Raw genomic sequence first — 72,089 nt, 5'->3', positions numbered from 1 at the left:
GGGCAGCGGCTCCTGGCCAGCACCGGACTCCCCATCTTTTCGGCTATCTGATACTTCCATCGTGGCTTATGTACCCTTTTAGAGATGTCCATGCTAGCTGCACGGTGACTTCTCTAAATATGCATGCACTTTGTGGAACTTATGTTTTCACCTTTGTTTTGAAATACTTGATATAAAAAGTTCCTTTGACTGAAAATGTCTTCATATTGCTTATCATAGGAAATATAATGACATTTATCAATTTTTTGTGTTAAAGGAAAGAATATTAAATTTCTTAAATATCATTGTAGCTAAAGTCTGAAAGAGTTCTAAAAATGATTTCAGGAGTTCCTGTCGTGGCTCAGTGGTTAACGAATCCGACTAGGAACCATGAGGTTGCGGGTTCAATCACTGGCCTTGTTCAGTGGGTTAAGGATCCGGCGTTGCCGTGAGCTGTGGTGTAGGTTGCAGACGCGGCTCGGATCCCGTGTTGCTGTGGCTCTGGTGTAGGCCGGTGGCTACAGCTCCAATTCGACACCTAGCCTGGAAACTCCATATGCCGCGGGAATGGCCCAAGAAAATGGCAAAAAGACAAAAAAAAAAAAATAAATAAATAAATAAAATAAAAATGATTTTGAATTTTTATCACCTATTTATGAAGACAGTGTTTGGCATTGGTGGTGACTATCAGCATTTAAAACATATCGAATGTTTGTGGATGTTCAAGTTTCTCATTAAAATATATGAAAATAATATTTGGAAACAAACAAATGTAATATTTATTCTCTTATTTCATTTATCTCATAATCATAAAGCATAAAATGCCTTTAAGAAATGTCTGCTAAGTCTCAAACTTCTCCTCATCCCCTTACTGTTTCATGTAGTGTTGTTTCTTTTATCTGTGTCAAGCTATCAACACCAGGAAAGAGGTTGGAATATGCGTCTGTAAAAGTTCAAAATGTAAGCATGCTAAAGTGAACCAGACACCTTGAGCTATATAAATAGTTACCTTCAAAAAGCAGCTATTGAACTTTGCCATGACTGAGATAATGACCTAGGGAGGAATCCCATAACTACATTCTGACAAAAGTGTGATTCTCACCTGTTTTCTTCTATTCTCTTCATAGCACAGTGTAGTGGGGATTCTGGACTTTGAAAGTCTCTGTTTCTTGACTGCATTTTTTTTTTCTAATTTGTTCATCTAAAATTTAGATATTATAATATTTCTTTCTATATTATTATCTCTTCCATAAAAAAAGTAATAAAACAAACAAAAGAGCCTATCATCTTTCTTTTCTCAATTACTACCTGATAAAATGAGGAAATTGAAGCACTGACTTGCATGTACCAAAATGTTACTTCATTTAATTTTCATTTATTTATTTTTTTGGCTTTTTAGGGCCACACCTGTGGCATATGGAGGTTCCAAGGCTCGGGGTCGAATCAGAGCTGTAGCTGCTGGCCTACGCCACAGCCACACCAGATCCGAGCCACAACTGCGACCTATACCACAGCTCACGTCAATGCCAGATCCTTAACCTACTGAGCAAGGCCAGAGATCGAACCTGCGTCCTCATGGATGCTAGTCAGATTCATTTCCACTGAGCCACGGAGGGAACTCCTATTACTTCATTTCAATCTCCAAAACTGAATTTAACTTAGGGGCAACCTTCCCTTAACTAATGATGAAATCCTTGGACTTAATAATTTGAAATCTCTTATTCACTTCTGATTTAAATGTCATCCACTGAGGATTTAACATTTGGGCTATTCAAGATAACCCCATCCATTCACTCCTTCCTCTCCTCCAAGTAGTCAAAGGATATGGATATTGGGTCTGTATGCTATAGTCTGAAGTTGAGGGTGGTTCTTCTGATCTTAAATATTACACACTGGCCTCCACTCATCTTCCACTTGTCTAAACTTGACTTGGAGCATCACACTGTCACATCTGCTGCTGGTGGCCATGATCACTGCCATGGCCTCTGTGACAAGTCACTAATATCTGGTTCTCTTTGACATCTGATTTCCTGAGGCACCACATTTCCTCACTGCTAGAAGAATATTGACTGTGAAGCTAATGAAGATTAGGCTCTGAGATTGTATTAGGTTACTGCTGTGTAACAAATAACCACAAATCTGGAGTCTTAAAACACGGATGTATTATTGTTACCGATCCAGGTTTTCGGACTCATAAATCAATAGGTACTAAGAGACCAGATGAGAAATTCAAGTAAAGGCTTTATTGGAACTCCTGCTGCTATGTGAGGGCATGCAAACAAGTAACATATTCTTTGCTTGTTCCTTGATACAGGTAAAAGTGATCCCTTAAATGGAGTGAGGGTGGGGTAGATTCCCAGGTCTGGCCGGATAGGTGGCTGAGGTTCTTGGCTGCCCCCTTGGTCTTGCTGTGTGATGGAATCATGCGCAGTACCCTGCCTTTGCTCCCTATGCTTCAGAAGTGGAAGTTGGGTTTTTTTTGTCTTTTTGTATCTTGGTCAAAATTTGCCCCAACTGTACATGTATGCAGTTACTTTTAGTCTTTTACAGTTTCCTTGTATTCTGAGGCTCTAGGAGACCTTTATCAGCAAGAACTGCAGCAAGGTCCCAGTGTGTCTCATTATCTCCTGGTTTCATGGATCAGAAGTCCAACATGTTTGGGCTGGGTTCTTTCACAGGGCCTCTCAAGGCTGAAACCAGTGGGGTGTGTTCTCAGCAGAACTGGACTAGGGAAAGACCAGCTCTTAGGTTCCTTGGGTTACTATCAGAATTTATTTCCTTGCAATTCTATGATTTAGCGCCCCGTTTTCTTGCAAGCTCTCTGTGGGGACAGCTATCAGGTCCTAGAGGCCCTTTCAGATCCTTGCCAAGGGCCCCCCTCCACAGGAAGACCTCTCATGCTGTGAATCTTTATGCCTTCTGGAGGGCCTAGTCCCTTTAAAGGGATTGGTGGTTTAGGCAGTACTGCATGGATAATCATCCTTTGAATTAACTCAGCATCAACTGGTGAGTAAGATAATCAGGGGAGAGATATCCCATCATATTTGCAGTTTCCACCTGCTTCTAAAAGGAGAAGATTGATTACGCAGGGTGAGCACACGAGCAGGCAGTAATCTTAGAATTCTGCCTGCACAGGGCTCTTCACTGATACAGACCCCTTTCAAGATTGAGACCCTAGTAGTGTGTTCACATGGTCATGTATTTAGATAAAATTTGAAATATTATAGTATTTTATCCACAGTTGGCCAGGCCTTCTTTCTCATTCCACCTGGCTCCCCTATTGTCATACTTCCCCTCATGCCAAATGGCATTATAACATCAAATTAGCTTGAGTTACAGATTTTCCTATGTTTGACAGCAGTCCAAAAGAGTTGCATGATATTTTTACATGGATAATAAACTGTCAACCTGAATGAACTTATTCTAAACTATCAATAGTAATGAATTTTCAATTGATAACATGAGAATACCACATTATCTTTCTATTTTCTCTATAGAAAATATTATAATTTTAATATGTTATTAAACATATATTGCCAAAAATGAAGGGGCAAAGCATTACAGAGGTGTAAAAGGTAAGTAAATATTTAAAATATTTCATATGTTTTTGTTTTAAAGCAAGCCCCTAAACTTATACTATTAGCTTCTGAAGCCAGGTTTGTCTGCTCCTTCTTGCCATGGTAGATGACCTATTTCCAGATACTCTGTTTTTTTCTCTCTTTGACCATATTTCATCAAGTTTCTTTTCCTTCCACTCCAAATTCAGACTAGGAAAATGGCCTACATCCTTTCTGGGTGGTAATATTTAATGGTTGGCCCTTATTTATCCCCGTTCTCTGGCCTTGACTCAGAAATCATAAATTCATTGGTTGAGAAGGAGCCCTTATACCTTGGAGCCAACATCACTCTAGTTCCCTGAATAAGTGCAATGAACAGACTCCCAGCTACCCCTCCCTCTTCAAACTGCAATGAACATGATTTATAATAATAACTAAAACTTACTGGTTTAAGCTACATAGCTTTTGAGATTGTCTTTTACTCAGCATACTCTAGCTGGACCTGACTGAAACAGCCTTGATTATGAAGTCAGCTCCATAGGTTCTTTTGAGTTCTCTGGCTCATGATGTTGGCCATACCAGTATCCTTCTCAATTGACAAAGAGAACATTTTAGTTACTCTTCTGTACTAATCTGGGTTTAGTAGGACACTGTGAAGCTACTTTGTGGCAGATTTTGCTGCTCTACCACTCAAGTGCTGTGTTGGATAAGAAGTTTCTCTAATAGGCTTTTAGTCTGGCTTGACCACTCTCTAGGAAGCAAGATCCAAGTATCTGTATTTCTTTTTTTATGGCTGCACCTGTGGCATATGGAAGGTCTTGGGCCAAAACTTGAAACAGAGCTGCAGCTGCAGTCTATGCCACATCTTATGGCAATGCCAGATCCTTAACCTACTGAGCAAGGCCAAGAATTGAACCCCCATCCTCACAGAGACAATGTTGTGTCCTTAAATCATTGAGCCACAGTGGGAACTCCCACATATCTATATTTCTTTCTTTCTTTCTTTCTTTTTTTTTTGTAAATAGTTCTTTGAAATGGGAAAGGATCTTCCTTCCTTCCTTCCTTCCTTCCTTCCTTCCTTCCTTCCTTCCTTCCTTCCTTCCTCTCTCTCTCTCTCTCTCTCTCTCTTTCTTTCTTTCTTTCTATTTTCCCACTGTACAGCAAGGGGATCAAGTTATCCTTACATGTATACATAACAATTACATTTTTTCCCCACCCTTTGTTCTATTTCTTTATTTCTGTCTTGAACCCATATAGATTTTTTCACCTAGTTTCTTCAGTTTTGGCCACTCCATGGTACCTACCAGCATTTAAATCTAATTAAATTTCTGTGATTGTCCTAGTAACTTGTAAGTATCCTAATGCCATGAAAACTCTTTTAATAGTTTACTTTATGTTCTTCTTTATAATTTATGTTTAAATTTTAATGTTCTAATTTTATATTGACTAACTATTGCCAATAACCATTGCCAATACAGTAGAACAAGCAAGCACAGAACATCAGTGATGCAAAAGAAAGCATAGCTATTTTTTATTATAGGTCTACTCTGGGTTCTGTCAGTCAGGGTTTGGCTTAGCTAGTTTTTTTTCCAACTTGGCTCAGCCGACTTTGACTGGGCTTGTCCATGCGTGTGTGATCAACTGGTGTGCCAGTGATAGGCTAGCTGTTTATGATGACTCACTCCACTCTACCTAATCTCTCACCATCTTGGAGGCTAACCTGGCTTGTTGTCATGGAAGCAGCAGGAGTCTGAGAGAGAGAAGAGCTCATGGCTCTTGAGGCAAAGGCCCCAAATTCACACATCCCCGCTTCTGCTACCTTCTCTTGGCCTAAGAAAGTCACAAGGCCTGCCTGGTATGGGAGACCCTGCAAAGACTCAGTGGAAAGAGCATGCTTATAAGGGAAGGATGAAAAGTTGGAACCATTTTAAAATGAATCCAACCAAAAAATCTTCTAGGTTCCAGTCTTGTGACACATAGACACTATTTTTCTGTTTTTCCCCCCATTTTCTTCCCCCCGCAGGGAAGCCTAAACTTTGAAAATGAAAGCTTTGCTTTGTTTATACCATCCATTTAAAAAATTCCACTCAAAATGTTAACTCATGTGAGTTTTCTGGGTATACATTTAATTTTGCCTGAAGTAGTCTATATAAAAAGATGTTGATGTAGTATGAATGGTCAGGGTGGGTAAGGGGTAACAAGGAAAATTGTTCGGGAAGCATCCTTTTAATCTCTCAAAATATTTTCCTATTATGTAAGTGAATTGTATAGAAACTGCAGAAAATTCCAAGAATGAAAAGAAGAAAGTTAAAATCACTATTTATAAATACTCTTTTTTTTGGTTTTGTTCTTGTTTTTAGGGCCGCACCCACGGCACATGGACGTACCCAGGCCAAATCTGAACTACAGCTGCCAGCCTATACCACAGCCACAGCAATGAAAGATCTGAGCCTTGTCTGTGACCTACACCACAGCTCACAGAAACACCAGATCTTTAACCCACTGAGTGAGGCCAAGGATGGAACCCGCAACCTCATGGTTCCTAGTTGGATTTGCTTCTTCTGAGCCACAATGGGAACTCCCCTGTAAGTACTCTTAATGTTGTTATCACTGTTAATATTTTAGACTAAGTCCTGTCAGAGGTGTGTTTTGATCTAATAGTTCAAAACCATATCCATACCTCTTTTGATTTTTGCATATTTGTATAATTGCAGATTGAATATTTTCTCATTTATTTTGTGAGAAATCTTATGTATTATGTGAATTGTCTATTCACATTCTTTGCCCATTTTTATTAGTTTATCATTTGACTTGTTAACTTTAAGGCAATTTACAGATAAAGTATAATATTTATTTATATAATATTTATATATATACCCACACAATATTTTTCAAAATTTTTATATTTTTTTCCTTGGATTTAAATAAAAATATAGGTAGACTAAAAATGTTTGCTTATCTTTGGACTAGATATACAACCTCTAAAAATTTTGTAATTCATAAGATCTATTGTTTAGTTTTATCTCTATAAGACTATTTTGTCTTTTTTGCTAAAAGAAAAAAAAAATCTGTGTCTGTTCAAAAGTCTCTGAATATTGATAGAGACCTGGACTGTTAATTTTGAGCCTGTGGGTACTCTGGGTATTTGTCTTCATTCAATGCGTGGGTGCCAAATATAAGAAATTGAGTAAGACATCTGTAGGAGAGATGGGTTTAATTGTGCTTTTTGAAAGGACATATTTCCTACAATTTTAAATAGCTTTTCACGCCTATGTTTTATATTTATATTTGCATGGGCCATATTATGAAGTAGATGCTAACCAATGTAAGAAGATTACAGAGAAAAATAAAATTGATTGTATTTGTTCTTGACAATAAAAAGACATTTATTTTTTTAAAAGACAGTAACAGACAATAATAAGCTAATTTTATTAAGTGGTAAATATATGCTTATGTGAAGATTAACATCTTGGTTGATCCTAACATAGAAAAATTAGCAGCAAATTTATATATCTGGCTCACATTTTTTAAATTATAGTAAACTTTTTATCCTAGGTATTATGATTAAATAGTCATGTGATCTTCATTTATATTGGTAGAAAGCTTTAACTAAACATGATTAGATCTTGAAAATGAAAGTGTAAACAAAATGAGGAAAGGGAATAGAATTGCTAATTTTTGCCACATGTAATTTTATCTTTTGTAAGATAGAATTTGATCTTTATTCATGTAAAAGGAAGCAATACTTTTTCATAAAATAAATTATTATAATCAGATGTCATTGTTGTCACCTATAGTCAGCTATGAAGTTTTCTTATTTCAAAATTGTCCATCAAAATATATAGTAACGTAGCAATAAATACCACATTTTTGAAGCTATTGGCAAAGTTTATGTTATACTTCACAGCTAATAGAGAGTAATATTCTCTTTATTAATCAGATGGTGAAAGTTTGAAACTAAGTACAGATAAGTGTACCATGAATTCAGTTAAGAGTACCTTGCCTGGTTATCTGATCAAGGTAGTAGACATTTCAATTTATAACATTGCTCCCCTGCTAAGCATTGGCTGTGATCACTTGTGCTCCAGGCCAAGACTCATCTGTCCAACAATGGACTTTAATTTGAGAGCAAGAAGCTCCATTAGAAATTAAAATGGAAAGATCTATCTTCTAGAAAATGACATGATTGAGCACTAGATAGGTCTGTTTCACCTTCTAAATACTTTAAGCGATGATTTATAGTTGAACCTGGACATTACTACAATATCTTTTCTTTACCTTACTGGATAATTATAGCAACTAGTTTTTGCAACTTTAGAAGGATGAGTAATTTTATTTTAGAGTCAAATAGCCAGAACGCTCAAACCTAAAACTATACAAAAAAGATCCATAATTTCTCCCATTAATATAGGAGAAAAAATAATGTGCAGGAAAACTATAATGTACCTAATTGAAATGAAAATTAAATGCTTTTAAAAAGTTAATTCAGTAAAAAGTATTACTCTAAAAATGACACTACCGTTTTGACAGACAGATCATTTAACTGTATATATAAATGCTTTTGGAATAAATGTTCCAGTAATGAAGAGTCAAAAACTATAATTTAATCTAATCTTAATGTAATGAGAAGCTTTGGGTACAGGAAATGGAAAGAAGATGACATTGTAGGTTAATCATTATATCATGATGGAGATTATTTATGCAAGGATAGGAAGAGAGAGAAAAAATATCCCCTTTCAGGTAGGCGATTTTTTTCCTCAGAAAAGACCACATGAGCACATTTTCCAAAATTACAGCAAGATCCTTATTTATTTGGTCAAATATGCTGACAATTGGATAGAATGGGGTCGCTCAGAGCAGGATGAAAAGTGGCCCATCTCAGTCATTTTGCTTTGGCTGCAGAGTTCATCATAGGAGTCAGACAGCAGTCAATGGACTGTCTAGAGTGGACTGTCTTTGGAAAAATGACATCTTGCCACATCTCAAAATCAAATTTTTGGCTTCACCACAATCTCTTTCTACTTCCCTATTCAGGAAGAATTTAAACAATGTATGCTTTAGTTGAAAATATTGCAGAAATCTGATAGTCTGTATCCTTGAGTGAACCAGCATAAAGAATAATATGTCTCATGCTGAGGAAAGAAGGAAGACTCTGCCCAGAAACCCCTGCTCTGAATGCCTTTACTTCAGCTACCCAGTGTGTAGGAAGCCTAATTCTCTGCAGTGAATGACAATAATCTGCCTTGATACCTCTTTATCTGGTGGTGCTGAGACTTTAAAGGACCATGACCAAGATTCCCTGTAGTCCACTCACTGACCCTTGACAGTGGCGGTACAAACAAGTACCACACGTTAAGCACAGCTATCTTTTTAATAATCTGATAAATAATTGGTTCTTGTTAGTATATATGAATTTTCTCTCACACATTTATGTAATTGGTCCCTCTCAAGCATCATTAAGTGTTTATAGCCTTTTATAGATCAAGCTTATTTCACTTGGTCATAATCATACTTGTGACCGCTATTCAGGATGTAGACAATTTAACTCATAGAATTGGCTCCTTTAACAACATGGTTAGAAAGCTTTACTGTCTCTCAAGAAAATATTCTAGGCCCACCTTGCTTTTTTTATTTCACAAATTCAGAATGAGTTGTCCTCCAAAGGACAGATTTAAATGCCAAAGTATGGATGCCTGTAATGAATATTATGTAGTTTCTTATAATCACTGGGGAAAAGCAGGGTGACACAGAAGATTCTAGTTACTTTAGTGAGAAAAAAAAATATATATATATATCGTGAGATCACATTGAGGTATTCAACTTACCTGTATTTAAATAGAATTTTTAAACATTGTGTATGTAAATAAATCTAGTTCCTACTAATTTGGGGGATAACATGCTGTGTATTCTTATATCAAACTCTGTGATACTTTTTAATATTTTCTAGAAATCAATGTTTCTAGAAATCAATGTTTCTATTTTCTTTCTTTCTTTCTTTTTTTGAAGCTTTTATATCAAGTATCCTGGATTAAAAAAAAAAAAAAAAAAGGTCCAGCTGATTCCCCTTGACAATAAAGCTGAGGTACAAGGCAGCCAGTCATACATGTTGTTGTTCAAATTGAGACATCCTAAAAGTGAAAGAGGGTTTTGTTAATAACGATTCTAGGATACGAGACATACTTCCAGAACATGTGATCACCCTTCTCAAGCCCCAGATATGTAAGAAAAGTTACGTTCTCTCCATGTGAAACCAAAATGTGACATAACCAGGAATAGAGCATCTTATATTTAAAGCAGAATCTGAGCTACAGGCAAAGAAACAGACAAAGAAAGCCTCAGAAGAACTTGTTTAAAATTCTTTTTTTCATGGGTGCTAGAGTCATCATTAACTTTTAATATAAGAATATTTAGTAAATTCTAATTTCTTAAAGCTTTAGATAAGTATACATAAATATTTATAATATTAGTATTACCCATCCAAACTTCCAAAGGTCAATCGTGAATGTCAAAATTTATAACTAAATTAATATCAAGAATTATAAACTCATGAATGGCAAACACACAATGAGATTATGGCATAGCTCTGCTGCAATGTCATATTCATATTACATTCACCTATGTCCCAATACCAAACCACTTAATGGTAAACTTTAGGGATTTTCTTATAAAGGCAAGTACAGGAATTTCACACACTTATAGCCATAGAAAACTTTAGGATAAAATCTTTATGTGAGTTATATCATAATCTGAACTTTTCAACCACCAAAGATATGAGTTAGTCTATCCTCGTCTGGGTTAGCGGTGGCGAGGCTTTAATCAATAGTGTGGGATACAGTTTCCTTGAAATCCATCTTGCATTGGGCTTCTGACATGGATGAGCTTCTTGAGACATCTATCATATTCTGAGGGTCACCTTCCCAGGCATGAAGGTAGGGTTATCCATTTTATACTCTTGGGCCATATTAGATTACCCCTCACTTTGGTTTTCAACTCCTTTGAATGGCATGGTTATGAGAATACAAGGATTATGCTTTGCACTATCTTGCCTTCAATTCAGTTCTCCATTCATTGAACAGGACTGGTTAGAGATAAGGAGCAGTGGCCACATTCTGTAGATTTAACTTCACAACAAAAACTTTCCTTAACAATCTAATGATTTCATCCCATCAACTCTATGGTCATGGTCATAGACTCTATGGTCATGGACTCCATGGCTCTATGGTCAGGCCACCCAAGAGGGCTGGTTTTTGTGAAGGTTTTTTTTTTTACTATTTTTTTCTTTTTTGGCCACCCCACAGCATACAGAGTTCCCAAGCCAGGGACCAGATCCAAGTCACAGCTGCAGCAATGCTGATCCTTAACCCACTATGCTGGGCCAGGGATCAAACTTGCATCCCAATGCCCCCAAGATGCTGCTGATCCCATTGTGCCACAGCAGGAATTCCCAAGATGGCTATTTGCTATCTCTAGGTTCATTCCCAGATTCATTCATTCAACAAATTTCTGCTTTCCCTACACCCCACTCATAGGACTGACCTTCCTGAACCATAAAGCCTAACCTGTAAATGCCTACATACTTGTCTTTCAGCTAGTGATTGTCCTAATCTCAACATCAGAATGCTCCCCTTTGATAGTCTAACAAAGGGAAGACCTCCACTCCATGAAGCACTTGGCCTGAGGGGCTAGAAGGGCTGTGCCCCTTTGCTGGTTTTCCTGGTAATCATTGAGCCATCCCGACATCATTCACCATTCCCCCCTGTAATTGGTGATCTTCCCTTCCCCCAGGAGCAAAGACTGCTGCTGTGTCCTGCCCACTGTCCACCTTGTGGTGTTGCTCAAGGATCCTTTGGTTCTAGACTAGTAAGATCTCCCATCTATTAAACTAATGATGTGTCTGTCACTGACTGTAGGCTCTTTCTTCCATCTTGAGCCTGGGCAAGTACAAGGCTTGCAGGCCTGGATGCAGCCCAACACCTGTTCTCCTTTCCAGTATCCAAAGGTCACTATTTCTTCCTTCAGCTTCCCAAATGTTGTTTAGTAGTAAACTTTGATGATGGAAGACAGGGAGATCTTGCCAATTTCACATCTGTTACCAACTGCATCATTTTAGGTGAGTTGCTTACTGATAGCAAAAGATTCACATGCCCATGCACGTGTGTATGCATACACACATGTATGCACACACACACACACACACACACACACACACGCACACACACACCAAAAACAACAACAATGGAAGAGAGCTTCCATTTTATTCAATCATACAATTCCTAATATATTTTATCACAAGTGAAGGATGAACATATCATAGGAGCAGACACGGTACACATCAACTTACCTACTTCTGACACTTAGAGTGCCTAATGTCAAGATACTACTGAGATATTGGTATCTACACAGGAAAGAGACTTACTAGATTTGAGAAGTTTTAGTTTTATTGTGTCTCAGCCCTTTTAAATGCAAAGTTTTATCTCCACCCAGGAAGAATTTACATCTTTAACAGAAAGTATTCACTCTGTTTTTGAGCCAAGCTCAGCCTTAGCAAAATCATATCCTCTTCCAGAAGAGAAAGCAGAATTCCTCTGTCCAGCTGTCACTGAACAGACAGTATCTCTGCCTCCAGCCCTTCAGTGTCCTAGAAAGCTTACTTCTCAGTAGAAGTAATTTGGTTAAGGGCCTGTCAGATAATAAGGGCCTGTCAGATAAAAGATTCATATGATCCTTCCCAGAAGCTATTTTTTTAAAAAATATTTCAGGGGCAGGAACCAGTAGTGTGGTTGGAGTTCAACCATCTGAATGTTTCTTGGAAATCTAGATTTGGTGAAAGGTGCCTGATAAAGCATTTTTTTTTTTCTTGCTGATATGCTTTTATTCACTAAAGAGCAGAGGGAACAAAAAAAGAGATTTACTTCTTTGAATTTAATTCTCAGTCATAAGAAACAATTGAAGGATTATGTGGATGTGATAAAAAACTTTGGGGAAAAGTAACAGGTCATATTGTTTCTAAAGAGTTAAGAATGAAAATAGGCACTTCCAGACATGTTTTATACTTTAGTTGTGGGCATATAATTTAAAAGTTAAGAGGAAAGAGACCTATAAACTATAGCGAGTCAAAAAAGCACCCTATTCCAAAAGGATAGTAAACTCTAAAATGAAATTACAAAGGAAATATGAGAGGGATAAATAAATAAGCCAACCTGCCTACCCAGAGAGTTGTTTTATGATCTTTTATTTTAAGACTATATAGAACAGTCATATAACCAAGGATAAAAGCAAAATAAAAGTATATTACAAACCCTAAAGAACAGGTCAAGAAGGCTAAAGCTCAGGCTTAAAAAAAAAAAAAAAAAAAAAAAAGAAAAGAAAAAATGAAAAAATGTTATTTTAGCTGTGTTGTAGCAAGAAAACAATACAAGTAAGGGACAAAACACTCTTTGGATAGTTGCAAATGAGAAAGGGAAGTGACATTGACGAAATGTCTCTAGAATATGCAATACTCAGCTAAAAAAAATGTTTAAGGAGTTCCTGTTGTGGCTTAGTGGGTTATGAGCCTGACTAGCATCCATGAAGGTGCTACTTCAATCCCTGGCCTCACTCGGGGGGGTTAAGGATCCAGTGTTGTTGCGAGCTGTGGTGTAGGTCACAGAGGTGGCTTGGATCTGGCCTTGTCATGGCTGTGGTGTAGGCCAGCAGCTGTAGCTCCAGTTCAATCCAAGGCCTGGGAACTTCCATATGCCACAGGTGTGACCTTGGAAAAAGAAAGAAAGAAAAAAAAAAGATGTTTAACTATCAAAGTTAAAAAAAAAACCCTGCAAGGACATTATTATCAGTCCCATTTTATACAGAGGAAACAAGGTCAGAGAAGTTGGTCAATTTGTAGAGGTTATATGACCAGTAAAGTAGTTATATCATATCTTCCTGACTCCAAAAATAGCAGGGAAAAGTCACCTATCAACACCTACTTTATTTTTATGTTCACTACTAAGGAAAATGATTTTTAATAAACTGAAATGAATAAAAACAATTATAATTAAAAATAAATTAAAAATTTAAATATAGAAGAAGGAAATGAAAACATTGGCGCAAATCAATGGCGCAAATAGAATTACATCCCAAGCTCTTGAAAGAAAGTAGCGTTCTATAGATACCTATTATAAAATTTATCACATTTTATCCAATTTTGGGGAGCAGTTTATCATTCACAGTGGATTTTGGATTCAATGTATAGCCAGCAACAAAACTGCTTCTCAATTCGTTTCTCATAATAGAACCATTGTTTTGAAATCAAGAACTGGAGATGTATTTGAAATGTTAAAATAGGAATATGTTATGACATTCAAAAACAGAAAAGAGGAAAACTAAGGTGACTATTACTTGAGCATCTACTAGGTGTCAATTTCAGAGCCATGCTCAGTTCTTGACCCATATTGCATCTTCTAAGCCTTGCAATTACTTGGGCAGAAGATTTTACATATTAAGAAACCAAATTTTAAAACTTTTAAAAATTGTCAGATCTCAAATAGCTCAGATCTTCCAGAGGGCTGGATTTCAAACCCATGGCTGTAGTTGAAAGTAAAATACTGGAGTGTTTTCAGGCCAAATTATGTTGCAACAAGGTCCTTAATTGATCTAAGCTTTACTTTTCTCTTTTGCAAAATAAGAATAATGACAAAACTCAACTCATAGAAATGTGGCAACTATCTGTATTTAGAATACCCTAATGTGCAAAAGTGCTCAATCATATAAATAGTATCAACAATTCATAACAATGAAAAAAATTTGCCTTGTTATGTAGAGCGCTATTGGGTAGTACCAGGCCATTAATCATGTGGTACTTTTCTGTGTGACTGTGTGTTTTTCCTTGTATACAGAGAACCCTAGAGAGAAGGGACCTTCCACCTCTACCACTTTCCAAGCCTTCATCATATAGGAGCTCAGGGGGGGTCAAATAAGTATTAAAGAATCACATTCCAAAGCACTTACTGTTCAGCATATACATCTGAAGTTCATGGTACTAGAAATTGTAGACTGTTGCAGCTGAGTTTAGCAAGAAGCAATCTCTACAGGGTCATGTCATACCTGAGTAGAACCTAAAACAGAAATCTGATGTTAGGTGGGGCACAGGAGGCTTTCTTGTCCATGTGACCCTGCAAAAAACTAACACTTCACATGTGCAGCTTTCCACAGAGGACAAAGCATTGCTAAGCAAGCACTGCTAAGTATAACATAGAGTCCATCACTCAGGGATAACCACAGGCCAAGAGATAGAGCACACTCTCACAGACCTCATGTGTGGGACATAAATTCCTAATTGATGGCAGGAAAGAAAAATCTAACAAATGTCTGCCTCTTATTTCCCTTTTTCTTTTTATTGCATGGACTAAAGGACTCATAGCCAGGTAAGCCTTTCTTTCTACAAAGAGAAAATAGCTTTTTGCTACTGTTGGGATAGTATAAAATAACCAAATGCACTTGTAAAATAATTCAACATGTACCTGGAAAGTATCTCTCTGAAAGTATTTGAAGGCACAGGCTTGGAGAATGTCAGCATCATAAAACATCAAAGAAAGCCTTAGGTTACTTGTAAGGCTTTTAGAGTCACTTGGCAGCAAAATTAAATTTATTTTAAAAGATTGAGATATAAATTATATATAGTGAAATTCAAATAGCCTAAGTTCATTACATTTTGCCCATATAAGTTTATTTGCATAAACACACCCAGATCAAGATATAGAATGTCACTACGGCCCCAGACAGTTTCTCTTCCTCCCAGTTTATACCAACACCTACAAAGAGGCAATGACTATTCAGATTTTTATCACTGTAGATTAGTTCTATGTGTTTTGTAATTCATATACAGGGGATAGTATGGTATGCACTATTTTCTGCCTGGCTTTTTTTGTCTCAGCACAATATTTTTGATTTTCATTTCTGTTATTACATATTTCAGTAGATAATAATATAATAATCATTATTTTGATGTATGTTATTATATTGCATGAATATACCATGATTTAAAAAAAAATAAGTTCTCTTTGTTTTTAGTTTGTGGCTATTAGGAATAAATCTATGATGAATATCCTTGTAGAAGTCTTTTTATTGCTATGTGTTTCAGGCCTCTTGAGATGTACCTGGGAATGCAATTGTTGGATGGGTGAATGTGTAATATTATGGGAAAATTAATATGATATAATCTGGCTTTTTAAATGATTACTCTGGCTGTTGAGTTGAAAATAGAATGGAAGAGAGGTGGGGGTGAAAACAGGGAAACTGAATAGGAGGTGACTGCAGGAATCCAGGAGATGATGAGATGACGATGGTGGTAGTTGTGAGAAGTGGTCAGCTTCTGGACAAAATTTTGAAGGAAGAGACAACAGAACTTTTGAATTAATTGAACATGGGGAACAGAAGGAATGTGGGAATACTGATTCTTTTTAGGAAAAGCTGTTGAGATGTTTAACAATTTTATTATATTTTGAACTATGGCACATGACTGACTTTGAGTTGTTTCAACTTTCAAGCTACTAAAGGAGCTATACCCCTCCCAGTGAAGTCAGTGAAGTTCTGCCTGGCTGAAGCTTTTCAATTTTATTTATTTATTTATTTATTTATTTATTTAGCTTTTTAGGACTGAACCTGCAGTATATGGAAGTTCCCAGTCTAGGGGTTGAATCAGAGCTGTAGCCGCTGGCCTAGCCACAGCCACAGCAACTTAGGATCCAAGCCATATCTGAAACCCACACCACAGCTCATGGCAAAGCTGGATCCCCAACTCACTGAGCAAGGCCAAGGACTGAACCAGCATCCTCATGGATACTAGTAGGATTCATTTATGCTGCACCACAACAGGAACTCCCAGCTCTTTCAAATTCTATCAGACATTCCAGAGAAATCTACCCTTCTGTAACTGAGACATAAGAGCATGGAAAGAAAACAATGATCAATTCATATTTATTTGGCTTTTATTTTGTAAGAAAAGGGAGAATTTAATTTCTAGAATATAATTTCTTGCTGGGAAATTTATTGTGGGAACAAAAATTTCAGAGAACATTGATCAACTAGTAGGGATTTTTAAAAATCAAACTTCTAGTCAAGCAAAAAATAGAGGCATAGAGATGGAAAATTATTTGCCTCAAGTCACATAGCTAGATGATGCAGACAGCTGACCCCAGGAATCATGCTCCAAAGTACTGTACTCTGATTTAACAGAAGGTCCTTGTTGAATATTTGATTGGAAAGAAAGATACAAAAGATTTTCAGATTTTCAAAGGAAATATCAGAGAACTAGTTTCATTATCCTAAAATGATTTATCATAAGAAGTATTTAAAAAACTCAAATATTTTTTATAAGGTGGATTTCTTTTTTAAATTTTTAAAATTTTAATGAAAATTGTATATATTTAAGATGTACACATGGAGTGATATATATACACACACACACACACAGTGGATAAATTACTATAGTCAAACTAGTTAACATACTATCTTCTTACTAGTTTCCATTTATTTTGTGATGTGAACACCTGGAATCTACTGTCTTAGCAAATTTCCAATAGCCAATACAGTATTGTTAACTATAGTCATCAGGCTGTACATTAGATCTATAGACTTACTTACCCTAAATAACCTCAACTTTCTACGCTTTGAAGAACATTTCTCCATTTCCCCAACTTCCCTGCCGGGGGTAACCACTATTCAATTCTCTGCTTTTATGTATTTGCCTTGTTTTAGATTCTGCATATAAGTTAAATCATAGTTTTTTGGTATGTATCTGGATTATTTCACTTAGTATAATTTCTTCCAGATTCATTCATATTGCTGCAAATGGCAGAATCTCCTTTTTTAAGACTGGAATATATATATTACAATTTCTTTATCCATTCATACATCAGTGGACACTTAGGTTGTTTCCATACCTTGGTTATTGTGAATAATGTTGCAATGAACATGGGAATGCAGATAATCTCTTAATGATTTCATTTCTTTGGGGTATATAGCCAAAAGAGGGATTACTGGATCATGCGGCAGGTTTTTTTGTTTTGTTTTGTTTTGTTTTTTAGGAATCACCATATTGTTTTCCACAATGACTGTACCGATTTACATTCCTACCAATGTGTGAAAGTGTCACCTTTTTCCACATCCTTACTGACACTTGTTATCTTTTTGACAATAGCCAATAAATGTAAGACCTAAAACCATAAATCTTCTAAAGAAACCATAGGGAAACTACAGCATCATCAGCAATTATTATTTTTTGAGATATGACACCAAAAGCTCAGACAGCAAAAGTAGAAATAAATAAGTAAAAATAAATAGTATAGTAGGTGTGCAACTACTAAAATAAGTCAAAAGATTTTCCATTACCCATGAAATCAAATTATTCATTTCAGTGAAATAATCTTTAATAGTTGGACCTACTTAAGAGAAAAAAGAAAGAGAGAAAGGTGAAGACAATGACAATAAACAAATCAGTTTTTTAAATCTCTACTGTATAGCACAAGGAACTGTGTGTGATTGGGTCACTATAACAGCAATTGAAGAAACGTTGTAAATCAATTATACTTTAATAAAAAATAATGAAAGGGCAAAAGAAAAATCTCTGGAGCTGGAATCTTTAACTAGAAAATTGGAATAAAATATTGGAAACTAAATCCTCTGAGGTGTGGTGTTTAATTAAAAAGCAGAGCTCGTTTAAAAGAATACAATTCAGAACGCAGTTCCAGTCACTAAATTTTATCTCTGCAATTGCATAGTGTTAATTTTCATTAGATGATAGAGGAGGGTCCAGATTTAGAGGCCATAGAAAAGCATGATCCTACAGCCTCTGGTCGCATAATTGCTCTTCACTTTAGCTGTTCTTAGAAAAGGAAGTCTTAAGAAACGTGCCTCGGGTGATGAGGACAGAGTGCAATTGTGTAGAATGGGTCAAGGTAATCAAATTGCCCATGATGTTCATGTGTGTGTGAGCATATATTTTGTGTTTGTTAGAGATGAGATGACAATGTCCCAATTATGTCTCCTTCAGAGTGACTATATAGACTGTGTAGATACTAGACAATGCGAAGAAGAGATAGAAAGTGTCAAAGTTATACAAGGGTGATTTTGTTTTGGAGATTCAGTCTAGTAATTATCTTGATACTAATAATAGTAATAACAACAACAACTGACTGATGATAATAGCTATTATATTATGTAGCTGTAATTTTAACCTAAGCATGTGTGCATACACACATACATACACACACACACTCTTGTAAATCTCAAAAAAATACACAAGGCAAGTACTGCCACTTTCTCCATTTATAGATGGGATAGTGGAGACACACAGGAATTCAAAGACTTATCCTAGTTTGGCAGCTGGTGAGTGTCAGCTGGGATTTACACCAAGTACTCTGGCTGTAGTGTTCTTCCTACTCAGTTTTAGTTTAAAATTGTTTTATAATAATTTTTCTTATGTCCTTAAGAAAATGCTTCTTGGAGTTCCCGTCGTGGCACAGTGGTTAACAAATCTGATTAGGAACCATGAGGTTGCGGGTTTGATCCCTGCCCTTGCTCAGTGGGTTGAGGATCCGGCGTTGCCGTGAGCTGTGGTGTAGGTTGCAGACGCGGCTCGGATCCCGCGTTGCTGTGGCTCTGGCGGTAGGCCGGTGGCTACAGCTCCGATTGGACCCCTAGCCTGGGAACCTCCATACGCGCGGGAGCGGCCCAAGAAATGGCAAAAAGACAAAAAAAAAAAAAAAAAAAAAAAAGGAAATGCTTCTCAAGGAAAAAGTGCCATTCCATTTGCCATTAAATATGAGATAATTTAGGCTGATTGATTCTTAGAAACATTTAGGCCTTTCCTGTGACAGCTTGAAGTTCTATTAATAATTCATGATCCACTCCTAAAACCAAGTATGTACCCTTTGACTCAGCAATTCTACTTCTAGGAATATATCCTGAGAAAATATACTCTAGCCTTTTGTGATTCTATTCAAAGCATTGTTTACAATAGTAGGTCATTATAAAAATCTAAATACCCAACACTAAGAAATTGACTAAGTAATTTGGTTAGAGTTATGTCATAGAACACTAGGCAGCCATTATAAATACCTTATAAACAGTACTTAATTAAATGTGAAAAATTATATGATATATAGCAAAGTGAAAAATTGCAAAATAGCATTATAATAGTTCCCTTTTTGTTGGATATGAAACCGTAGTTACATACAGGTGCACACACACCCAGAAAATCTTAAAACGTTATCTATACTAAAATGCTTTATTTTGTTTATTTTTTGATGGACATGTATGGACTCTGTCATTTTCTTCTCAGAATCATTCAATATTTATTAAATTTTTAATTATGCATATACATCATCTTTGAAATAAGAAAAAAGGGGAATTAGAAGTAAAAAGAGGAGTTCCCATTGTGGTTCAGTGGGTTAAGAACCCAATATTGCCTCTGAGGATGGAGGTTCTATCCCTAGACTGCTCAGTGGGTTAAGGATCCAGCATTGTTGCAAGCTGTGGCAAAGTTTGCAGATGCAGCTTGGATCCCGCCTTGCTGTGTCTGTGGCTTAGGCTGGCAGCTGCAGTTTCAATTCGACCCATAGCCTAGGGACTTCCATATGCCACAGGTTTGGCCTTAAATAAATAAAGTAAAAAGAGTAACTTATGTAAATATACATGTGTGGTTGCTAATGACATATTATTTTTTTTTCTTTTTTTTTTTTTTTTTAATTTTCCCACTGTACAGCAAGGGGATCAAGTTATCCTTACATGTACACGTTACAATTACATTTTTTTCCCCACCCTTTCTTCTGTTGCAACATGAGTATCTAGACAAAGTTCTCAATGCTACTCAGCAGGATCTCCTTGTAAATCTTTTCTTAAATTGTGTCTGATAACCCCAAGCTCCCAATCCCTCCCACTCCCTCCCCCTCCCATCAGGCAGCCACAAGTCTCTTCTCCAAGTCCATGATTTTCTTTTCTGAGGAGATGTTCATTTGTGCTGGATATTAGATTCCAGTTATAAGTGATATCATATGGTATTTGTCTTTGTCTTTCTGGCTCATTTCACTCAGGATGAGAGTCTCTAGCTCCATCCATGTTGCTGCACATGGCATTATGTCATTCTTTTTTATGGCTGAGTAGTATTCCATTGTGTATATATACCACATCTTCCGAATCCAATCCTCTGTTGATGGACATTTGGGTTGTTTCCATGTCCTGGCTATTGTGAATAGTCTGCAATGAACATGCAGATGCATGTGTCTCTTTTAAGGAGAGTTTTGTCCGGATATATATGCCCAAGAGTGGGATTGCAGGGTCATATGGAAGTTCTATGTATCGATTTCTAAGGTATCTCCAAACTGTTCTCCATAGTGGCTGTACCAGTTTACATTCCCACCAGCAGTGCAGGAGGGTTCCCTTTTCTCCACAGCCCCTCCAGCACTTGTTCTTTGTGGACTTATTAATGATGGCCATTCTGACTGGTGTGAGGTGGTATCTCATGGTAGTTTTGATTTGCATTTCTCTTATAATCAGCGATGTTGAGCATTTTTTCATGTGTTTGCTGGCCATCTGTATATCTTCCTTGGAGAACAGTCTATTCAGGTCTTTTGCCCATTTTTCCATTGGTTGATTGTCTTTTTAGCTGTTGGGTTGTATAAGTTGTTTATATATTCTAGAGATTAAGCCCTTGTTGGTTGCATCATTTGAAACTATTTTCTCCAATTCTGAAAGTTGTCTTTTTGTTTTCTTTTTGGTTTCCTTTGCTGTGCAAAAGCTTTTTCAGTTTGATTAGGTCCCATTGGCTTATTTTTGCTCTTATTTCTACTGCTTTGGGAGACTGACCTGAGAAAATATTAATGATGTTGATGTCAGAGAGTGTTTTGCCTGTTTTCTTCTAGGAGTTTGATGGTGTCCTGTCGTATATTTAAGTCTTTCAGCCATTTGGAGTTTATTTTTGTGCATGGTGTGAGGGTGTGTTCTAGTTTCATTGCTTTGCATGCAGCTGTCCAGGTTTCCCAGCAATGCTTGCTGAATAGACTTTCTTTTTCCCATTTTATGTTCTTGCCTCCCTTGTCAAAGATTAATTGACCAGAGGTGTCAGGGTTTATTTCCGGGTTCTCCATTCTGTTCCATTGGTCTGTCTGTCTGTTTTGATACCAGTACCACACTGTTTTGATGACTGTGGCTTTGTAGTATTTCTTGAAGTCTGGGAGAGTTATGCCTCCTGCTTGGTTTTTGTTTCTCAGGATTGCTTTGGCGATTCTGCGTCTTTTGTTGTTCCATATAAATGTTTGGATTGTTTGTTCTAGTTCTGTGAAAAATGTCATGGGTAATTTGATAGGGATTGCATTGAATCTGTAGCTTGCTTTGGGTAGTATGGCCATTTTTACAATATTGATTTTCCCAATCCAGGAACATGGAATATCTTTCCATTTCTTTACATCTTCTTTGATTTCTTTGATTAAAGTTTTATAGTTCTCGGCATATAGGTCCTTTACCTCCTTGGTCAGGTGTATTCCGAGGTATTTGATTTTGTGAGGTGCAATTTTAAAAGGTATCGTGTTTTTGTATTCATTTTCTAATATTTCATTGCTGGCATACAGAAATGCAACTGACTTCTGAATGTTAATCTTATATCCTGCTACTTTGCTGAATTTATTAATCAGTTCAAGTAGTTTTGGGGTTGAGTCCTTAGGGTTTTCTATGTATAGTATCATGTCATCTGCATACAGTGACAGTTTTATCTCTTCTCTTCTTATATGGATGCCTTTTGCTAATGACATATTAAATTGCAAAGGGATAAGCAAGTCTTTATATGCCAAAAGTAATTCATTGGCAAATAATTTGACAGCAAATTATCTGTAAAAGTGCATATCAAAAAACCTATTAGTACCTCCTGTTCTGAGTTTTGTTCATGTCTCCTCATTTAACCATGACTGAGGGAACTCTCAAACCTAGGCACCTCATATTCTTATTACATGAGTTTTACCTGTGGTCCAATAAATATTTATAAAGCCCTCAAAGACAAACTACCAAATACAAACTACAAATACCAAACAAATATTCCAAATGGTCACTGAGGGTCATTTTTATGTTGTTGCTATAATTTATGTAGCAGAGAACTGGTTTAATCATGTTTCTCACCTGATAGTGGATGATCAGAATCTATTTTAAATTTTTTCCCAAACCCAAGTGCCATTTCTCTCCTCTTCTATTAAACACCCACTTTGAGTGTTAGATCTGTATCCCCAAGTTTGTGTTTACCTGTTAAACCTTGTGGTATTTTTTGTGTGATGGTGTTTTTTTTTTTTAATTTATGGAAATGGACTCTGTAGGTCTTGTTCTGTTTTTTACATTTTCTTTTTTTATGAGGACTTTGTTTATGAGACATATCCATATTCTGTGAGTACAGCATCATATGCCATAATGTCTGAAGACAATATTTTACTTATTCATTCTCTTACTGATGGACACTTAGGTTGCCTTCCTTTCTTTCATCTCCCCTGAAACACATGAATGGCTTTGTACATATCTACTTCGAGTGTTGAAGCAGAGTTTCTCTGGGATTTTAACCTAGGAGTGTAACTGCTAAGTCAGAAGTCATACATAGAGTTATTTCACAAAACACTGACAGATATTCTTCTTGAATGACTCTGCCAGTTAATAGTCTATATTTAAAAAAAGGGTTGCCAATTAAAAAAAATTGCAACTGTTTTGTTATTTAGGTGGAACAGAAGAATTCATTTTTCAAGAGAATTTTTTTGGGAAATGTTTCACTGAGTCCTTTGAAGTTATTTAATGGTCACATAACCAGTCTGAAAAGGAAAGTTGGAGACAAGTAAACGCTAGTTGTTTTGCCTGCTAGTAGAAAAAGCCTTTCATTTTGTCAAGTGAACTCTGTGCATGATGATGCTTTTAGAAAAATGTATTTAATTCTTAATATAGACAAAGACTATGCGGTCTCAGGGACTTATTTGCTCTTAGAAGAGAGAGAGAAATGACTCAGGAGAAAAGGAATAGAGACAAGAGGACTAGAGGCAGAATAAGGAAACATGCTTTTCTTCTATTAGTAGGTCCTAAAGCTTAGTGGACTTGAAATGTCAAGACCCACTGAGAAATTCTGCCCAACCTCTGACTGACTTAGATTAATTCCACCCTGAAAAAATTGACTATGGAAATGAGCCTCTGTAACTCTTATATAACTAATTGTGCCCAAGAATTGCCCTGTTGTGGATAGAAGCAGATCACAGAAAGCTTCTGTTGGGGACAGAATAGTGTGGTAGAGGGTGACTTTTCTACCTTCTTTGAAGTAACAAGTTTGCAAGTAACAGAACCCAGCTGAGGGGGCTTAAGTAAAAAGTTTATGTGCAGATCAGCTCTTCTGAAAAGTCAAGCAGTGGAGCATGTAAAACCTAAATCAGACCTAAACAAAGTTCCTGTCTATATTTTGCCATCAGCAATGTTGGACCACAGATGGTTGCAAATGGTAGTAGTGGCTTTGTTAAAATTATCTCTTGGTTTCCAAGGAAGACTGGTTCCAGGACCCCCATAAATACTCAAATCTACAAATGCCAAAGTCTCTTATATAAAATGGTGTAGTGTTTGTGTAGGATATCTGCATGTCCTCCTGCACATGTTAAATCGTCTCTAGATTACTTATAAATATCTCTCAATGTGAATGTTTTGTAAATAGATGTAAATACAATGCCAATGCTATGTAAATAGTCACTGGTGTGGGACAAACATGTTTTGCTTTTGGAACTTTCTGGAATTTTTTTTTCAAACATTTTTGATCCTCACTTGGCTAAATCCATGGCCCATGGATACAAAGGGCCAAATGTACTTATATTATTTTAGATTTTTCATCTGGGGGAGAGAATGAGACTCTGATTATGACAAATTTCAGCAAAAGTCTCATTTAATTTCTTTGTATATAATTGGGCCACATGTTCATTTTTGAAGCAACTATGTAACCAGAGGCTTGTGAGCCTCTTACTTACAAGACCAATCAGAACCTATGCCAGTCTCTGAAACAGTCAAATTTATCTGAAACTTTTGAGATGAATAATGGGGGAGAGGTCATTATCTTAAACTGAAATCAGATCTGGGGGCTATAAGTACAAATTCCAAGTAAGAAACACAATACAGGTCTTCCACAACTTCATTCTCTCAGTAAATGCTTGCCAGTTCTCATTTCCTTCATCACATATGAAGATATAAAACAGAGAGTACCAAGGTACTTTAAGACAAAGGTATGTATTTTATTCCCTAGACACATATTTGGAAATAGTATTTCTGGGCAATTGGCCCATGACAGATTTTCTGCCAGAGAATGTTCATGTTTTAATATGTCAGCTTCTCTTCTTTTTCTCTTGGTCATTGTTTTACAGTTATAAGATTCTCAATATACCCCCCCAAAAAAAGTTAACAGAATTACTAAATGAAATCACAATTATATTTCATATATTTTTTGGGAGAAATTGCCTTAAAGCATATTTAGGTCATGAAAAGGATAATATACATGTTAATATTTCTCATTTAAATTAGAAACACTGAAAGAAAAAAGTGTCTACTCCTCACACAAATGCATAGCCAAAAAGTCATAACTGGCCATCAGAATCATCTTACATATGTGATAAAATCATACTTTCTGATTAGAATAAAGGAAGGCCTTTCCTAAGGCCAAAAGAGAAACATCATCTCATCCTATCTTTAAATAGTCTGCACATAAAAATGTATCCCTGGGAAGAAAAACAAATTTCTTATATTTTCATCTTCCAACTAGGAAGCATTTTTAGACAATGTAACTCAAAATATTAAAATTAACAACCCCTAATTGACATACAGTTTTTTGTGAGTATTTTTATAAAACTTTTTTTTATCAGGTCTTCTGAATAGAAAGAGAGTTTAGATGTACTTCTTGAAAAATGTTGCTATTACAGAAAAGTAGATAGCAAAATTCATACTATGTCTTCTTGAGGTCTGCTAAAACTGATCACTATTCATAAATGTCTCTGTATAACATGGCCCTTTACTATATAATAAGGTTAACATATAAGATCATTCCTACTGTTGAGTTTGTGAGCAAGGTTTTAAGGGGATAAGAAAATGAGTCAATGATTGAATGTTTATTAAGTACCAGGGATGATGGCAGCCATTTGGCATTTAATGTCTCATAGTAGAGATAGTTAGTCTCCTTTTTTTTTTTTTTTTCTTTTTATGGCTGCACCTGTGGCAAATGGAAGTTTCTGGTATAGGGGTCAAATCTGAGTTGCAGCTGCAGCTTTCACTACAGCTGCGGCAATACCAGATCTGAGTTGTATCTGCAGCCTACACTGCAGCTTATGGCAATGCTGGATCCTCAACCCACTGAGCCAGGCTAGGGGTCAAACTCGCATCTTCACGGAGACAGTGTTAAATCCTTAACTCACTGAGCTGCAGTGGGAACTCTTAAATGTGTCAATTTTTAATCAAGAGCACAAAGTGTCCAAGTATGGGGTGGATCATAAGAAAAAGGGGTAGAAAATGAAAATCTGTTTAACATATATAACAGATATTGTGCAAGACGATTTATCTACCAGAACTCTTTAAATATCTAATTGTGTATGGTGAGTCTTAAATAAGGTAATGAAGGCAATAAATCAGTAAACAATTGACATATTACAAGTTTTCATTGGATACAACAATAACCATAGAATTCAAATCCTTTTCAAGTACACATGGAAATTCACCAAGATAGACCGTATGTTGGGCTAATAGAAATGTCTTAATATATTCAAAAAGATCAAAATCATATAGGACACATAATTTGACCACAATGGAGCTAAATAGAAGCCCTTGGTAATAAGACTATCTAAGAAAATCCAAATTATCTGGAGAATTTAAAACACACTTCTAAACAATTAATGAATCAAAGATTACATCACAGAGAAAATTTGAAAATATTTTGAGCTAATGACATTTAAAACGTATAAAATCTGTTAGATGCAATTAAATCAGTGCTAAGAGAAAAGCACATAGCTTTGAAAATACTTGCATAAAAAAGAAAAACCTAAAACCACCTACCTCGTGTTCATTTTTAAGATGCTGGAGAAAGAAGATCAATGCAAATCAAAGTAGAAAAGTGGAAAATAATAAAGAACTGAATTACTAAATAAAACATAGACATATATTTGATAAGACTAGCAAAGACTAAGTTAGTTTTTGAATAGATGAATGGAAAAAGAAAAAAAAATCACAAGAAAAATTTAATCAAACAAAAGTCACCATTACCAGAAATAGAAATGGTCTTATAACCACTGGTCTTTAAAAATCAAAGGATAAGAAATACTGTGAACAACCTTATGCCAAAATCTTCAACAATTTATATGAAATATAAATTGGATATCTTAAAATTTTGTGCAAAGAAGAAGTAGAAAATATGAATAGCCCTGGGTCTATTAAAATTTTTTTTTGGTCTTTTTGTCTTTTAGGGCCACACCCATGGCATATGGAGGTTCCCAGGCTAGGAGTGAAATTGGAGCTGTAGCCACAAACCTACACCTCAGCTACAGCAACGCTGGATGCGAGCCACGTCTGTGACCTACACTACAGCTCAAGGTAACAGCGGGATCCCTAACCTGCTGAGTGAGGCTAGGGATCAAACCCATATCCTCATGGATCCTAGTTGGGTTCGCTAACCACTGAGCATGACAGGAACTCCAAAATATTAGAACCGTTATCTCAAACCTTCTAATATCTTACATAACAGTGAAATACTTTTTTCTTTCCCAAATCATGAATAACTCAAAGATGTCAACTCTTACCATTTCTATTCAACTGTGCAATGAAGATTCAAGTCAGTGAAAATCAGGCTAAAAAGAAAAATAAAATGCAGAAATATAAGTTAAAAATAAAACTGTCCTATTTACAAATGATATACTTAATTAATTAGAATAAACTTCAAATCTACAAACCTATCAGAACTAATTAATTAGTTTGGCAAGGTTATGGGATATAATTTTAATCTAAGAATCAATGGATCCTCACTTGATGGCAGCAAAAATTAAAAAACAATTTTCAAGTATCCATTTACCACAGCATCAAAAACTTAAAATACCTATGAAAATATGCAACAAAACATTCAAGACCACTGCATTGAAACTACAAACATCATTGATTGGAATTAAAGAAGACTCAAACTAGGAAAGATACAATATTAATGAACTGGAAAGCTCAGTACTGCTAAGATTATAATTCTCTCCAAACTGACCTACAGATTAAATGCAATTCCATTTCTGTGTTAATTTGATAAATAGATTTTAAAATGTATATAGAATGAAAACAAATGAATAACTGAAGCAATTCAAAAAATAAGAACAATATTAAATTTATTATAGAAGTTATAGTAATCAAGAGAGTTTGGTAGGAGTAAAAATATAGATATATAAATCAATGGAATAGAATAGATAGCCTAGAAGTAGACCCACACATATATGTTAAATTAATTTTCAACAGACTTGACTCAACAGAAAAAGTTCTTTCAATATATAGTGATATAACAATAGCATTTCTGCATGAGAAAAAAAATGAGTATAAACCCTACCTCACATCATATACAAGTGTTAAATCAAAGTGGATCACATATCTAAAACTAAAATATAGAAATGTAAAACTATCGGAAAACAGAAATAAATATTTACAATTTGGCTGCGGGCAAACTTTTCTTATCTAGAAATATAAAAATTACCCAACACATAAGGAAAGAATCTGAAGAATTGGTTTTCAGGAAATTAAAATACCTTTGCTCCAGGAAAAACCCAGTGAACTAGAAGAAAGTATACATAACATATATGTGAGACAAAGAATTTTATCCAGAAATATAAAGAACTCTTACAGTACAAATAAAAAGATAGTCCAGTTAAAAATGGGGAGAAGATTTGAGTAAACATTTTACAGAAGAATATAGATGACTAATGTGCATATGAAAAGATGCCCAACCAGAGATACATGAATTTGAACTACAGTGAGATAGGACTATGTAACGATTAGAGTAACTATTATAATACTATAATAATAACTATTATTATTAATAACTATAAAATCTAAAAATACTGAGTGTTAGCAAAGATGTAAGACATAGACCACTGGTGGGAAGGCAAAATTGTACAGCCACTCTGGGTAAGAGTGTAAAAGTTTCCTATCAAGTTTAACATAAATTTGCCATATGACTCATCCCATTTTTAGGTATTAACCTAAAAGAAATGAAAGTATAGCTATCAACAAAGACTTGTATATAAATTTTCATAGGGCCTTTACTTACAATAGACCGAAAGTAGAAACAACCCAAAAAGCCATTAACTGGTGAATGTAGAAATAAATTGCAGTATATTCATACAATGGAGTACTACTAAGCAATAAAAAGGAAACAAGAAACTATCAAAACATACAACATGGATAAATATCAACATCATTTTAGTAAGTGAAAGAAGCCAGTCAAAAAGAAGGGTAGATATATATGATCCCATTTATATAAAATTCTAGGAAAGAAAGCTACTCTATAGTGACAGAAAGGAGCTTAGTGATTGCCTGAGGAAGCAGATAGAGAAAAGAATGGATGACAAAGGTAGACTGGAAAGTTTTGAAGGTGGTACAAATATTCATTATCTTGATTATTATGATACTTTATACACATATCAAAACTTAAACTGTGAATTTTAAATACGATAGTATATTATACTTTAATTATATCTCAATAAAATTATAAAAAGCAAATAAAAGGGGAACAGAAAAATTATTCCTTCGGTATGAACTTGTCACACAGCAATGCTTATTCCATTGCCTTCCAGAAATCTGCAAAGCCATGTTTGGCATAACAATTTGCAACTCTGAACAATTACAGGTGATAGAAAACATTTTCCTTTGTAAACAGTGATAGTCAAAAGGACACAAAACACTTCTATATCTCATTTTGCCTACCAGCACTCCTTGAAATTCTGTACCCAAAAATGCATTATTTTCTTCTTTGATACTACAGACATGAACATGCCAAGACCTGCAAACACACTGGCCTGTAGGAATGAAAGTGACTAACAATACTGACATAGTAATAACTGCCATCAAAATTGGGATTTGTGCTTTATAATTACCATTTTTTCACATACTATATACACACACACACACACACACACACACACACACACACACACACACACACTTTTTCCTTAACAGGCAAAGAAAATAAGACTGTTATTCTTGTATCAACTGATTTTCTCTAATTTACTTTTCCTATTTTTCCAAACTCTTTTGGCATAATGCTTTTTTGTTTTCCTCCATCCGTGAAAGTTAGATTAACTTTGAAAAATTGTTGATGAAAACTAGTGAGTTATTATATGAACTGAGAATCTGGTGTCAACACAGCTCCTTATATTTGAAGCTTCGCTTAATTAGCACCAACTTGGACTGGTGGGAACATTTATCTTGAAACATTAATCAAAACTGTACAGAAACTGAATGGACCATTTTTCTAAAACTACCACTTTCTATGAGACAAGTAATTAATTAGCTAATTATTTGGTATGAAGGATAAAAGTCACTTCTGCTTTTACTGTATTTACTCTGATAATAAACAGAAAGTTTTAGTACTTAATGTTTATTCACTCTCTGGCAGCTTTCCTAAGTACCAAAAAATAGTTGTATTTAAAGTGCCAAAGATTTCCTGGCAGTAGAAGTGAAATACTTCCAGTAAAGATCTTATATAACTTGATCTTTAGAGTAATTACACATCACTGGAGACATTTCATAATTTTAAAGCTGAAAGTGGCTCCAGAGATTACCTTATCCAGTTACCTTGTTCCCCAGGTGAGTTAATGCAGCCCAGGTAGCTAGTGACTTCAGCAAATTAAAAACCTAAGTCTTTTATTTTATTTTTCTCTTTATGTAATTCTGTAACTTCTTACTTTAGCATCTGATCTAAATTAATACCACAGGAGATGATAGTGAGTAACATTTTAAGATGTGATATTTGTACTTTGAATACCCCAAGGAATACAGGTATAGGATGACACAGATTGAAAAATAATTAACTCTTCCCAACCTGCCCTCCAATATTCACTATCCAATATTATAAAATATTATAGTTTCTACTTTATCTAATGTTACCAAAATAGATTCAAAGTTTTAGTATCATCAGTTTCCTGAAAAAAATCAAGGGCAATTCCTGCACATATTACATGTTATATATTTCCTTGTTCAAGAACCCCAAAATCACTAAGTATAATACCAGATTACTTACTGCTTGAATGGGACAGGATCTAATTTAAGGTTTTTTTTTGTTTTGTTTTTTGTTTTTTTGTCTTTTTGCTATTTCTTTGGGCCGATCCCATGGCATATGGAGGTTCCCAGACTAGGGGTCTAATCGGAGCTGTAGCCACTGGCCTATGCCAGAGCCACAGCAATGCGGGATCCGAGCCACGTCTGCAACCTACACCACAGCTCACGGCAACGCCGGATCCTTAACCCACTGAGCTAGGGCAGGGACCGAACCCACAACCTCATGGTTCCTAGTCGAATTTGTTAACCACTGCGCCACGACAGGAACTCCTAATTTAAGTTTTAAAGAGTTTGTAGTTTCTTCTGTGAAGAGGAAAATTTGTAAGAGTGTCAAGAGTAGAGATAAGTAGTCTACTGCCATAGTGTGTCTACTGCCATAGTGTGTTATATAGGGGAATAGGCCTGTAGCAAAGAAGTGGACATATCTGGATGTTTTTTCAAATGTGATGTTGACAGAAAGGTCATAAGTGATAAGAAAAAGAGAAATTATGGATGGCCTCTAGGTTTGGATCCTGGATGACTGAATGGATAATGATGTAATTTAATGAAATAGAGAGTATCAGGCAGGATAGAAATGATTGGATCTAGGTGCTGTCAATATAAAAATTCTCTTTCTAATATAATAAATTTATGGTAAAACTGAATGAAAAGAAGTACATAGAAAAAGTCAATGTTAAAAATAAAAATTTGGGAGTAATCAGTGCTGACTGCAATAAAAATGCACAACACAAGAGCTGTGAGTTTCAGCTTTATTTGGGCACTTACTGGGAAATATAGCCTGGGAGACAACCTTTCATATAGCTCTGAGGAACTGCTCCCATGAGGTCAAGGGGCAGGTCAGCATATAGTGATTTGGGGTAATGATACATGCAATCAAACACATTTCTTGGTAGAAGGTTACTGCTAGTTACTAGGCACAGATATCTTAGTTAATGATTTCAGTGCTTTTCTAAGTATGCGAAGATGCAAGAAGTTCATAAATTTTTCTCCTGAAAATATCTAACTCTCTGATGGTCTATTCTTCCATTTGTCCCAGAGCACAGAATGTTGCATTGCTGATCTCTACCATGAACTCCTTTCAGGGTGTATTGAAAGTCAGGGACTATAGTGGCTAAAGAGTTAACCCATGTAGAGCTGGGTGAAATTCTTTAATTGACATCAGTATATACATGGTATTTAAACACATGGACTAGACAATCACCAAGACAGGAAAATTAGGTAAAACCATGACGTTCCAACATTTTAGATAGAAAATGATATCTAAAAGATATAAGATGGAGAAGGAGCATCAAGCAAAGTAAGAGTAAAATTTGTAAATATTTTTCTGATAGAGAAACAATAGCTTAGCCATCAGGAAAATGCATATCAAAATCACAGTTGAGAAATTCCTTTGTGGTTCAGTGGGTTAAGGATCAGACATTGTTACAGCTGTGCCTTTGGTTATAGCTGTGATGTGGGTTGGATTCCTGGCCAGGGAACTTCCACATGCTACAAGTATGGCTAAAATAAAAAAACAAAGTAACAAATAAAAAAATCCACAATTAAGTTACTGCATCACACAAACCAGGATGACTATAATAAAAAAGAGAGATAATAACAAGAATTGGGGAATATGTGGAGAAATCAGAACCAGGATAAATTACTTGTGAAAATGCTAAATGATGTAGTCATATTGAAAAACACTCTAGCAGTTTCTCAGAATGTTAAACCTACTGTGACCAAGAAATTCCATTCATATACAACCAAGAGAAATAAAAACATATGCGCATATGAAAGCTTGTACATACATATTCATAGAAAAATTACCCCAATATAATAGCCCCAAATTGGAAACAATCCAAATGTCCATCAAGTGATGAATGGATTAATAACTGTATTATATCTATTCAATGGAATATTATTCATAAATAAAAAGGAATGAAATACTGATGCACTCTGTAATATTGATGAACCTTGAAAACACTATGATAAGTGAAAGAAACCAGTCACAAAAGACCATGTAGAGTTGTTACTGTTGTTTTTATGATTGCCAGCACAGGTGTGAAAATTTATTCAATAATGTTTATTATACTTTAGGTAGGTAGTAAGTAAGTGGATAATTGGGTTTAAGCAACTTGAAATCTTCAAGAATGTTCTTGTAATGGAGGAAGAAAAGAGCAAGTAAACATGATATTTTTTGATGACAGGTTTTGGACCATGGCAGGTAAGTAGGGAAAAGAACACATGATAGTGAAAAAGTTATAGAGTCAACAGCCATCTCAATCAGAAAATAAAGAAATATGAACATGAAAATAACTGAGGAAGTGAGGTGGGAATATATTAGGTATATATTCAGAGTAACATGCTTTAAAGAAGAGATTTGAGGTCCTGAAGTATAACAGGTGGTAAGTCTAGAGTAGCCACATGAAGGTATATAAAAGAGCTCAAGCAGAAAAATATGAGCAGAAGTCAAGAATGTGAGAAGCCAAGGTGTTGCATGAATCATCCACATAGAAATTGAAGTCACAATTTTTTTTATTACTCAAATGAATTTATCACATCTGTAGTTGTATAATGATCATAACAATCCAATTTCACAGGATTTCCATCCCACAACCCAAGCACATCCCTCCACCCCCCAAACTGTCTTCCCTGGAGACCATAAGTTTTTCAAAATCTGTTAGTCAGCATCTGTTTCTATTTCATTGATTTCTGCTCTGATCTTTATGATTTCTTTCCTTCTACTAACTTTAGGTCTTGTCTGTTCTTCTCTCTCGAGCTGCTTTAGATGTAAAGTTAGCTTGTTTATTTGAGCTTTTTCTTGTTTCCTGAGGTGGGCATGTATTGCTATAAACTTTCCTCTTAGAATGGCTTTTGTTGTATCCCATAGGTTTTGGAGTGCCATATCTTCATTGTCATTTTCTGCTAGGTATTTTTAAATTACCTCTTTGATTTCCTCAGTGATCCATTGGTTGCTTGGTAGCATGTTGTTTAGTCTCCACGTGTTTGTGTTTTTTGCAGTTTTTTTCTTGTTGTTGATTTCCAGGTATACAGCGTTGTGGTCAGATAAGATGCTTGATATGATTTCAATTTTCTTAAAGTTGCCAAGGTTGGATTTGTAGCCCAGGATGTGATCAATCTTAGAGAATGTTCCATGTGCACTTGAGAAGAATGTGTATTCTGTTGCTTTTGAATGGAATGTCCCATAAATATCTATTAAGTCCATCTGGTTTAATGCATCATTCAGGGCCTGTGTTTCCTTACTGATTTTCTGTCTGGTTGATCTGTCCATTGCTGTAGGTTGGGTGTTAAAGTCCCCCACTATGATTGTGTTATTGTTGATTTGTCCTTTTAAGGTTGTTAGCAGTTGCCTTATATATTGTGGTGAACCTATGTTGGGTCTGTAGATATTTAAAATTGCTATATCTTCTTGTTGGATTGATCCTTTGATCATTATGTAATGACCTTCTTTGTCCCTTAAAATATTCTTCATTTTAAAGTCAATTTTGTCTGATATGAGTATTGCTACTCCAGCTTTCTTTTGATCCCCATTTGCATGAAATATTGTTTTCCATCCTCTCAGTTTCAATTTGCATGAGTTCCCAGAAGTGAAATGGGTCTCTTGAAGACAGCATATATATGGGTCTTGTTTTTCTATCCATTCAGCCAGTCTATGTCTTTTGGTTGGGGCATTAGTCCATTAACATTTAAGGTAATTATTGATATATATGTTCTTATTGCCATTTGATTAATTGTTTTGGATTTGTTTTTGTTGCTCTTTTTTCTTTCCTTCTTCCCTTGTTCTCTTCTCTTCTGATTTGATGACTATCTTTAGTGTTGTATTTGAGTTGATTTTTCTTTGTTTGTGTATCAGTTGTAGATTTTTGGTTCGCAGTTATTCTGAAGTTTTGACATAAGCGTCTATATGCATATGAGATTGTTTTAACTTGTTGTTCTCTTAATTGCAAGTGCATATCCAATGTCCTGCATTTGTACCCACCTCTTCTCATGATTTCTGATTTTGGTGGGATAATTGTGCATGGATGCTTTTGTATTTTTACTGTGTATATACTTCTCCTGGTGAGCCTTGTCATTTGTGGTATTTTTGTTTCTGGTTGCTGTCTTTTCTTTTCTGCCTAGAGAAGTTCCTTTAGTATTTGTTGTAAGGCTGGTTTAGTGTTGCTGAACTCTCTCAACTTTTGCTTATCTATGAAGGTTTTGCTTTCTCCTTCAAATCTGAATGAGAGCCTTGCTGGGTAAAGGGATCTTGGTTGGAGGTTTTTTCCTTTCATCTCATGAAGTATATCCTGCCACTCCCTTCTGGCCTGCAGAGTTTCTTCTGAAAAATCTGCTGATAACATTATTGGGGTTCCCTTGTATGTTATTTGTTTCTTTTCCCTAGTTGCTTTCAAGATTTTCTCTTTGTCTTTAATTTTGGTCAGTTCAATTAATATGTGTCTTGGGGTGTTCCTCCTTGGGTTTATTTTATATGGTATTAATTGTGCTTCCTGGATTTGAGTGAGTGGTTCCTTTCCCATGTTAGGGAAGTTTTCGGCTATTATCTCTTGGAATATTTTTTTCTGTCTCCTTCTCTCTCTCTGGGTAATGACCTGTGATTGGAGCTGGGCTTTGGAACTCAATGAAAGAAGCAAACATGATGCAGTTCATTCTTGGTTGACTGTTGGATAACAGTTCAAGTTGTCATCCTTAGAATTTTTCTGGACATTATGGATCTGCTGTCCTACCCTCTACCCCTGCAGTTTACAGTGAAATGTCAAGAAAAATTAGAGACACATCCCTATAAATTAGCAATGTGAGAGCAAAGTCTATAAAAAAATCCTCCAAGATTTTTTTGTATCAATAAATCTCTTGATCAGATTTGGCAGTCTAACTAGATCCCATTACAAATACAAAGAATCATTGCTTAATTAAAATTCATAGTGTTTCAAACAGGTTTAACATAGAATTTTTTCCATTGTATGATTAAAATCTTAGTTGTTATTTTAAAAAATGCAATCTGAGATGTTCACATCAAAATTAAACAAATTTGAGGTCTTAGTATTCTCCTCTACCACTTCTCTTCTTCTGCTAACTCTGCCTCCTCTTCTTCCAACATCCTAAAAGCTAATTTCTAAGCAATTTGAAAAATAAAGGTAATTTTTTTTTCTTTAAAAAAATCTATCTAGCAATATTTCCCTTTTGGCACTTCCACTAGAATCATATTTCTAAGATGAAGAAAAACATTGGTTCAAAAGTATTTACATTAAAGCTATTTTAAAGAATTAAATTTATTGATAAATAGCTTCAATAGAAATACATTCTAGAAACATTACTTAGTGCTTTTTGATAGCTTCTGGCTATTTCTAATCACCTTGACTTGAAAAAAATGTTTATAATATGCTGAGAAAAAGAGTGGGAGGTAAGAAAATAAGCTAGAATGAAATATTATGTGTGATCTTTTCAGACTAATGACCTAAAACTCTCTAGCATGGGGATCAGAAAACATATTTTTGATGAAAACAGCTTTGAACAAAAATAAACATTTCTGATAGGCAACTAGAGAACCATCAAGCCATTATCTACATTCAGTTTCTTGATCCTAATTATACCTGCCTCATGGGTTAACAGCTGAATATTGACAGCACAATTACTTAACAATAGAAAAAAATCAGAATTGACTTTTTTTTTTTGTCTTTTGTTGTTGTTGCTATTTCTTGGGCCGCTCCTGCAGCATATGGAGGTTCCCAGGCTAGGGGTCTAATCGGAGCTGTAGCCACCGACCTACGCCAGATCACAGCAACGCGGGATCCGAGCCGCGTCTGCAAACTACACCACAGCTCATGGCAACGCTGGATCATTAACCCACTGAGCAAGGGCAGGGACTGAACCCGCAACCTCATGGTTCCTAGTCGGATTCGTTAACCACTGCGCCACGACGGGAACTCCCAGAATTGACTTTTGAGAAGGATAAACAAAAGAAAATTCATAATTTTATATTACTCATCTGCAAGACAAATGAAAATAACAGATTATGTAATTGAAAATGTTTTTAAAAAGATTTTTAAATAGTGGAAGAGAGAACTATTCTCTTTTATGGCATAAGGAAATATTCTGCCCCCAATGACAAATAAATTGAAATAAAACTAGCTGTTTTTCTTTTTCTTTTGTCTCATGAATAATTGTACCTGTTTTCCCTTGCCTATTCTATTTTTGCCTACTTGATAAGACTGAATGTTCTATGAGATAAATCTGATGTAGAAATGGTGAATGTTGAATTTTAAGGACAGAGAGTTGTACTGGGTTTTATATTTCTCTTTTATCTTTCAAGACCATTGCTATAATTCTCCACGTATGGTAGCTTCTTAATAAATACTTGACTGCTAAAACAGTTTGAGTTTTATTAGTCGTGAAGCTTATCCAAAATAATTGCAATTAAATCAATTCAATTTAAAGTGTGTATTTATCAGAATCTTTTCTATATCAGGGATCAAGATACATGTTCTATTTAGCTCCCAAAGTGTTTCTTTTCAATAAATTTTGATTGGTTGCCAATATTTTGACAATAGTTGAGTTTACATATTTTTATTTAAATTAAAATACAAATTGACATCACTGGAAAAAAGATCTGTATTCTTGCAAGACAGCTGATAGCAGCTGATTAGATGCCATGTCTTTAAATTGAGCAGTGTGCCGTATTCCCAGATAATGCGCTGTTGTATTCCAGTTATTTAGACCAAGTGTCAAATTTGTCCAAATCAAGGCTGAGGCACTCATCTGTTTTTTCCTTGTTGTCACTCTCCTTCTCCTGTAATCTGTCACTCACGCATCAGCATCAATTTAAATAATCTTTCAAAGTGGATATCAGATAGTATCATAGTATCATTCCTCTATTTAAATGCCCCAAGTGACCTCACACGGTCCTTAGAATAAAATCTGACCTGACTCAGGCTCCATCTGATTTTTCGAGCCAGGGATATTCTACAAATAAAAATAATACATGTGAGTATAGTATCCATTTTTGGTAAATGGTACTTTGTAAACCTAACTTAGAAGAGTTATTATGTAATTTACTTCTCATACAAAAAATAGAGGATCTCATAATATGATCATGTAATATTACTTTTTGTTTAATGTATTTTAGACAAATTTAGCAATTGACTTTTATTGGGACTGTAAAGGGAATTTTTGTTTTAAATTATATAATCTAGAATATATCAACAGGGTCACTGAAAAAAATTTCCAAAGCTATCCAAGAAGGCATTTATTTTTAATAAAAAGAAGTTCTTTATATGGAAGATAGTGAATTCTTGGAAAAGGAATTACTAAATCCCAAAAATAAATTATAACCCATCATTTGCTATTAACTGTTGTTGTTAAAATAGTCTCAAGTTTGAGCATGACATTTCAAGTATTGGCTGAAATTTCAACCATGTGACTTCCACTAAAAGCAATATTTCCCAAAATTATTCCTTGGAAATTGTCTAGTCTGATTTTTAAGGTCAGAGGTTGAGAAGTTAATATCTTACTTTTCTTTTATTCTTTGTCAAAGCAAGAATTATAGAAAAAGGGGAACCACTTTGTTTTGGTTTTTGTTTTCCTCAAAGTTGAGAAGTATCATTGGAAGAAGAAACATAATTAGTCTTATGACTAATTTTTTTTCTTTTCCCATCTCCTCTTTCATGTACCTATTCAAATCTAAAGACACAAAGTGCCCAAGCAGATACATGAAAAGAAAAAGAGTAAAATCAGATTTGAAAGTGGCAGAATCCTAGGCATTTAATACATTTCAGTTAAAAAATAAATGTGTAAAAAAGAGCTATACTTATCTCTATACATAATAGAGTTTATATCTCTTATCCTGATGTTTTATTTATTATTAGACTCATCGTCTTAGCAATAACAATTGTACCTTTTGTAACATTCCCCTGATATAATCAACTCAACTTTCATTCATATTTAAAGTAGGAACAAATAATCCTGTAGTGACTCAGTGATTTAAGAAGCCAACTAGTCTCCACGAGGATGAGGGTTTGATGCCTGACCTCGCTCAGTGGGTTAGGGATCTGGCCTTGCTGCAAGCTGAGGTGAAGTTTGCAGGTGTGGCTTGGATCTGGCATTGCTGTGACTGACGTATAGGCTAGCAGCTGCAGCTCTGATTTCCACAGAGCTGGAACTTCCACATGCCACAGGTGTGGCCCTAAAAAGAAAAGCCAAAAAAAAAAAAATGTAGGAACAAATAACTGCCACCTATCACAGGGATGGTTGTGAGGGTTAAAGAGAAAGATGAAGACAAAGGAATTTTGTAAACTACCCAGTTAGGAATATGTTATTACTCTATGTCTATCAAATGCTGATTTTTTAAAAGCTTTGGAATAATAATTAAGGAGCCAATATAAGCACTGCTTGTCTAATGGCTTCTTGTATTTTTTTGATTATTTTTTGAAGAAGTCCACTTAAATTAGTCTTTAAAATGTAATCATCTGAAAGACAGAAGAAAGATGTACTTTGGACACTATGTTCCAAAGCAAAGTACCTCTACTTCTGTAGAAACTTAATAAATGCTTTCTTCATCATAAATGTCCTTGGCTGCTATATACCTACAACAAACAGCAGAATGCCTGAAATTGTTCTCCACATGATATGTAACTGATAGAAATATTTTTTCTTTTTCTTATTCTTTTTATGCATTCCAATGAGAAAAAGTTATATAATTTTTCAGCATCAAGAATGAAAGGATGAAGTAAAATATTAAGACTCTTGGTCTTTTCTTTGTAACCTGGAAAGTGTGTGTGTTTGTGTGTGTATGTCTACATACACACATGTAATCTTTAGGACATATATTTGAGACAAGTTATAGTAATATATAGACATATTTTTTAATACATTTGTAGTATTTCTCCAGATAATATATGGTATCTCATATATGTGTAAATATTGTAAATACAGAATTATTTTGTGACTCCTGACAGATTTGGAGTAAGAGTATAGGGAAGTTGTGCAAGTGGGGTCCATCTGAAGCCAATTCTTCTGCAGAAGACAACTACAACTGTGCCAGTAATTCCAGTTCCCAGTTTTACTTCATTTTTCATCAAAACTCCCCAATACAAACAAGCCTCATGCTGTGATAAACAAAAGTTGTAGGTGCAAAAAGATCTAGAATCTCGTCACAGATCTGCCATAATATTCTCTCTGTCTGGCAGTAAGTCACTTACAAAATATTGTCTCTTTTCCATATTTGTCATGTCAAGAATGGGAGGTTTGAACCTGAAGTTATTTTCTAAATTTTAACATTTTATATTTTAATATCAATATTTTATATTCTCTGATTAAATCTGGAATTTCTCTCTAGTTCTTAATTTAAGTATTTATAATCTCCTCAAGCCTCAAAATGTTCAATAATACTTTACCTGCTGTATGATTTGTCTTTCAAATACTATTTAGCTTTGGGACACACTGAAGTCCAAAGATTTCCTCTGGAGTCCATCAGTGGGCTGTAAGATTTCTGTGTTTCTTTGAAATTACATTTCAAAATTTTTTTTGTCTTTTTGTCTTTTTAGGGCTGCACCCACGGCAATAGAGGTTCCCAGGCTAGGGGTCTAATCAGAGTCATAGCCACTGGCCTATGCCGCAGTCAAAGCAATGCCAGATCTGAGCCACATCTATGACGTACACCACCACTCAGGGCAATGACGGATCCTTGACCCGCTGAGCGAGGCCAGGGATCAAACCTGCAACCTCATGGTTCCTAGTTGGATTCGTTTCCATTGTGCCATGAGGGGAACACCTCAAATGTTTTACATATTTACTTTATTTTAGAGGGGAGGAGTTACAAATTTAATCAGAATTTCATTGGTGCGTACTGGCAAAGAGGTTTAGATTTTAGGTACCTAAACAGACCAAACATAGCAGTTTAATACTGGTAGTACTGTCTATAAATGACATCATGAGCATGCACAGAATTTTTTTTTTTAATTCAAGCCAATTTGACACTGTCCTTGGTTCCAGACCACAAGATTGCCAATATGAAATCATAGTACATTAAGGCTTTATCTTTTCAAAATTCTACATACGATAAAACTTATTATTTTAACCAATAGTTATTGGGCATCTTACATGTACTAAACATTCTTCTAGCTTTATAAGGAGTCAATTTGAGAAAGAGAAAGGCCAGTAAGGCTGGATGGCAAATGGTGAGCAAGGACACAATGGTACATGATCAGTTCAGAAAGTGAGGCAAAAGTCAAATTATATAGGATACAGGGAGAAACTTGAATTTTATTCCATTGGCAGTAAAAGCTACTGAAAGATTTTCAGAAAGGGGATTCTTAGGTATGACTTATATTTTTAAGACAGCACTCTACTTATTATGGAGGTTTCATTTTATACAAACAAATGTAGAAACAGAGAAAATATGTAGGAAGCAAACACAGTAATTCAGGAGATAGAGGCTGTGACTTGGTCTAAGTGACTAGAAGAGGAGATAGAGTGATAGTATATGAATGTAACAGATCTATTTTTGAAGTAGAAAGAATAGAACTTGCTGATTGCTTATATTTGAGCTTAACCAGAATAACAGGTTATTAACAGCATTTTTACCTGGCTTATGTGGCTTATCCAAGAAGATCACAGATTTAGCTCTGAAATTATAATAGTTAACTTTTGCAGCAACTACTGCACAAGGTAGCATAAATTGAAATTAGATTTTATTTCCCCGAACAACTATATAAAAGAAAGCTTGTTTTTATGATTTTATTAAAACCTGATGGTCTCGGAAATTCTTTCAGAGGATTCACAAAGAAAAAGTTATTTCCATGATAATGCTAAGGTTTTTATTTGCCTTTTTAAAAGTATTGGCATTTGCTCTTATGGCATAAAAGCAACAGTGAATGAAATTACTATTACTCTCTACCTCAAATCAAGTTAGTAGCACCAAATTGTGTTAAGCACTCTTCACCATCAAAAATTCACAATTAAAAAAAAAAGTGCAAGCTTAAGAAAATCTTTGAGGAAATAACCTACAAGAAAAAAAAGTGCAAAGAACTCAAACACTTGGAGGTTAAATAATATGCTACTAAACAACAAATGGATTACTGAAGAAATTAAAGAAGAAATTTAAAAACACTTTGGGACAAATGAAAATGAAAACACAGCAATCCAAAATCTAGGAGATGCAGAAAATATTTTAAGAGGGAAGTTCACAACCATTCAAGATAATCTTAGGAAAGAAGAAAAATCTTGCATAAATAGCCTAAAGGAAGTAGAAAAAAATTTAAAAACCCAAAGTTAATAAAAAGAAAGAAATCATGAAGATTAGAGCAGAAAAAAAAATGAAATAAACACTAAAACAAAAGAAAATCAATGAAACTGAGAGTTAGTTCTTTGAAAGGATAAAAAGAATTTACAAATCTTTCGTTGGACTCATCAAGAAAAAAAGAAAGAGAGCCCAAATCAATAAAATGAGAAATAAAAAAGGAGAACTTACTACTGACATCACAGAAATACAAAGGATCATAAGAGATTATGACAAAAATTATATGCCAATGATATGGACAACCTACAAGGAATGGATACATTCCTAGACATGTACAATCTCCCAAGATTGACCAAGAAGAAATGAAAAATATGAATAGATGAAACACCAGTAATTAAAAAAAAAACAAAAAACTCCCAGTGAACAAAGGTCCAGGACCAGAGGGCTTCACAGTGAATTATACCAAACATTTAGAGGATTTAATACCTATATTTCTCAAAGTATTCCTAAAAATTGCATAGGAAGGAAGGATTCTGAACTACTTCTATGAGGCCAGCATTTCCCTGATATCAAAATCAAAGATACCACAAAAAAGAAAATTACAGGCCAGTATCCTCAATGAACATAGATGAAAAAAGTCCTCAACAAAATACTAACAAAATGAATTTACAATACATTAAAAAAGATCATATACCATGCTCAAGTGCAGTTTATTCCAAGGGTGCAAGATGATTCAATATTTGCAGGTTAATTATTGAGATATACCACATTAACAAATTAAAGAATAAAAATCATGTGACCTTTTCAACAGTTGCAGAAAAAGCTTTTTATAACATTCAACATCCATTTAGGATAAAAAAATCTCAACAATGTGGATATAGAAGAAACATACCTCAACATTATAAAGACTATGTATTACAAGCCTACAGCTAACATCATACTCAATAGTTTAAAGCTGAAAGCATTTCCTCTAAGATTGGGAATAAGACAAGAATGCCCATTTTTATTCAACATAGTATTGGAAGCCCTAGCCACAACAATGAAAAAAGAGAAAAATGAAGAAAAAGAATTCAAATTGTAAAGAGGATGTAAAGCTGTCATTGTTTGCAAATGGCATGCTATACACAGGGAATTCTAAAGACATCACCAAAAAAAGTACTAGAACTCAGAAATTAATCTGGCAAAGTTGTAAAATAGAAAATCAACGTACAGAAATCTGCTGGATTTCTATACAGTAACAATGAACTATCAAAAAGAGAAATAAGAAAATAATCCCACTTATAATTCCATAAAGCAATACACATATAAATACCTAGGAATAAATCTAACTAAGGAGGTAAAACATCTATACTTAGAAAATTTTAGACACTGATGAGAGAAATTGAAGATAACAAAACAGATGGAAAGATATGCCATATTCATGGATTGGATGAATTAATATTGCTGAAATGACCATACCACCCAATGCAATATATGGATTCAGTGCAATCCCTCTCAAAATACCAATGGCATTTTTCACAAAACTAGAACGAATAACTCTAAAATTTGTCTGGGAATGCCAAAGATCCTGAATAGCCAAAACAATCTTGAGAAAGAAGAACAAATCTGGAGGTATTGCGCTATCAGATTTCAATCTATACTACAAAACTAGAGTCATCAAAACAGTATGATACTGTCACAAAAACAGATACAAAGATCACTGAGACAGAACAGAGAACTCAGAAATGAACCCACATTCATATGGGCATTTAATCTACCACAAAGGAGGCAAGGGTATACAATGGTGAAAGGATAGCCTCTTTTATAAAGGATGTTGGAAAAGCTGGACAGCTATATGCAAAATAGTCAAAACTAGACCACCCTCACACCATGCACACACCATACACAAAAATTAATTCAAAATGAATTAAAGTCTTAAATATAGAGCCTGAAACTATAAAACTTTTAGAAGAAAATACAGGCAACATACTCACTGACATTAGTTTGAGTAATATTTTTTTGGGTATGTCTCCTCAGGCAAGGGAAACAAAAATAAAAGTAAACAAATAAGACTACACACATCAAACTAAAACATTTTTTCATGGTGAAGTAAAAATCAACAAAACAAAAATCACCTACTGAGTGGGAGAAGATATTTACAAATGATATATACAACAAGGGTTAATATCCGAAATACACAAAGAGTTCCTACAACTCAACATCAAAATAAAACAAACAAGGATCTAAACAGATATTTTTCCAAAGAAAAATGGTCACTATATACATATGACCAATAGGTATATGAAAAAATGCTCAACATCACTAATAATGAGGAAAACGCAAAGCAAAACCACAATGAGATATCACCTCACACCTGTCAGAACAACTATTAACAAAATAACAAACATTGGCAAGATGTGGAGAAAAGGGAACCCTCATGCACTATTTGTGGGAATGTTAATTGGTGCAGCCACTATGGAAAATATTTATGGAGATTCTTCAAAAAATTAAAAATAGAACTACCATATGATATAGAATTACAGTCTTGACTATATATCCAAAGGAAAATAAGCACTAATTCAAAAAGATATATGCACCCCATGTCCATTGCAGCATTATTTACAATAGCCAGAACATGGAGGCAACCTAAATGCCCATCTGTAGATGAATGGATAATGAAGATGCAGTACATATGTATGATGGAATATTACTCAGCCATAGAAAATAATGAAATCTTGCCTTTTGTGACAACATAGATGGCCCTAGAAGGTATTATGTTAAATGAAATAAGTCATAGAAAGACAAATACTATATAATTTCACTTGTATGTGGTATCTAAAAAACAAAACGAATGATCAGGCTTAACAAAGCAGAGATACAGATTACAAACAAGTGGTTGCCAGAGGGGTGAATAGGTGGGGGAAGAAGAAAAATAGGTGAGGGAGATTAAGAGGTACAGATTTTCATTTGCAAAATACATGAATCACAGGCATGAAAGGTACATTTGGGAAGCATAATCAGTAACTATGTAATATCTTTATATGGTGACAGTGAGGATCATTTTGAAGAGCATAGATATATAAAATCACTATATCATATAACAAGATTTAATACAGTGTTGGAGGTGAATTATACTTGAAAAACAAACAAACAAACTCTTAGAAAAATAGATCATATTTGTGGTTACCAGAGGTTAGGGGTAGGGGAAAGGGAAATAAATGAAGACAATCAAAAAGTACAAACTTCACAAACTTCCAGTTATAAGATAAATAAGTACTAGGGATATAATGTACAATGTGATAAATATAGTTAATATTCCTATATATTATATATGAAAGTTGTTAGAGTAAATCCTAAGAGTTTTCATTATAAGGAAATTTTTTTCCATTTCTTTAATTTGCATCTATTTTGAGATGATGAATGTTCACTGAATTTATTGTGATAAACATTTCATAATATATGAAAGTCAAATAATTATGCTGCACACTTTAAACTTACATAATGCCATTTATCTCAATAAAGCTGGAATAAAAAATAGTATATTTGGAGTTCTCTTGTGATGTAGCAGGTTAAGGATCCATCATTGGTATAGAAATCCAACCTCCTAACATAAAATTTCCCATTGACAGTAACTCTGATCTCCACTTTTTGAACCATTTCCTCTATTTAACTGGATATACATCATTTAGGTGAAAACACTTCAGCCATTTCACAAATGAACTTTTCCACAGAAAAGAAAATCATGGACTTGGAGAATAGACTTGTGGTTGCCAAAGGGGAGGGAGTGGGGTAGATTGGGAGTTTGGGATTAATAGATGCAAACTATTGCCTTTGGAATGGATTAGCAATGAGATCCTGCTGTGTAGCACCGGGAATTATGTCTAGCCACTTACGATGGAGCATGATAATGTGAGAAAAAAGAATGTACACATGTATGTGTAACTAGGTCACCATGCTGTACAGTAGGAAAAAAAATTGTATTGGGGAAATAATTAAAAAATAAAAAATAAATAAATAATAATAATAAAAAATTTCGGCCATTTCAAAACAAAAACAAAAAACACCACCTAGTCAGATGACAATATATCCCTTAAGTTTGGAATTAAATTTTACCGGTCTTGTGGACCCTCCCTCCTTTTCAAATATTCTCTTGTACATGTGAATTGCTGACACTCTATCCTTGCAGATTTCTCTTTTCATGCTGGCCACCCTTCCTCACTCACCTTTGTAAGCCTCTATTTTTTTGCACGTCCCATAAATACCAGTGTACCCCAAATTGTGTTTTAGCCACACTTCTTTCACTCTATATACTTTTACAAAGCAGTCTTGGCCATTTCCAAGACTCAGCTATTCGCTATGCTAATGACTCTTACATATTTATGCCTGAGTTTTATCCAACTTCTTGTGCTACATATGATCTTGTATTAAGCACAAGAACCACAACCTTAAAATATCAAAAACTAAGCTCATCTCTCTCTGAAAACCCACGCTTTCTCATCTGTTTACTATGTCAGTGAATGGCATTAAACAACCAGATACTAAGCCACATTTTTATTCCCTCTTTGTCATCCCCACATTTAACCAATTGCAAAGGCTTATGAACTCCATCCTCTAAATAAACAAGTATTTGTTCACATTGCTCCAGCCACACTCTGCAGGATGCTGTTATTTCACCCTTAGGTCATTGATTATAACTGTCTCATTCTGCTTATTCTCAGTATTCCTTTGCTTTTCTCAAATTTATTCTTCTCACTGAAGCTATATTGTTAATTTTAAAAGGCAAATCTAACAGTGTCACTTTCCTGCTTTTGACATCCAAGTGTCTTTCCATTGCCTGACAATGAAGGCCAAACTCAGCGAGATTTAAAGATTCCTTCAAATCTTGCCACCATGGACATCTTCAATTTCAAATTCTATTAGTCTCTACCTCACTCTTTATAATCCAACCACACTGAACATTTGAAAGTTTCTGAAAGCGCCATGCTCAATCTTCTTTTCAGAACGTCAAACCCATTGGTTAAATTGGTATATCTTGTCAGGAATGATATGTACATGTGCAATTCTAACAAAGTATAGGAAAGAATTTGTTGGGCTTTTAGTCCAACCTATTTGAAGAGACAATCTCAATATGAAATCAATACTCATTCTTTTTAATCATGCTTATCACCTTGAGCACTGCAACTGCTCATTCTTTACATCTCTAATTAGATGTTACTTCATTCTATAATCTATTTACAGTAAATAAGATAGTCCTATGACATATTTCTGTAGCACTTTTAAATTTCAGTGTCATCATTCTAATATTTTTTTAAATTCCAGGCTTCCCTAAAAACTAAAATCTCAAAGATTATATGAATTAAGACTATCTTAACTGTTCTGACCTCAGTGTTTATAGTGTCTAGCATGTAGTAGAAGCCCAAAGTGGTGGTGTTGTTGAAGGATTGAGTGAAGTTAGAAGGGAATGTTTTTTTCCATCTTTGGACCATAGAGTTTCTGATAGCATGAATCAAAAACAGCCACTGTATATATCAAATCGACCTCCTTAGCTTTATATTGTAAATAGGAAAATTCCTGCAAATCAGACAATCAGTTGTCTCAGAATTAACTTTTGGCATTTTGCTTTATCTTATTCAATTTTTTATGCATAATTTTAGGGAGAAAGGAAGACGTTGCCCTAGGGACAGATTATTAGATGTTATTTTAGTCTCAAACCTCATATCCATTAATTTGTGAGCTTGCTTTGGTTCATTAATACGTTACGCTTTGAATAGAAATGTGCCATACTCTTGGGCTAATATACAGAGACTCTAACAACACAAGCAGAAGCGCTAGAGAAGAAGCCTACCAACTGCACAGGGAATTACAGGGTTAACATTGTAAAGATAGAATTGGCATCCTTAAAAGGCAGGGCAACCAAATGGGGAAAAAAATACAGCAAGAATTAGGACTAAATAAAATTGTGTGAAAGAAGGATGTGTAGCCTGACAATATTTGGTTTCTAATAAGTCAATTGTAATACTAACCTTATTATCAGCTGATAAAACTATTTGGCAGTAAGTTTTTTTAATGCAAGACTATCAATTTAATATTCATTAAGAGAGCAGATGTAGATATAGGTAATTAGGAAGACTTTATTTGCTAAAAGTGATCAGATGTAACCTCAGTGAGTCTAATAAACATTGAAATACCCGTCTTTTACTTTTTTGCATAAAAAATGGCTGATATCATTAAAGATATAAGGATATAAGGAAAAAAATAGAGATATAAAACCTTTAAGCTGGATCTAAGACTTAGGAATTTTTCTCATTTAAAAAAAAAAATTGAGGAAGTTCCCGTTGCCACAGCAGGTTAAAGATACAGCATTACCACAATTCGCAAGTTGCAACTGAAGTGCGGGTTCGACCCCTGGCCCAGGAATTCCCACATGCCTTGGGTATAGCCTAAAAAAAGAAAAAAAATTGAGATGGAAGATGATCAGATTTTGTAGCAAGCCTCCTGCTCTTAATGGTCTTGGAAATATGACTCAAGTCTGGGTCTCCAGGAGTTTTCATTTGGAAAATAGAAGAGAAATAAAATAATGATTTTGGAAATATCTGAAAAAGAGAAAACAATTTTGACAATTAAATAGGAGATGAGCTTGGATATAATTGGGAGAAAATAGTCAAAAAGTACAAATCGGATAATGGTAGTGAAAATGGGAAGGAAAATGGTAGGGAAAATTTCCAGTTACTTATTTGTTAATAAATACTAGAGGATGTAATGTACAGCATGTCAAATATGATTAACAAAAAATAATTTTCACGTATACCATATAGCAATGTTAATTATATTTGCTGAGCTATACATACGAAGTTCCCAGGCTAGGGATTGAATTGGAGCTACTGCTGTCAGCCTATGCCACAGCCACAGCAACTCAGGATCTAAGATACCTCTGCAACCTACACCACAGCTCACCGAAACGCTGGATCCTTAACCCACTGAGCGAGGCCAGGGATCAAACATGCATCCTCACGGCACGGTACCACAACAGGAACGCCCTGAAAGTTGTTAAAGAGAGTCATTCCTAGGTTCTTACCACAAGAAAGAATATGTATATATATATATTTTTTAATTTTGAGGAGTTTCCATCTTGGCTCATCGGTTAACGAACCTGACTAGCATCCATGAGGATGAGAGTTCGATCCCTGGCCTTGCTCAATGGGTTAAGGATCCAGTGTTGCCTTGAGCTGTGGTGTAGGTCACAGACGTTGCTAGGATCCTACGTTGCTGTGTTTCTGGCTTAGGTTGGTGGCTACAACCCCTACCCTGGAAATCTTGATATGCCAAAGGTGCTGCCCTAGAAAGACGAAAAAAAAAAAAAAAAAAAAAAAAAAGAAAGAAAAAAAATTCTATATCTATATGAAAAGATGGATATTTACTAAACTTACTGTGGTTAGCATTTCATAATGTATGTAAGCCAAATCACTGTACTGTATGCTTTAAATTTATACAGTGCTGTATGTCAGTTACATCTCAATAAACCTGGAAAAAAAAAAAAGAGCTGTATTAGAAGTAGAAAGAAGGTACTCTAAATAATCAAATATGTTTCTTATAAAATATTTCTGTCTATAAAGCTATCTACAATGTTTTATAATCAAGTGATCATTTTTCAAATTAAAGAAATTACATTGGTGGTAAGCTGTTGTATGGGACTTGAGCATTTTATGAGTTTGTGTTTTGCATTAGGCACTGTGCTAAGCCTTGGAAGTGCAGAGGTAAAATTAAACAGACATAGTCCCTGTTCTCATGGAGCTTACAGTACAGTAGAGGTGACAGACATAAGTCAAATTTTAACGTATAGAGACAGGGGAAGTCATACTGGCTCATACGTAACTTAATTTAAACTTTATGCTAACTAGAACAGCCTGTGTTATGGCCTGTCAAACATGTATTGTACATCACTGAAGAAAAGAATGCATTTAAAAATTAAAATGAAGCAACTGTGGTTCAGGTATCCAAAGGGCATCAGATGACCATTGTGGATGTGGTCTTAGACAAGTTGCTGCATTCCTGAGAACTTAAATTTCCTGAACTGTGTCAGACCCAGGGACACCACCAGCTGTTCTCAAAACAGTATCTGCTAGCAGCTACCAGCTGCAACCTTATGGTTTCAAGGTCTCCCCTTGTAGCTGTGCAACCATGGTGAATCCCAACCAATACTTGCTTAACAAGCACCCTCACTTCTTGCCAGTTCCAATTATAATTCTTCACAAACAACTTATATAATTTTGCATCTTTTGCCATTTTAAGCCTCTCCCTTTTTGTAGGCCGATGGAGGACAACTCAAATGCTTCTTGAATCTGTGTCTTAGAGTCCTCAGTTTGGCTCAAATAAAATTCTCTTCTATTTCTATTACAGATGGTTGATTGATTATTTCCATCAATAATACAAGACTAAATGTATAATTATTTCAACTCTGATAACAGCTAGGAATTAGAATGCTGAACACTGTGAATGCATGTACCTGGAGAACTCCAGGATTCAGTGCAGGAAGGTTCAATTAGGATCTGAGAGTGACTAGGTAGATCCCAGTCACATTCCAGGCAGAGGGGAAAGGTGAGTTGGTAGGAATCATATTCTTCTAGGAACCTGAAAGAGTATCAGTGTGGCTGGGATAGAGAGGGGTGAGAAGAATATAGGACGAAGAGTGGAGATTGACTGGCACCAGATCATGAAAAGGCAGAAATTGACCAGCACCAGATCACCTTATGGCCATGTTATGGGTTTGGGTCTTTATCGTTACAACAAAGGAAGCTGTGAAGTGCTTAATACCAAAGCACCACAAGTCAATATGTTATGGAAACAGAAGACAGAGTGTGTAAAATTATTTCTAAAAATATTAAGCAATAAATATCTCTATTTTTTTCCATTTTGAATTGTATTGTATACCTCTCAACTATTTTGATCCAGGCTGACCCTAGAACAATTAGAGAGCATGTGGTAAAGTCCTTCATGTAAACAGTTATTGAACAACTATGTTAACAAATATAGTCTTGGCAATTTCCAATGACCCTAGGTTCATAAAAAATGCAGAGACTCAGGATAAAAGGGTGAGGAAAACCAACAGACTACTGCTTTCCCAGAGCTCACAGTATAAAAGAAAAAAAGGTGAAAAAATTCTTGCGATGAACTCTTAGTGACAAGTACGCATGATCAGATCTAATGTCAAGCAGGACCGTCACATCTGGAGAGTGTAAGCAACTTGGATATAGTGTCCAGACTTACTGAACTGCACTTGTTTTTAAAACAGGTGAGTTTTGGAGATCCTGCTGTGGCTTAGAAGGTTAAGAACCTGACTAATATACATGAGGATGAGGGTTCAATCCCTGGCCTCGCTCAGTGGGTTAAGGATCCAGTGGTGCTGCAAACTGCAGCATAAGTCTCAGATGTACCAATAAAAAATAAATAAAACTATAAGTTTGACCATATTGGCCTTGGATTCAGGCATTTGTCAACATTTTTACTGGGGGTTATCATCTGTTGGACCACTTTGTCTTAGGACAGATTGGTCAGAGAAATAATACAACACATTAAATTCATTTTGAAATGATGCAAATATTGTTGGGATACCTCCAACCTAAGCAGCCCTCTCCAACCTTTGTGAGGGTCCTGGGGGTTGAAAGAGAAATATAACTTCATGCTTTCTCCCCAATAAAGTCTTTATTTTGAGCCAGTTTTCTTTATGCTAAAGCAAAAAACAAACAAACAAACAAACAAACAAAAAACCCCCACAAAATCTCTAGGAGTATAATCCTTATTTATACTGAAACAGTGAGAAAAATTTGAGGACATGAATGTGAAAAAGGAATTTTTAAAAGAAGGAAAATGTAAACCTGGACACTCAAACCTTAGTAACTACCTTAAGGTAACTTCATATGTGGAAGTAAAAGTGTTTTTAGATTAAACATTCATAATTTGGGAGATTCAGTCTTGTCAAAATTGCGTGATAGTGTACTTGCGCCCACAAAACAACTTAGCTGACTGTTATACTTCATAATACTAGTAGTACCTCTTCTACTAATAATGGTCAAGCATTTATCATTTGTCAGTTGTTTACTATATATTGGGAACATTGGATATTAGTTTAATCCTTATAACAGCTTTGACATAGTAGACATTACAAATGCTGTTTTGTTTTTTGGTTTTGTTTTATTTTTGATGCTGTCCTGTTTCATTTGCTTTTTTTTAATTTAATTTTTAAAAATCGTATTGGAGTATAGTTGACTTGAAAAATTGTGTTAGTTTCAGGTGTACAGCAAAGTAAATTATTTATACATAAACCTATATTCATTCCTTTTCAGATTCTTTTCCCATATAAGTTATTACACTTTACTGAGTAGAGTGTCCTATGCTATATAGTAGTAGGTCCTTGTCACCTATCCATTTGATATAGAGTAGTATGCATATGTCAATCCCAACCTCCTGATTTATCCCTCCCCCACATTTCCCCTTTGGTAACCATAAGTTTGTTTTTGAAATTTTTGAGTCTTTGTTTCTGTTTTGTAAGTTCTTTTGTATCATTTTTAAAAAATTAAATTCCACATATTAGTGATCTCCTATGATATCCGTCTTTCTCTGTGACATACTTTACTCCGTATGATAATCTCTAGGTCCGTCCATGTTGCTGCAAATGGCATTATTTCGTTCCTTTTATGGTTGAGTAGCATTCCATTGTATATTTGCACCACATCGTTTTTATCCAATCCTCCATCAGTGAACATTTATGTTGCTTTCATGTCATGGCTATTGTAAATAGTACAATCACTATTTTTTAGTTGAAGTAATCACAGAGACAGACGAGATGGGGCTAGATTTTGCATACAGAACTGCATAACTTTCAAAATTGTGCTTTTGGTACTCAAAAAAGACTAAGTCTAAGTGTTTCATATTGTTAAAATGGAAGCAGGCATTTCAGACAATGTTTTCATTTTCAAGAAGGCCATCTTCTACGTGTGCTCATTAGAATGTCTGTGTGATAGATTGCAAAAATGGCACAAATTATTCACTTCCTCTATATCCATGTGCTTTTTCATGTTTTTTTTTGCAGTGCTCTCCCACTGTGGGCTGGGTGATATATCCTGCTTTTTGACACTTAGGCATAGATCTACTGCAAGCTGAGACTTGGATCAGGCTTGCTCTTTGGGCTTGCTTACTCTTGTGCTTTTGCAATCATCATGAGAAGAGCTCCAGCTACTCTGCTGGAGGACGAAAAATACATGGAACAGAGCTGAGTCACCACAGTTGCTCCAGCTGAAGTTTAGCCAATCCTCAGATATGTGAGTGAACCCAGTGGAGATCAGCAAAGCTGCCTAACTGACCACCAATGACCAAAAATATGTGAGCAATAAATCGAATGTTGTATCACTGAGGTTTTGTGATTGTTTCTTTCTTTTTGGGGGGTGGGGGTGGAGGCAGGCAGCAACTGCGGCATATGGGATTTCCTAGATTAGGGGTGGAATTAGAGCTGCAGCTGCCAGTCCACAGCACAGCCACAGCCATGCCAAATCCGGGCTGTGTCTGCAACATATACTACAGCTCATGGCAACACTGGATCCTAAAACCAAGGAGCGAGGCCAGGGATTTGTTACCACTGAACTAAAATGGGAACTCCCCATGGTTGTTTCTAATACTGCATTAAAGTAATGCAGGATTATTGTGGTAATCAATAACTAAGACATCTAAAGTCAATTTGTGTAGAAAGAGGGCTCTATCCTTAGAACTCTTCAACAGCATCATTTCTTGCTTCATCTATTTAGACACAGGATTGGTTTCCTTAAAGATACACCCTCCACAATCAGGGCTGTACCCTCTGCACAAACCTCTCTGAAGTCCAGACTTAGATACACGACTTGAGCAAAATCCACTTTTGGATATGTAATTGAACAACTCTAGCTTAACTCATTCAAATCAGAACTCTTGTTTCCCCCTACTCAAAACCATTCCATCCTCAGTTTTCCACATTTCAGTAAATGGCACCATCATTGACCCGTTGACTCAGAACAGCACTCTATTAGTCATGTTTGACTCCTTTTGTACGCAATCTGTGATCAAAACCTTAGTAAATCCTGTTGGCTCTGCCTTTCAAATACACAACCCTCTTCTACTCTATCTTCTTTCACCTAGATGACAGTCATAGCAACCTAACTGGTCTTCCAGCCTTTATTCTTGTCTTGATACTGTTAGTTGTCCTCACCACAAATAGATCAATTTTATTTAAGCTATAAATCAGATCACATTACTTTATTGCTCAAAGCCCTTCATCCTCAAAATAAAATCCAGTGTCCTTTTTGTGGCCCATGAGACATCAGGGAATCTCTTCCCTCCATCCTCATCCACCTTCTTATCTCTACTTCCACCTCACTTACCTAACTCTCTCGCTTGGTTATTGGGAGCCAGGACACTGACTCTTGCTATATGTCAAGTGTATGCATATCAAGTCTGTTCCCATTTCAGGGAATTGATGTTTGCAGTTTCCTCTTCCCTAGAAATAAATTTCACTCAGATATTTGCCTCACTCAATCACTTACATCAATCAGGTCTATTCTCAGATGCACCTACTACAGAGAAGCATTTTCTGATGACTTTAATTGAAGTAATGACACCTACCACATACACACCATTGTCATTATTTTCAATCCCATTGCTTTTTTTCTTTAACCTTCATACTCCATATTTCACTAAGATGTAAGGCCCATGATGTCAGAGATTCTGTTTTGTTCAGGGCTGTAGCTCCCCGGCCTAAAATAATGTGCCTCTCATTACAACTATTCAATAAGTAATCACTAAATGAATGAATGAATATGTAAATTTTAGAGAAATCATCCCAGTTGCTGCTATAATCCTCTCCATAATAGAGGTTTATGTTTAAGAAGGATCTGTAATTTGATTGTGATGGATTAGTCCAGCTCTTTTATACCACAACCATTAGAACCAATATAAGGAGCAAATAAAAAACAAAAATAAAATAAACATTAATGGCACCCAGGTTAACTGCATCTTCATGTTAGGGACAATGGAAATTAGAGTATTTTTTTGCAGGGCATGAACCTACATACAACAGGAGCTGCAGACTCAAGACAAAGATTCTGCAATGTTTGAAGGTTTCCATAGCAACAACACGATTCTGTGTTGTTTAAAAGCTTAAAATATGTGGTGGCAAGAAAATGCTGCTGTAACACACCACGTGAGGATGATTCAAAAGATGAAAGCCTATAAAAATTAATGATCAGAGAAGAATGTAGACTAGTAAATCAACAACCACATTATTAGGAACAGAGAAAATATAATTGGCCACATATGGTCACACTATAACAAGGCAAGAGTCATTGCACCCTTTAAGCCAGTTACACATTTAATTTGCACCATGATGACTCAATGGAAGGAGCAACTGATATGCCAACAGCCTTGCAAAAATGAAATCCTTCCTTTATTAATCCTTTCAGTGGCATCTAATTAGCTATTAAGAAAATAGCTTAACAATGAGAACAGGTACCTAAAATAAAACCATCTTAATGAATTACTGCCATCATACTTCTCTATAAGCAGATCAGTCTTTGGAAATAATAGACTCTAGGTTAGAGAGGTTTAGAGGACAAGTAACAATTCAGATGAATAAAACCACTTTGTATTTGAACTTCACTAGTTGCCTCATCTTCTCAGGAGTTCAAAAGAGAAAGAAACCTAAGCTTAGTCCTTTTATAGGCCACTACGTGATTTGAGAAACAAAATGATAATATATAGAAACCTACAAAACTCTTCATAAAAATCTTGTTTTCTGTAAGTTACCACAATTTTGAAGACTGCTGGTAAGGCTGAAAGGTGATTCAGAAAACCATAAAAATGCTATTATAAATCTATTTGTCCATAGAGACAAATTGAAATTTGACTCGTCCAAAATAAAGTTTTCTATCTCTCTTGGATTAGTAAGTTTATGTTAACTTTATGGCTGGGTCAAATAAAAACAGCTGATAATCACTGAATACTCTCAATCGGTATTCCACTATCTTTTTCCATATAGTGGATGTAGTTTCTTCATCTTTCTTTTTGAATTTTTTCTTTTAGGGTCATTCCTTAAGCAGATGGAAGTTCCCATGCTAGGGGTCAAATTTGAGCTGTAGCTGCAATTGGATCCAAGCCGCATCCATGACCTATATCACAGCTCAGAGCAATGCTTGATCCTTAACCCACCGAGCAAGGCCAGGGATTGAACATGTATCCTCATGGATACTAGTTGTGTTCATAATCTGCTGAGCCACAACAGGAATTCCTTGAACTTTTTCCTATTCTAGGTGTCACAGTAGACAATGATAATCACCAATTCCTGAGTTTTATAGGTTGTATAGTTACTCATGGATATTGTATTTACCTTGTCTTAGGTATATGTCCAAATTCTCAAGGAAGGGGCTAAATGAACTAGTGCAGGTTTAGTACCAAACTCTGAAATTGCTACTTTATTTACATAATGGAGAAAAAAAAAATTAAGGAAAAGTATTGGCTATACCTTCTGATTTTATTCAGATTCTGTCAATTTTTTACCACCTTCACTGCCATCTCTACTAGAATTACAACAATAATCTCCTAACCAGTCTCTCTACTTTCACAAATGCCATCCTATGTGTGTTCTTGGCCAGTGATTAAATAAGTTAGGTCAAATTCCTCTTTTTCTCTAAATCCTCTATTGCCTTCCCACCTCGTTCTAAATAAAAGACAAATTCCTCCAATTGCCTACAAAATTCAAGAAAATCCTCCACAACTGTAGTCACTATCTCCCCCCTTCCCCATTCCATTCTTGGTATCTATCTGATCTTCTGACTTTATTCTTTTCTGCTATGTCTTTTTCTCACTACTCTGCTCCAGCCACTCTTCCTCCTATTGTTTCTCATTTTTTCCAAACACATTCCCACTTCAAGGTGTTTTTCTGGCATGTCCTGTTTTTCTGGGATGCTGTTCCCTCAAAGTCTCAGAGTTTCCTCCCATGGCTCTTTCAAATATTTGGTCTTATGTCACCTCACAATGAGGTTTAGCTCTAACAATTCAATTTACAAATTCAATGCCTCTGTGAAGACAGGTAGACTTTTTAGGTGGTTCCTGTGCTCTCCACCTCCTGGTATTCACAATCTTGTGAAATCCCTTCCTGCTGAGTATAAGAGAGAACTTTGACTTGCTTTTAACCAAAAGACTATGGAAAATAAGACATCACTGTCATTATGGTGTTGCATTGTATAAGATTCTGTCTTGCTAGCTGATTCTTTTTAGAATCACTCTTTCCATTATTGATTCGAATATGCAAGCTATCATGAATTGTACAACACTCAATAAAATTAATTCTGCCAACAAAAGCATATGTGAGCATGGAAGCAGATTCTTCCACATTTGAGCCTTCAGGTGACAGTGTAGCATTGGCGGACACCTGAATTGCAATCTTGCAAGACTGGAGCAGAGAACATAGTTAAGCTATGCCTGGAATTCTGATGCATCAAAACAATAGGAAAATACTTTTTTTTGTCTTTTTAGGGCCAAACACATGGCATATGGAAGTTCCCAGGCTAGGGGTTGAATCGGACCTACAGCTACCAACCTATGCCACAGCAGCAGCAAATTGGGATCTGAGCCACATCTGTGACATATGCCATAACTCATGATAACATCGGATCTTTAATCCACTGAGCAAAGCCAGGGATAGAACCTGCGTCCTCATGGATACTAGCTGGGTTCTAAATCCACTAAGTTTGTGGTGATATGTTACACAGCATAGAAAAGGATTACTGCCACTCTGCCATTCTAAGAACCCCATCTTCCCATGTCCTGTTACATGTTTTTTTTTTCTATATACGTATAACCTTCTCATATTCTATCATTTCATTTTTATTTTACACCAAATGAATGATTTGAATGAGCTTTTCTCTTTTAGAAGATAGTCTTGACATCATGAAGAAGGAGCTTCCATTTTTGCTTGAAATAAAATGCACGCAAACTACAGCAGGAATCATAAGGAAGGCATTAGTGATGAGAATTGTTATACACAGACTAGTTTGTGGCACAAATTTGTAGAAGCTCTTTCTTTAGAATATGGTGAAATTGGAAATAAGTAGATATTCATCTCTCTGGGACAATATAATTGTAACTCTACTGGAAGTCATGGTTATTAAAATGCTGCAAATTTCATTCCGTCTCTATGATATTGTGATTAGGGATTGAATAAAAGAAACATGGCAATGTTTTTTACTTTTGAGCAATATTCCTAGCCTAGTCCAGATTACTCTGTTTTTACTGTTACCGACAACAGAAAAATATAAATGTCACATCAAGATACTTATAAATATTAAAGTTCCCGTATCAAGTACCCCTAGTTCTATTTTCTCCAAAAATATTGCTTAGCTCATTTTATCATTATGTACTGTGCTGCATCATCAGATGAAATTTTGTTGTTGTTGTTGTTGAAATCAACTAAAAGATCATTAGAGAGAAGGAACTTGATAGAAAAAATAAAATATAGATAAATTAATATTTTATTGTTTTTCCCCAAAATTATTGGTACTTTTCTATTTATCTTTTGTTGATGCAATAAAACATTTATCAAACATAATCCATGGAGCAGTCAATGTGTTTGTAGATAGCCAAAGATCAATAAACTCAATCTTAGTTCTTGAGAGCCTTATAAGGAGGGTCCATTTGAGGTATGCCAGAAGAAATTGCTCTGCGCTCCATCGTGAAGGCTGCTGCGGATCCACATGGATCCCAATGAGATAGATCATTGCTTCGGTCCTTCATATGTAATCCCTGAGAGGTCCTCCATTTTTATAATAATTTGTAAGTGTGGGGCATCAGTTTTTGAAGTGTTGAGGGACAAACTCGTTTTGCCCCCAGATCCACAGTATTTGGAAGCAGCTTCCTAATAACAGTGTTAAATTTGTCAGAATGTGTTAAGATGCTACATGGGAGATATGACCTAGACTTTTGGCCCTGGTTAGGTACAATATTTTCTTCTCTAGCTTGAAGTAAATTTTATTTTATTTTTCTCTACAGTAAATCAGCCTGAAATATGCAGCCATGTGTAATCATATTGGGCCATCCTAAAAGTAAATAAATGCATCATCAGAGGAAATGTCTTTGAATTAATTCAAAAAGTTTCCTTGGATATTAAACATAAACCATTGAAATGCAGTTGATGAATTTCATATAAGAAACAGCAGTACCTTAGAAGCAATTTCAGATATACAAATATCTTGCACCAGTTCCTTTTTCTAATTTGGAAAAGGTTAAGTATTTAGTGTTGTTTGTGCAATACAATAGCTGCAAAATTCAATTTGCTTCCGAATGCTCTGTGAGGTTTCTTCCTGAAAGTATTCATTTAACATCACTTTTGTTTTCATTTTTTAAAGTTTCATGAAGTATGGTTGATTTACAACGTTGTTATAATGTCTGCTATACAACAAAGTGATTCAGTTACATACACACATACACACACACACACATACACATACACACACATACCCACTCTTTTTCAGATTCTTTTCCCATATAGATTATCACAGAATATTGGGTAGCATCCCCTGTCCTATTCAGCAGGTCCCTGTTGGTCAGTCATTCCACACACTACAATGTGCATATGGAAATCACAAACCCACAGTCCATCCCTCCCCATCAACCTGTCCCTTTGGTCAACTGATTTTTTCTGAATCAGTTTCCTTTCCCTAGTGAGAAGTTTGTTCTTTGGTAATTTTGGTAAGTTTCTGCTCCTTTTCTTGTTCTACATACCCTATTTATGTGATTTTGCCCAGAGAATTTGTCTAAACACCTATTTTTGCTATTGTTATAGCCTCTGTTTTCTCAAGTGTTCTACCAGCTTCATATATTCATATTCATCACAAATTCTTGTCATTTTAGGTAATCCAGAATCATCAGCTCATCCCTAAGATATTGTCCTTTGAAGTTTGTCACTTACAAACTAATTGCAGTGAGGCAAACACCCTTGGGTGTCTACTCAAAATCTATTATTCCTTTTTTCCTCACTATGATAACTTTATCATATCCATTTAAAAGAAGATCACGATCATCTCAAAAAAAAAAATGCACGTCTCCAGACTCCTGTGCATTTTGCAAGGTCCATGTGATCCAGTTTTGTACAAAGCAAGATAAACAGCAGTGCTGGATTAGACTTCCAGAAAAGCCTTTTAAGAGGAGGGCTCTTTAGGAGTTCTCATGGCACAGCGGAAACGAATCTGCCTAGGAACCAGGAGGTTGTAGGTTTGATCCCTGGCCTCACTCAGTGGGTTAAGGATGTGGTGTGGCTGCAAGCTGAGGTATAGGTCATAGATGTGGCTTGGATCCAGTGTTACTGTGGCTGTGGTGTGGGCTGTAGCTCCAATTTGACCCCTAGCAGGGAACTTACATATGCCACAGGCATGGCTGTGAAAAAGCTGGCTCTTCCATCTTTTTCCCTTTACCTTTCTTTGAGTCTGGATAGCAGATGCAGGCACCATATTTGTAAGCAGGAAGATAAAATCCAGATACCAAGGATGGTGATGTGGAAAGATAATGGGGTATCCCATGGCTGCTACTGCAGTGTTGGGCTGCCTGCTTTTAGACCCCTTGTTAACATTTGTCTTATTTACCGTTTTTCTTGACATGCAAACAAAGGCAGTTTTGACTAATGTGCAGAGAAAGTAAAACACATCTCACAAGCTGTTTTCAAATCTGCTTATTATTATAGGTAAACATGGCCTACAGTTGGACCTATAATACTTGGTAGTTCACTTGTGTTTATTGTTATTTTATAGATTGTCTGATTGAGGAAGTAGAATTTCGTGTTTGTAATATTTATGCTTTTTAGTTAGAAACTCATAAAAATATAAAAAGAGATATGTTTTTATTCTTCAAATAGGACGGTAAGATATGCTCCTGTTCTGATTCAAAACCAAGCTGGAAATACAACCATAGGAAGTAAGGCTGAAGTGGCATTTTTTTCCCTCTAATTACCAAGTCAGAGTAAAAGCATAAATCCAACAAAATCAGATTCAATTTTTAATCCCGGAAATCTGTCTCAGCCTTTTAAGTCTAAGATTGCATTCATGTTATCTTTACCAAGCTTGCTAATGCTCACTTAGCTACTGATAATGAAACAAAGCGTAGCATCCACCCCTTTATATAAATAAATATATATTATATTATATTTTAAACAGAATTGTCTCCTAGTTTTACTGAATTATTTCAAAATCCTAAACACTAGAAAACCATCAAACTCCTTGAAAAATTACCTCTGTGTTTTATTTTCTGCTATCAATATATGGCAGATGGTATAGGCATTCTTTATATTCCTAAAGAAAATGATTTCAAACAGTATAAACTCTGTGCATTTCTGTATATTTCTATATATAAAATGAGAGGAATATGTGTTTATTTAATTTCATTTACAGCTGATTTGAATTTCTAATTGTCGGTAAGTGGTATCTGATTTTTAAATCTCCTGTGCTGTACTGAATAGTCTTATCGGTGCCACTGCATCATGAATGCATGCCACATGCTGGGTTTTTTGTACCAAATCTTCCATGGATGTGACAAGATTACCTTACAGAGTCTTCTTTGTACATTTGCGTCATAGCAGTTAAATCCGTACAATTATATGCTCCCACCTTCCATCCTGTTCTTATGAAGTTTAAAATCTCCACCTTACAACAAGGAGCTTCCAAGCAACAAAAGGATAGAGGTGATGAAAAGACACAAAAGTAGAATCTTTCTCCTCCAGAAAAATTTCAATGTGAGAAAGTAAACAATAAAATTAAAAATATAATTTCTTACAACTACCTTCCCTTACCACACACAAATTCCCAGCTTATTTATGATATCTCGACAGACTTCATGATTTTGCTTTACATTTTAAAATGCAATGGCATGATATTCCTTCACCTCTCAGTAAAGGAGTTCTGCCAAGATGGCACAGTAGTATGGGCTTTTGGCTCCCTCCTGCAAGTTTAATCATTGTAAAAAAAATGGTGGAAAAAAAAGGCCAAGAAATAAAAATAATACAAGAAAAGTTACTAACTTCTTTTTTTCTTTCGTTCTTCCTTTTTTTCTTTTTTGGCTGCACCCATGGTATGTGGAAGTTCCTGGGCCAAAGATTGAACCAGAGCCACAGCAGTGACAATATGGAGTTCTTAACAGTTGACCACCAGGGAACTCCTTTACTAAACTTTACTAACAATAACAAACATTGTAAGATAACTGCAGAAGAGACTGAGAGCTGTTTTTGAATAGGTGGGGTAGGTGTGATGTGGAGGACAGGGTCCTGAAGCCTTGAACAGGTAGAGGACAACAGTGTAGCTATGACAGAATAAATGAGATGAAAGTTGTTTTAGTTCTACTCTGGTTGAATTCCCATCCTGGAAATGCAGCTTCCAAACTGAGGGAGAGGAACTTCAGCCTCTTAGCAAAGGAAACAAATTGACCTGGACAGATATTTTGTAGGGTGATATCAAACAAATATCTCCTTATTATCTTTGTGTACAAAATAGGAAAAGGTACCCCTTCCTCCAGCAAAAATGTTTTGAGGTAGTAGGTCATTTAGTTTTTCAATAATACTTACAACATGATATCATTGTCTACATATTTTACAAACCAAATTATTAAGCCCAGGATAGATAATTCAAAATTTTAATCAGAGTGATTAGGAAGTCAAAGTCACTGGAATATAATTAGTTATAAAATAGTTATATAACTTGCTTTCTTGCCAATAGAATTTCTTACTGTACTTTAAATATTTACTTGTCTAATATCTTGCTATTGATGGAAATGGTCACTGGATCATTGGACAATTGACTTTACATTCTTTTGGCATTTGTAGAAGTTATTTTTAATGATTTGTTATTTTGATAAGCTATATTCTCCGCTGTTGGAATTTTGTTTTATTTTATTTTTAATGATGTCTTGACCCAGTTTTGAGTCTCTGGGTATAGGTAAGTTAATTCTCTTCTTGAGCAGAGGATTAAGTCCACACACCAACCACATCCCCTTCATTGGGCTCTCACACTCCAGTCCACTAGTCACCCTAATTGCCAGACCAGTTACCACCACCAGGGAAAGATTTTATTGCCCAGAGCCCAATGAAACTATTCAAATTAGCTATACTAAACCTACTTGTTCTGCCCTACATTTCCTTCACTTTGACTCAGAAACTACAGTAAAGGATCCTGCTTGCAGTTCTCCTCCCCACTTCTGACTCATGACAGACTCTGGTGCTTCCCTCAGTGTCCCTGCCCAGCACTGAATTTCTAAACTGTTAACACATTCCACTTTCTCTCCCTTGACCCCTGTCTGGGTTTACCATACTTCACCCATGATAAAATGATTAAATCAAATATCAATTTATATTGACAAAAATCAATATAGCCTTAAGTCCATAAGAATACAAGAATATTCAGAAATATGCATAGCAAATATTTCCCTGAAAATGAAACATCATATTCTAAAGGAGCCATGCTTGATTTTAGAAAACAAATCTAAAACTTTACTTATTCTCCACTGATTCCTCATTAACCTAACACTCCTTACAAATGTTATCAGTTTCAGTTAGAATTGCATTCATACACACCATATGAAATTTATGAATTGTATTGCACATATAGAATGCTAAAAGGCCAGGCTATATATTTAGTATTATACATTTTTGAGAGTGCTATCTCTGCATCAAGTGTTGAAAATAATAGATTTTGAAATTTACTTTTGGGATGTAGGTAGGCCGATCATGAGATTTTAGTCAAAACTGATTACTTTCCTTCTTTTTCTAAAATTTTCTAAAATGAAATTGACAATACGAAGAGACTGCACCTCCTTTGGCATCAAAATATATATTTTCTTATTCCTTGCTTTATTTTATTCTTCAAATAATTTCTTAATCTCTTTGATACTTTTAAGACCATTATAAAATTGAACCATAGTTTCTGCAATATTTTGCTTAAAACATTAATATTAGATGAATCATGCCAAATGAGTAAGTACTAAGCAAATCATTAAATAATTTTTTCATATATATGTGTTTGGGTTAACTTCTACAATGCCTATATTTACTAAAATAATAATTTCTAGGAGAGTTTACATTGCCTCTGAATTTCATGGCATTAAGAATCAACTGAATTTTCCCATTATGTATTTGAAAATGTTTTTAAAGCAAAAAAAATGGTTTCATAAATATTGGTTATTATATAAAAACCAAGAAAATGATTACATTTTGCTACACTATTTACTACAATTTAAAAAATGAACAGAAGTAATATAAAAAGATGTTCCTTTGAAGTTTTCTTTGGAAAATGAGTGCCATGCATATTTGCTGCATTGTTCTATCTTTGGCCTTTCAAATAATTTAAGTTCAGATTTTTAAGTAGTATACTAAAAATACTTATAATTCTTCTTTAGTGATATCTACTTAAGAGTTTTAAAATATGTCCACATAAAGAAATATCTGTTTTGAAAGTGAACAAATCTAGTAGTAATTATCTCTTCTACAATGTCCATAACAAGGCTTTATATTTTAAAAATTGAGTAACAGAATTTCTACTTTTTCCAAAATTATTTCAGAGATTACATCTATTTTAATTTTTAAAATCTCTAAAAAGTTTTGTTTATTTTTTTTTGTCTTTTTTTTTTTTTTTAATCTTTTTGTCTTTTATAGGGCCACACCAATGGCATATGGAGGTTCCCAGGCTAGGGGTCTAATCAGAACTGCAGCTTCCAGCCTACGCCAGAGTCACAGCAATATGGGATCCGAGCCACGTCTGCAACTTACACCACAGCTCATGGCAATGCCGGGTCCTTAACCCACTGAACAAGGTCAGAGATCAAACCCGCAACGTCATGGTTTCTAGTCAGATTCATTAACCACTGAGCCATGACGGGAACTCCAAGTTTTGTTTTTTTAAACAATATGTGATAATCTTTTGGTATTGATGTTTGACTTCTACAGAAATGATCAATAATTTTCTACCACAATTTTTGCCAAATGAAGGTAATTTTCATTATCATACTCATAAAATTTCTTGAAGAGACATCAGAATGCTAGACATTACCATGCCAAAACTAGATAACACACATTAAATAATGGCATGCCAATGTTTTGTTATATTCATAGTCTATTCTCTACATTCCTATTTGTATGTTTTCCAAATTAAATTTCACTGTGAAAACATAGTATTATTGTTGATGTTCATTTCATTTTTTTGTATTTACTAAGCATATCTGATAAATATTGCCATTTTTTGTACTTATGGTCATTCTGCACTGGATTTTTCTTATTCCTCCAAAGTTTGCAATACAGACAAACAGAATAATTTGTATTAGAATAAAATATCATAAGTATGGTGATTGATTTGACTATTTGTAATAATTTATATAGAAAGATTTCCAAAAGTCTTTCTTTCTGTAATATTTTTCAGAAGTTTAAATTTTATAATTGACGTGATTAAATTTCCAATAAAACTGTAGCATTACACAATACTTGAATCACACAATGATATATTGGAGCAGCAGAGAGCACATTCAGGAGTTCCCATCGTGACTCAGCAGTAACAAACCCCACCAGGATCCATGAAGATGTGGATTCAATCCCTGGTCTTGCTCAATGAGGTAAGGATCTGGCATTGCTGTGAGCTGTGGTGTAGATCACAGACACTGCTCAGATCTGGTGTGGCTGTGGCTGTGGCATAGGCCAGGGGCTACAGCTCTGATTCAACCCCTGGCCTGGGAACTTCCATATACTACAAGTGCAGCCCTAAAAAGCAAAAAAAAAAAAAAAAAAAAAAAAAAAAAAAAAAGCATGCTCAATTTAATGACTTCTTCTATTGTGTCTTATGCTATTTTTTCTGTAATCAAAAAGTGTTAGCCTTTGTCAGGAAGTAAAAGTAAACTAACATCCTCCTCCATCAGTGACTTTTCTTCATCATATTCTATTACAATTTGTAGCTTTTAAATATTTTCTCTTCCTGACGTCTATTTTCTGTCCTATTTTCTGATGCTAATAATTCTTTCTTTCTGATATTTAAGGAGAAAAATCTGCAATTAAATGATGTGCTCATGAAATAAGTGTAATAAGAAATAAACAATATTTATAATGTAATTTATGGGTCTTTATGTGAGATAGTGACTACAGTAGTGGAAGGTTAAAAAATAATTATGAATAATGAATATTAGTTATTGCATAATTATTCATGTTATATTGAAAATACTTATTGATTTAAAGTAGGAAATTAAAAATTCATTTAAATTGGAAAAATCAACAAAATAGTAAAAGGGGGACACATGACATTCTCTGTAGTATTGAAATACAGTTTTTAAAAAATGCTATATTGATCTAGTTTTGAAGTCCTATCTAGAGGCTAGTCCTTTTCAATTAAGTCTACTCCCCTTCAACCATCTCACATACTGGGCCACATATCTCAGCCATACATCTACCCACATCATCCTAGGGCTGGTGACTAGAAAACTAAGGACAGCTGTTTTTCCCTAGGAATCCAGGAAATTATTCAAATTGATGAATTCACAGGGAACCTACAAAACCTAGCTAACCCCATTCACTTGCCATACATGAGCCACCTCCAGCTCCAGTCTCTTTTTATTCTGTTCTGATGTGCAACTCAGTGGCAACTTTTTTCTTTTTGTCTTTTTGCTACTTATTGGGCGGCTCCCGCGGCACATGGAGGTTTCCAGGCTAGGGGTCGAATCGGAGCCGTAGCCACCGGCCTACGCCAGAGCCACAGCAACGCGGGATCCGAGCCGCGTCTGCAACCTACACCACAGCTCACGGCAACGCCGGATCGTTAACCCACTGAGCAAGGGCAGGGACCGAACCCGCAACCTCATGGTTCCTAGTCGGATTCGTCAGCCACTGTGCCACGACGGGAACTCTTTTTTTTTTTTTTTTTTTTTTTTTTTTAATCTGGAGCTACAAGTAACACAATTTTTTTTCTTTTCATCTATCCAAGCGTCATTGTGTTATGCTCCATCATCAAAAGAATTTATAAAGTATGAAACTATAGCTAATTTAACAAGTGTTTATACCAAGAAGGTCTTTTTAAAGATAATCGTCAATCATTACATCAATGAGCATTCCATCTTCTATGAAAATTCCTTTTATTTTAGTTTTCAAATCAGCAACTTCTAATTTCAGACTTTTTCATAATTTAAAATAGAATGCTGTAAATATTTTTCTTAAAACAGGATATTTTATCATTATCAATTGAAAACTTTTTGTGAAACATATTTAAATAATTTTTGGGGTCAATTAGTTTTAACGGTATTTTAAAAGTCAAAAATAATAAAGGCAACTATAATATTCTTAGTGCTTTTTATTGTGGTACTCCTGTAGTGTGTAATCTGAGAACTCGTACAAAGCAGTCCTGCAATAAAGTATGATTCTAAATGGTTTTGTAGTCTTTTCCCTTCCCCTCTCTCCCTCTGCCTTTTTTGTTTTTGTTTTTGTTTTTTTAGGGCTACACCCAAGGCATATAGATGTTCCCATGCTAGGGGTCAAATCGGAGCTATAGTCTGGCCTACACCACAGCCATAGCAACACAGGATCCGAGCCGCATCTGCCACCTACACCACAACTCACAGAAATACTCAATCCTTAATCCACTGAGAGAGGCCAGGGATCGAACCTGTGTCCTCATGGATGCTAGCAAGATTCATTTCCTCTGAGCCACAACCGGAACTCCCATTACCTTCTCTTTGAATTCATCATGACTGACATACGCAAAGAGCTTTCCTAATATGCATCATTAGATATGATAACCTTGATCCCAGGAGAATTTTAGGTTGACAGATCCAAATAAAATATGTCTAGGAAAAATAATAACTTAAAGACAAAAAGAGCAAGAACTTGAGAATCTGATAGCAGAGTTTGTATAGAAGGTTAGAGAGCCTAAATAGGCAAGACACAACTGAAAAAAGGAAATGCTTGCTTTACCAGATATCAGGTCTTATTATGAAGCTATAGTATTTAAATTTTTTTAATTTATTTTTTAATTTAGTTGATTTACAGTGTTGTGCCAATTTCTGTTGTACAGCACAGTGACCCAGTCATATGTATTTATCCATTCTTCTTCTCATAGTATCTTAGTATTTAGGATCAAATAGTGTTGGCAAAGCAGTAGAAAACTGCTCATTACAGAGCTCAGAAAACCCAGAATAAGACTCATGCATAAAGACAATTATGTTATATGGCAAAGAAAGTAGCAGATTAGTAAAGAAAGGAGGAAAAACTACACAACTAATGCATTTAGGAAAAATTATTCCATATGGAAAAGGAAAATAAAATTAGACCCATTTCACCCTTATATGAAAATGTTACAGAGGAATTAACATCTAAAATTTTAAAGTCAAAATTTAAAATTTTTATTGGGAAATATAGGTAAGTAGCCTTCTTATCTTGTGGTTGAGAAAGATTTCTCAAATAAGACATACACTCAAAAATTAAGCCTAATAAAATGATTGACAAATTTGACTCTATATTAAGAAAAAAATTATCAAAAGACAAAGCAAAAATATGATTTAAAAATTGGAAGAGAATACCTATGGTTCATATAACTGACAATTATTAGTAAAATAGAAACAATTTGTATAACTTTAATAAACTTTATTTTTAAAGAGCAGTTTTAGATCCACAGCAAAACTGAGCAGAAAGTTCTGATTTCCCATATATCCCTTATCCCAACATGCACCCAACCTCTCCCAGAATTGACATTCTGCACCAGAGTGGTACATTGTTACAACTGATAAACCTATACTGGTACATCATTATCTTCCAAAAGTCCATAGTTTGCATTAGGGTTCACTCGTGGTAGTGTACATTCTATTGCATTTTGATAAGTACGAGATGATGTGTATTTGCCACTGTGTATCATGCAGAATAGTTTCTCTGCCCTAAAAATTCTCTGTGCTCCATCTAATCAGCCCTAACTTACCCACAAGCCTGACAAGTATTGATCTTTTTACTGTCTCCACAGTTTTGCCTTTTCCAGAATGTCATATAATTGGAATCATACAGTATGTAACATTTAGAGATTGGCTTCTTTTGCTTAGTAATACACATTTAAGATTCTCTGTCTTCTAAAGCCCTAATAGCTCATTTCTTTTTGGTGCTGAATAATTCTCCATTTTCTGGATGTGTCAGTGTATCTGTTTACTTACTTACTGAGGAACATATTGGTGGCTTCCAGTTTTGGGCAAATAGGAGTAAAGCTGTAAGACATCCATGAGCAAGTTTTTGTGTTGACATTATTTTTCAGTTCATTTGGGTAAATACAAAAGAGCACAAGTGCTGGAAAGCATGGTAAAAGTATGTATAGTTTTGTAAGAAATGGCCAAACTGTCTTTCAAAATTCCACTTAGCATTCCCACTAGCAATGAGAGTTCTTCTTGCTCCACATACTCATCAGCATTTGATGTTATCAGTATTTTGGGTTTTGGCCATTTTAATAGATGTGTAGTTGTATCCCACTGTTTTAGTTTTCATTTCTCTAATGGCATATGATGTTTAATGTATTATATGCTTAATTTTATCTGTATATCTTATTTGGTGAGGTGCCTCTTTAGAGCTTCTGCCTATTTTAAAATCAGGTTATTTCTTTTTTTATCGTTAAGTTTTAAGAGGTTTATTCATTTAATTGTTTAAAAAGAGAAATTTTCCAATAGAAAATGACTAAAGATATGAGCAGGCATTTTACAGGTAAGAGCAAATATATGTCCAATAAGATTATGAAAAGATGCTCAACTTCATTATTAATCACAGACGTATGAATAGAAGTCACAATGAGTAACATGTTATAGATTCAACTGACAAAATTCTAAGAAGCCCAACAAAATCAAGCATTGGAGAAGATTAATAGGAAATACTTTTATATTGCTTAGGGAAATGGCAATTGGAAAACATGATCTTATACTTAAGTACTCAGATGCCTTAGAATGCTACATTTCCACTCTTATGTATATGCTAGAGAGGAACTCTTTCATATATACTTAAGGATAATGTATAAGAATGTTTGCAATATCACCACATTTACCTGCAAGTGCAGACACACATGAATATATATATACATACATGCATGTAGAGATACATAAACACATCTGTTAATAAAGCAGATCCATCCAGGAGATGGATAAATATATAACAGTATATTCCAAGCAAAGGAATATTATCCTGAAGAGAAAATAAATGACCTATAGTTACAAGCAAGAGCATTCATATATTTTAGTAATATAACATTTGAAAAAAGTTTCCAGAAGATAACATACAACTTGATATCTCTTTTATAAATTTCAAAAGCAGCTAAAATATTCAATATATCGCATGCACACACATATATATATTTATTGATGAAAATTTTTTGGAAAAAATAGTGATAAACTCCTCCCCTGATTAGGAGAGGTGTGATAGATGAAAATTTCTTCTAACATTGTATCTTCCAGATTATCTTGTGAATACTCAGATACTTGTTATTCAGCAAGTTAATCAAAATTCCAACATAAGAGGCAATAAGATCATTATTAATCCAAATCTATACTAAATTTAAAATCATTTCTTGGAAAATAAATGCTCTTTTTTCCCTCACTTTTTATTCTGTGGAAGGATGAAACCATCTAAAGATAAAACCACTATACAAGATGTGAAACCATAAATCTGAATATGTGAATTACTTAAGGGAGAGTTATGCTGAGTGAAGGAAATTGCTGCTCATGTACAGAGTTTGAGTGAGGGATTGAATAGTTACAGAGACAGGAGTGGACTGGCCTTAGAAGTGTGTTCACTGGAATGAATCCACCACTTCCAAATGGCTGTATCTCAAATCATGAGGCTGTCATTGAATGGTTGACTTTCAGCTTTCAGTGTTCATTGAAGCGTGTAGTATTGATCCAACAGATAGATTTAAAACTAGTTCTTGTGTTTTCAGGTTTCCTTGATATAGAATGGCATTTTCCTAGGACCATAGGGACTTTTTTTCCCCCTCTGTGTATTCTTCATATTGGAGAGACTAACTCACTCCAGAACAGTGATTTTCAACTGGCTACAATTTAGAACTGCATATGTATCATATCTTCTTTCTCCATTCATCTGTCAATGGACATTTAAGTTGTTCTCATGTCTCGGCTATTGCAATTAGTGCTGCTATGAACATTGGAGTGCATGTATATTTTTGAATTAGTTTCTGTCTTTTCCAGATATATGCCTAGCAATGGGGTTGCTGGATCATATGGGAACTCTATTTTTATTTTTTAAGCAACCTCCATACCATTTTCCATAGGTGGCTGCACTAATTTACATTCCCACCAACAGCGTAGGAGGGTTCTCTTTCCTTCACACCCTCTCTAGTATTTATTGATTATAGATTTTTAAATGATGGCCATTCTGACCTGTGTGAGACGATACTTCATTGTGATTTTGATTTGCATTTCTTTAATAATTAGTGAGGTTGAGTGTATTTTCATAGGCCTAATTAGCCATTTGTATGTCTTCTTTGGAGAAATGTCTATTAAAGTCTTATTCCATTTTTTGATTGAGTTCTTTGTGATAAGTTGTTGTTGAGTTGTATAAGACGTTCATCTGTTTTGGAAATCAATCCCTTGTCAGCTGCATCATTTGCAAATATTTTCTCTCATTCCATAGGTTGTCTTTTTGTTTTGTTTATGGTTACTTTTGCTGTGCAAAAGCTTATACATTTGATTCAGGTCCCATTTGTTTATTTTTACCTTTATTTCTATTGCCCTGTGAGACTGACCTAGAAAAAATAAATTTATGTCAGAAAATGTTTTAGTCTTATTAAATAGGTAAGGTGTATACCTAAAGCTGCCTCTAAAAAGAGGAACCCTATGTAAGCATGAGGCCAGTAGAGAGGAAAGAATGATGAAGAGGCGTAAGAGAATGCCATATTTGGAGGCTATCGGTTAGGGTGGGCAGATTCAAGCCTGAAGTTGCCTAAAGTTGCTAATCTACCTCTTGAGCTCATATGAGTCTT

This window comes from Sus scrofa, chromosome 4 (genome assembly GCF_000003025.6).
Source record: "Sus scrofa isolate TJ Tabasco breed Duroc chromosome 4, Sscrofa11.1, whole genome shotgun sequence".
NCBI classification, from domain to species: domain Eukaryota; kingdom Metazoa; phylum Chordata; class Mammalia; order Artiodactyla; family Suidae; genus Sus; species Sus scrofa.
The sequence above is the reverse complement of the archived record's forward strand: the minus strand, read 5'-3'. Positions refer to the sequence as shown.